Below are 72089 nucleotides of genomic sequence, written 5' to 3' on the forward strand. Positions count from 1 at the left end.
GGGCCAATTATTTCATCACAGGAAACAAGACTCAGGAGAAAATGTTCTTTTCCTTTCTCGTAGTCATACATATTCTAGCTCACTGATTACTTTGTGTTATATCTCTGCTGGCATTGACACATCAAAATTGAATTCCAGATATACATTTTATCTTAGCTGCTCATTCCCACCCACTTATCTTGATATTATGGATGGAGAGTCAGTTCATAAATGTCATCCATAGCATTTGTACTGGGGGCTTACCTACCTCCTTGATACTTTTTCATTCATATAAAATTCTACCTATGCAACTCAACACTGACCATTCATTTAATTTAGAGTAGTCAATGTATAGCTGTTTAATTTGATGTTATTGGACACTGGTCTTTTAAGCAAGAATGCTTACTATCCTGTGGCTTTTGTTTCTGATGTAATAGAAAATGGATTCCTAGATTATACCTAGAAAATAATAAGAAGGATTATCATTTAGCAGGCTTAAATTTCCCTTCTCCCTCTCTTTTTTGGCTTTTATTAAGTTATGAGTTTATCAAGGTATCTTATTATATAATGTAGCTCAGCATTTTTCCCTAGAAATGTATATTATCTAATTATTTTACAGAAATATAAACTTTACCTGTGACTCCATTTTCCCCAGAGGAGAGAATAAATAAGAAATAAATCTGCCTTGTATTGCATTTATTTAACAAATATTTATGGAGACTTATGGGCCTGGCACTTCCTAATCGTAGGGAACTGTTCTGGGAGTTGGTATTTGGGCTTTGAAAGCAGCTATGCCCTTTTTACTTAATTCAGAGGCACTCAACTTGGGTTGAGCCCAGGCCCCTCCAAGCCACTCCCCCTCCCGGAAGGGATCCTAGCCCATCCTGACAGCCCAGGCAGGATTGAAGAGGATAATTGACAACCAAAATTGGTAACTTGTTTCTATCTCCATAAAACCTTAGGTTAATTTAGGGGCTGGCCCGGTGGCGTAGCAGTCAAGTTCACGCCCTCAGCTTCGGCGACCCGGGGTTCGCAGGTTTGGATCCCAGGCACGCACCAACTCACCGCTTGTCAAACCATGCTGTGGCGGTGTCCCATATAAAGTAGAGGAAGATGGGCACGGATGTTAGCCCAGGGCTGATCTTCCTCAGCAAAAAAGAGGAGGATTGGCATTGGATGTTAGCTCAGGGCTGATCTTCCTCACACACACACACACACACACACACACACACACACACACACACACAAAAAAACTTAGGTTAATTTAACTTGTTTCTCTTTTTGCTTGAAACTAAGAACAGTGTGAAAAATGTCGAACCAAGAATAATTTCTTTAAGTAGGTGAAATAAATGGGACCTTGAGAGCAATTCTAAACATTAGACTGGTCTGCCCAAGTTTTTCTGAGTTAACTCAAAAAAGGAAATTTGCACTTAAGTGATTAAATGTTGGCTAATATGATATTTGTCTATTGAAATACCAATTTCTAGAGGGAAGGAGAAATAAAAATGAAATGCAAATGTGCCAGGCATTTCTTAAGTGAGGTGGCCTGGAATTTTCCTTTTTGATTTGGTCCTTGTCTTGTTTGGGTATCAATGTATTAGCCTCATGGTGGGGGTGGGGGAGAAGTGTTTCCTCTTGTTTTTAAAAAAAATTTCTAGAACTGTTTGTATAAGAGTGGAGGGATAAGTTACTTGAGAGTTGATGGCACTTACCACGGCAACCATTTGGCTGGGTATTTTTTTGTAGGAAGATTTTCTACTAATGATTATATTTCTAAGTTTTCAAATCTAATGTCATACAATTGTTCATAGTATTCTTGCTCTCTTAACTTTTAAAAACCTCTATCTGGGGCTATCCCCAGTGACCTAGTGGTTAAGTTCGGTGGGCTCTGCTTCGGCAGCCCGGGTTCAGTTCCTGGGCACAGACCCACACCACTTGTCTATGAGTGGCCATGCTGTGACGGCAGCTCACATACAAAGTAGAGGAAGATTGACAACATATACTAGTTCAGGGCAAGTCTTCCTCAACAACAACAAAAAAACTCTATCTGAAGTTACGTCCCATTTTCATTCTTAATACCATCGATTTGTCCTTTCTATTTTTTCTTCATATATCATGCCAGATATTTTGTCAAATTCATCTACCTTTTCCAAGAATTAATTTTGACATCATAAGTCTTCTTGAACGTATTTTTGGTTTTCATGTTCATAAAATTCTGTTCTTTTTCTTTATCTGTTTCCTTCATTTTTTAAAAAGTTTTTCTGCTGTTCTTTTTCCAATGTCTGAAGATGTGTACTTTGCTCACTAATTTTCAGGTAAAAATAAACATTTAAAGCTAAAGCTATTGTGCCGGCCCCGTGGCTTAGTGGTTAAGTGCGCGCGCTCTGCTACTGGCGGCCCGGGTTTGGATCCCGGGCACGCACCGACACACCGCTTCTCTGGCCATGCTGAGGCCACGTCCCACATACAGCAACTAGAAGGATGTGCAACTATGACATACAACTATCTACTGGGGCTTTGGGAGAAAAAAAAAGAGGAGGAGGATTGGCAATAGATGTTAGCTCAGAGCCAGTCTTCCTCAGCAAAAAGAGGAGGATTAGCATGGATGTTAGCTCAGGGCTGATCTTCCTCACACACACACACACACACACACACACACACACACACACAAAATAAATAAATAAAATAAAGCTAAAGCTATAAATATATCTCCAAGTACTGTTTTCACGGCATTTCACAAGTTTTGATTCATTATCAGACAGTTCTTCTTGGACCTATGGGTTACTTAGAATGCATTTCAAACTTTCAAATATTTAGACAGTTTTATTTGTCTTTTTATTATTGATTTATATCATAATTGCATTGTGTTCCAAGAACATAGTCTATATGGTATGGATTCTTTGAATTTTGTTGATACTTGTTTTATGGCTTAGTATATGATCAATTTCTATAAATGTTCCATCCATGTGTGTTTCTAAAGATTTTGTATGCTCTAGTTGTTGGGTGCTAAGTTTTGTGCCCATGAAATTAAGCTTTGATTGTTAGATCCACGTGTAATTGAAAGAAGTATGTTGTAAGTTCCCACCACAATGGTGGATTTGTCAATGAATTCCTACAGTTCTATCAATTTTAGCTATTTTGCTATTTTGAGGCTATTTAAAAACTTTGTTATGGAAATTTTCACACACAATCCAAAATAGAATCTAGTCTAATGAATCCCTTCACCCACTCTCTGTCCATGTATCCATCATCCCTCACCCAGCTTTAGTTACCAACATTTTGCCATTCTTGTCTCATCTGTTCTCCTTACCATTTTTGTTGTTGGGATAGTTTAAAGCAAATCCCAGATATGACATTTCACTCCAATAATTTAGTATGTTTCCCTAATAGATAAGACTTAAAACACATAATAAAATATGTTGGAGCCACTGTGTCAGGTGCCCACAAGGGAAGAATCGCTCGATCCTAGTGAGGTGAACCTCCATGGTTTTCAGGCTCTCCTTTGAAAAGCTGACCCCCTCTCCAGTTTAGTCGCATGTAGGAAACAGCTGCTATGATGTCTTGTATCCAGTGAGTGCTCAATAAGTGTTTGTGACAACTACTTACTCACTGGAATCTCTAGGAATGGCCTTGGGAAGTGGAGATTGCTCACAGCTAGCAACTCTATAGGGTGAAATACTTTGGCAAGGCCCCAAAGTCTTGATATTATCCTTGTTCTTTTCCTGCCATGCCGAGCACTTGGTAGAGGCTAAGCAGGGCCCTTGGAAGTTTTGGGAAATGGGAGTAACAGGGTGAAGAGTTGATGTCAAATACCACCATTAATCAAATCCATGCATACAGCCAAACCTTCTAATTCATACTGGAATTTTGCTGAATGAGACATGGCTTACAACAAGTGTTCTCTCAGATGGGTCTTAGATAAGCCCTATTTACTACAAAGGTTTTATATATATGGAGCACCTAGCATGTTACAGGCACTGTACATGGCACTGGGAATGCTCATGGAGCCCACAGTGTAGACGGGGCATGACTGTTATATACGCATCCTAATTGAGTTCAATGGGACACATGCTCTGAAGGAACATAACAAGACTTGATCTAGACTGGGGTGAGGGAAGGCTTCACTGCAGACATGGTCTTGAAGGAGCTCTGAGGGACGAGTTGAGTTAAAGGCAAAGCTGGCAGTCATGGCAATGGCGAGATGAGCTCGGGCAAGGGCAAGTGTGGTGAGGACCTTGCAGAGAGGGACTGGGTTCTGGAACACAGAGCAGCAGGGCGAGTGTTGACAGCCGAGACTGGAAGATTGGGGTTAGGGGTTTGGTCTTTATCCTAACGACGATGACGATGATAAGGACGATGCACTGTTCTGAGCACTTCACATATGCTAACTCATTTAATCCTCAAAGCTACCCTGTTCAGTGGATGTTATATCATCCTCCTTCTGCAGGTGGGGAAACAGATACAGAGCTGCTATATAATCGTGCCCCAGGTCACCCAGCTGGTGAGCCACACACCCACGTGGGCTGGGTCCAGAGGTGAGGCCTTGCACCACCATGCTGGACTGTCTTTACAGGGTTTTAAGCCGAAGAATGACACAAAAACAGGTTTTGGGGGCTGGCCCGGTGGCTTAGTGGTTAAGTTCGCGCCTCCACTTCAGTGGCCCAGGGTTCATGGGGTCAGATCTCGGGTGTGGACCCACGCACTACTCATCAAGCCATGCCGTGGCAGCATTCCATATACAAAAAATAGAGGCAGATTACCACAAATGTTAGCTCAGCAACAATCTTCCTCAAGAAAAAAGAGGAAGATTGGCAGCAGATGATAGCTCAGGGCCTGTCTTCCTCACCAAAAAAACAAAAAATGAAAAACAGGATTTTTTATTTTTTAAAAAAATTTCCTGGTTGCTGAGTGGAGAGCGGACTAAGGGAAGACAGAGCAGGAAGTTAGGAGGCTTCTGAAGACGTCAAGGCGAGAGATGATGAGGGCTTGTGCCAGGGTCGTGGCAGCAGAGGTGGAGAGTAGTGGGAGGGCTTGGCAGCTCCGGCAGGAAGGGAAATGGCCAGGATTGGTGAATTGCTTGGAAAAGGAAGGCGAGGGAGTGGTCAAGGCTGGCTCCTGGCTGTCTGGCACAACTGTGAGCCCTTCCACCGGGCTCCAGAACACGAGGTGCTGAGCAGAGAGCATGAGCCGACCTGGGAGGGAAGGGATTCTGCAGAGTCTGGTAGACAGAGAGCTAGTGGGGAACATACGCGCCGTGAGGCAGGGCTGTGTCTGTTTTATTCACCATGGGTTTACTGTCTCAACAGGCATCCTACTGATTAGTATGTAGCAGGTGTTCCATAAATATTGGCTGAATTAATGGAAGAACAACAAAAAATCTGTGTCCTGAACCCACCAGCTAAGTAACAGTGAAGCACTTCGCCTCTGTAGATGAAACAATCCCTGCACTGCCGTCCAGTCTGAGGCCAGGCTTGTTCTGCGTTCTGAAAACAGCACACACAGCCTGTGATGTCCTGGAGTCGGCTGGTACTGCCTCATGACAGCTGATGGTTAAATTTTCAAGAATCTTGAGGGCTGATTGTTAAACACAGTCATTATTAAACATTAAATTGCTACTTACTGCGCATCTCTTTCCAACTCCTCATTCGGTGGCATTATGTTGATTGCTTGAAACTGACTCTGCTGGGAATATTTACACCATGGAAATCAGTCAAAGCCAAAAATCAGGGGTTGATTTGGTTTTGTTTATTGTTTTGAGTCCAGGCTCTAGACTTAAGAAAGTGCTGGAGACGATGTTAATAATGCAATTTAAATAGAAAAGTGTATCATGTCCATAGTCATTATATCGTGAATAGCATAAAAAATCGAGGAAATTTTCTTCCAGTATTCGAAAACCATTATCCAATTTAGCAAAGAAAAAAAAATATATGAAATTACTTATATCATTAATGTACAAGTAAAGTTCTGACATTTCACTGAACATACATCTTGGTTGTTTCGCTACTGTCTCGCTCGTAAATGTAAATGAAAATATCAATCAACATTCGTGTTGGAATTACATTTGTTTGTCAGTTGCAACTATAGATTGGCTATGGACACAAGCATTTGGCGAAAATCAACAAAGGCATTCTGTGAGAATCAATTGGCTCTCTGGACTCATAATGAAGAGTATTGCATATTTTATTATTTGTAATGGTGTGCTTCACATCCTTTATATCGTTACAATTTATAATGCTTATAGGTATATTTACGCATTCAGGGTTTTGTTTTTTTTTTTTGGAGAGCCAGTTGTTAAGCATTTACCAGCAGGCCACTGCATTCAACCCTTGCTGCAAGAATTCTTCTTATAAAGAGGGTAGCATGAAGGGGACAATGCCAAACAACAGAGAACACGCATGGGCAGAGGTGGAGAGGATCATGTTTATCCAGCAGCGGGACACGGGCAGGCTGAATTACTGAAATGAGAGTACCGAGAAGTCAGAGCTCTGATAAAGTAGACATTTACATTTCCTACTTACCACCCCTTCTACTGAGAGACTTGCAGGTACGGCGACTGGATCGGTAGGGAATTAGATGCTCTGTGAATTTCTGAGAACATGCTGGCTTCAATATTCATTTGCTGCTAAGCTCTCTCAAAATTGCTACACCACCTCCCCCGCCCCCCGCGGTGGGACTCAGAATCCATTTTCCTCTTCAGGATGGTATTACTATTTAGAGGTGGGAGAATTCTTTTTTTTTTTTTTCAACATTCACTTTTTTTTTTAATTTTTTGTTTATTGCAGTAACATTGGTTTATAACATTGTAAAAATTTCAGGTGTACATCATTGTACTTCTATTTCTGCATAGATTACATCATGTTCACCACCAAAATACTAATTACAACCCATCACCACACACATGTACCAAATTATCCCTTTCACCCTCCTCCCTCCCCTCTTCCCCTCTGCTAACCACCAATCCAATCTCTGTCCCTATGTGTTTGTTTATTGTTGTTATTATCTACTACTTAATGAAGGAAATCATACGGTATTTGACCTTCTCCCTCTGACTTATTTCACTTTGCATTCTTATTTAAACATTTCCAAAGCAAGCAACTTGGTAACTAACGGCACAGTCCTGTGACAGGGTGAGCAAGATTTCCCTGAATTAATCACTATTAGTGAAGAGAAGCATCGTTCCAACTCTGCCCTGGAAAATTTGAAGCTTTTGAGAACTCACCACGAGCACTGCAGGGACTGTTTCCGTGTTCCTTGGGGGCAAACTAAGGCAATAAAATGAAAATGAGGTTTGTGATAAAATGTTATTGTACCTAGAATATGATCTACAGGGTATTTCGTAACTATCTTTCTCACGTTACTTCTAGTGGCTCCTACACTGTTTTTCCCTTACAATTGTTTCTGCATGGGCCCACGGTTCAGCACACCCTTCCTATTTTTGCAAGGTCTAATTAGACACTGGGGCAAGATGCATGTTGTCTGGAGGGCATTTATAACTTCTTGTGTATTTAAGAATATAATTATGCAATTGTAAGATATTCTTATTAATGTCAATTAATCTATTGTTCATTGGGGTTCATTCTTATGATGATAAAATTCAGGAAAACTGGAAATTTGCTTATTTAAACTGAGAGATTGCATATACAAATGGACAGTGGCCAGACCATATATGAAAACTCTGACCTACAATCTACAGTGACCATCCCAGGAAGCCAGACTGCATCTCTGGCAACAATCCAGGAAGCCAAATAATGACCTCTGTAACAGTTGGCCCCAAATGGCGAGGACTTGGTTAATGACTGACTGCTTCCCTCGTTTTTGTCCCTGCTTCCAACTTAGGGCCAACCAGAGAAAGTAAAACATGCACCCCTAAGCGATCACACGGATGCCCTGCTTCTAGTTAGCTGCCTCCCGCATCTCCGTGCCCACAGCCTCCATCAGCACACGCCTGAAGCCGTCCCTCTTCTCCACTATGAAGCCTTCCCACTCTTCTCTCTGCCTTGAGTCTCTGCCGAACACAAGTGACGGTGGCTGACTCCCTTAGCAAGCTCTGAATAAACAGCCTTTGCTTATCCTCATTTGGTTGGTCTTTATTTTTCCACAAAAGTAAAAGAAAAAATCCCTCCAGATCATCTTGAGGCAACCCTGAACCCTAGGCTGTCTCCCCAGAACCAATGGGCACAATTCAGCATCTTTCTAGTGGCGCCTTCAGGGCCCTCAGCACCCGGCCTCTCCCAGGGAGGTCGTCACCAGGGGCTTGGGGACCTCCCAGGAACACACAGTGAGGCCCCATCCCCCTTCCCTTTAGGCAGTCCCCAGGTGGACACCAGCTGTTCCCCTTCCCTTTAGCCAGTCCCGAGGTGGCTGCCAGCCTGTAGGGGCTCCCAGGGGACATTATTTGCTGACTTGCAGGTCCGATGAATATTCTCAGTCCTTGGCTCTTTACTTTTGGCAAGTGAAGTAACAGGAAGACTTCTGCAAGAGTTCAGAAGAGACACTCACTTTTGTAAATCACCTACTCAGCCAGCTGGAGTTCTATTTATGACCCCATTTCTGGATATGAACTCCCAGCCCCTGGAGAGCACAGACCTCAGCATGACACCCGGTTTAATCCACTGGCTTCGACCCAGATGAATGCTTGGTTGACCCTAAGTGGTTCTCTTCTCTAAACTGAGTGAAAGATGATGTCCAGGGCCCTCAATTAAGTGGGAGGCAGAAGTCTCAAAGTATTAATTAGGAACAGAAGATGACCTAGGTCAGAATGAGTCTGGCGTCCTCGATCTCAGTTGTCTTAGGAAAGACAGTATTTGCATGAGTTAGAATTGCAAATGGAACAAGCTAAATATTTGCATCTTGGTAGGTTGTAACGGACAAGAGCTCATTTCTGCTTCAATCAGCTCGACTTTGTGAGAAAGTACACTGTAGAAGCAAAACAACTTCACAGCTCGGCAAACTACTTCACACTCCAGCAAAGGTCTCTTGCCTGTTTGAGCGGAAGCAAAGTAGATCTTTTATTCTAGCAGAAGAGGGAGGAAAGAAACCTGCTTTAGGTTTTCAATAAAATGCAGAGAGGCACAGAATTAGAGCACCCAGTCCTATCTCCCAAAGCCTATTTATGCCTTGGGTCACTGGTCCTACAAGACGCTCCTTTAAAGTAGGATTCTGAGGGCAAAAAAGTTTGGGTAACACTCTACCGAGTTTCTTCCCCTTGCTGGTCACCATGCACAACAAATTAGCATATTGAAGTTTCTGGAAAATTCTACAGTAAAGGAAGCCTGTTTTACTCTAATCAGTGTGCACAATTACAGAGGAAGCATGGAATATGCCTTGGGAAATACTGATTTAGGCCAATCTCCTCATTTTTCAGTTGAGCAAAATGAAGCCCAGGGTTGAGTGGCCTACCAGTTACAGTTTTGGTGAGAGATCCAGGATACGCTCCCTGCCCTTCTGGCTTTCAGAGTAGCACTCTTCATACTGCACCAGGCTGCCTCTCCATGATCCCCTGGCCAGTGACTTGCCCAACCAGGTGGAGAGGATCTAGAGTCCTCTCCACACAGTTATTGGTTTTGTCATTACTCGTGGAAAGAGAATGCCTGTGACCCACCCAGCCTCCCAATGGTTTTCCATTCAGTCTGGTCTCAATTATAACTCTGTCTTCCAATGGTGCTTATAGGTAGATTAAGTGTGTATAGCATTATGCTTCTCAAGGAGACACATACTTCAGAGGTTTTTTATAAAATCTACACTGCTTCCAAGAAAAACGCCTGGTATGAATGCCCAAATCCTGCTGATTTGCCCCCATCCCTTACCTGTGACCTTGGAGCTCCAAAGATGCACAGCACAAGCGCCTCCCGTGGGGACGGCCAGGCACACGGCAGATGGAGGCCGAAGCATTTAGGAGCCCAGGCCCCTGGCAGAGCACTTGAGTGCTTCTGTGAGAAGAGGGGAGGGAGTCTGGAACATTTCACAGCATAACGCAGCCTAAAGGAGAGCTCTGTGCAGGCAAGTTTGGGTCAGGCCTCAGTCTCTTCTTTCTCATGCAGCTCTTTGCGCATGTGGGAGGCTTGAAGACCCACTCTTTCCTTCCCTGAGGAGGGTGGCTGGTGTGGAAAATTCTGGGGATACTGTCCTCTCCAGTTCTTCTCTTTGACCAGAGCCCTTTTCAACCACTCTGTCTGATCTCCCTGCCCCATCTCCCCGGCCCCCTTGTCCAGGCAGGTCTTTCTTGTGGGCAGCTCAGGCTCTCAGATAAAAAGTCAGCTGCCCTGGAGAGTGGCCTCTCTTCTCTTAATTCTTGACTCACTGAGTTTCTTTTCACTTCTGAGATGTCCAGGTCAGGGGTCTGGATGAGATGAACTCGTGTCTTTGCAGCCGCATGTCCCTCACAGGAGGCTGAAAGCCAACGTCCAGGACAGCTTGTGGCCTCGCCCTGGGCTCTGGTCTGGGCAGGGCAGGTTTCCACTCACCAGGGACTCGCTGCTTGTTCTGTCATTTAGGAAGTTTCCAGGAGCCCTTGTCAAAGAGGAGCTGTGGTTGGGCTGCTCCGAGATTTGTTCCAGCACTTCCTGGCTTTGAGCAAACCCCTGAAGATTTTCTACGTTAGATTTTCCCTTCTCTAAACTGGGACCAATCCTGCCCACAGAGGGTTTGTGAAGAGGGATTTATGACAGCACGAGGGCATACCTTCCCACTGGGGTTTGCAGAACTTGCTGTTATTATGGGGCTGGGTTGTTGGTGTCATTTCCACCTTTGCTTTATTTTGAACACTACACATAAGCCATACATTCTTGTGTGGTGCCATTTAGAGGGGACAAGACCTTAGCGAATTAAATTATTTTTAGCTATGTTGCTGTGGTGTACTGAGGGGGAAAAAGGCACCAGTCTCCATATAAGAGTCTCTGGTACAGATGCACTCAGATCTGGCTGGTTTTTGAAAATGTTATGTTTTCGAATACAAGTGTACCAGTTCTTTATTGCAGAAAGAGATATCAGGTTTTCCAAGCACAATCTCGAGAGATGCACATCATGAAAACACAACATTAAGAAGCGAGACAGGCTGGGTTAGCAGAGCCAGCGCCCTGTGCCACTGTCAGAATCTGCGTGGAGGGCAGAGCTGCCACAGGGATCTCACCGGGAACAGAGGAGGAGGTCCACGTTCACCGCATCTGGCTCCCAGTGGGCGGAACCCACCCAGTGAGTTACACGCCAGGAACCGAGTAGGTCTTTGGAACGTGACGTTCTCCAGAGGCTGGTATGGTCTAGTCTGAGGGTTTCCTGGGGACATCGCTCTTTCTGGGAGCTGTTTGTGGAGAAACTGGCTGATCCCCTCAAAAGTTTGTCACACCCACTCTCTCTCAGCCTCCCAGGAGTTCAGCACCTGCCAGGAAGTGTGGGTGCTGGAAAAGAGAATGTTGATTGGCTGACCCCATGGGAGGGAGGCCCTGGAAGTGAAGGTGAGACCCACTGGTGTGTAGCCAATGGGAACAGAAAGGCTGGAGAGGGAGGCTAACTCCACCTGGCCAAGAAGGGACAGAGATCCTGAGAGTTCAGCAGATGGAATGCTCTGCGCCTTTTAGAGCAACTTCCCGTCCCAACTGGCCTGGGATCCAGGGTCATCAGATGAACTGTCTGGTGCTGAAGAGACTTCCTTCCACTGCTGGACACGAAGCCTCGGCTGGGGCAGGTATTCCAACGGAATGAATCGAGACAGCCTCTTCCTGTCAGAGGAATGTCTCTTCTCAGGATTTAAAACAAAGGAGTCAGACTGGAGCCCTGGTGAGAAACCATAACCCCAGGACATAAGGGCCTCCTGCAGTCAGCACAGGTACTGAGGACAGCAAGAAGCGGGCCGCAGAGGATCCGTGGGGCTCAAGCACAGAAAGAAGGGAATTACTGGAGGACGATCCTTCTCCTTACAGCAGGAGTCCACTACATGTTTGCTTCTCAAGTACTGTGGGGTCTGGGCTGCTCGCCTTTTTCCAGGGAGAGAAAGAAAATGTAACACTGGCAAAGCCCAGGTTTCCATGACACCAGACATCAGAAGAACAGGGATTTAAGGATTCAAGGATTCCTCCCTTTAGTAACAGGGATTGCACCCAGCACTGCGTGAAAGTGCAGCATTTTGATAGGTAGATCAGAGAAGGCCCACAAGGCCACACCTGGGGAGTTCGTTCATGAGAAATGAGAAACCACAGACTATTTGCATGAGCTGCAGGCCAAACGGAAAAGAGATTTCTCCTGCACACCCGGGGAACGGTGTCAGAGCTGGCCATTTTTTCCACTTTGAAGAGTGGGAAGAGTAAGCTCGGGTTCTCCAGACCCTGCAGCTGACGATGGGAGACCGGCTGTTGTGACTGAGAAGGCAACCGGATCAGCAGTTTGAGACGCTGCCACGTGGCCAGCCTCTATCCGCCAAGCTCGCCATCTTTGGGGAGGGCGTGAGGGAGCCATGACTGTGGATGCAGTGCAAATGCTGCCTCATCACTGGGCTCAGAAAGTGTCTGGAAGAGGGCAAGCGCTCCACGGCAAACTGGAGCTCTGGATTTCTGATGACACCAACTTGGGAAAAGGACAGACGTTTCAACCGGCAGAGAGGAAAATGCTTTGCAAGGTATTTGGACAGTGCTGAGAGGTGGCCGAAGTGTCATAAATCCCTCAGACCAATTTCTCCTTAAGATAAACTCATAATTTCACTCCTATAGTTTTATAGTTTCCCAAAGAACGTTTACTTTGCCTCAATACAAGGTTTCAAGGATCAAGTCTTGAAACTGCATTGAAGGCTCCCATCCCCGTTCGAGAGAAGCGTCAAGAGAGGTGGCTTTAACGTCATCTGAAGCACGGGGAACCCATTCCCTGTAGAGAGAGGTGACGTGGAGAGCAAAAGGAGAGCAGAAGGGATGAGGTATGACAATTTTGCACACCTGACACCCAGCTTCCCACTGGGGGCCATGCTGGTGCACCTTCTGTTATCTGGAGCTATCATTCTAACAAGAACTTGAAGCAGATTGAAGAAATGAGCCTGTGCTTCAGATGGATGGCTTCACATCCTTTGGCACACGGACCAACTGCTTCTAAGATACGCAGAGACGCGAGTCCACACCACACCTGCTCCCTTGTGGCGCCCGGTGAGCAATGTAGCCTGTGAGCCGCATATGCCGTCTTCCGACAAGTCGAGAAGGAGCACTCCCTCTCAGCTGTCTCGGGTGAGCTCACCTGCTGCCCGCCCGGGGGGCCCTCCTGTAACGCCTCTTTTTTCGAGAGATGACTAAGTGTAAGTAGCTCAGAGCTCACTGCAGGCAAATCATTACAAAGCAGCAGAGTGAGAGGCTGGGGATAAACAAGGTCTATTCATTAATGGGACCCAGAAATCTTGGGTTCTATTTCAGCATCGGCGTCTGCTGTGGAATCCAGAAACCATTTCAACCTCTCAGTGCTTCAATTTTCTTCTGAAAGGAAAGGCAAAAGGTATCCACTTGATAATGAGGTTTGCAGGTTCAGCTGTGCATTCCTGGAGCATGGTAATGCAATCTCCATGGGGCAGTCATTTCTCTTCTACAATGAGTTTTGGGGCTAACGTATGAGAGCTAAACGGATTCCAGATTCTCTTACCACCACCAGGAAAAGAATACTCAACGCTAGAATAAAAATAGAAAGCTTCCTTTTCAAAATAAGTTTGTAGAAGGAAAGGGATTTGCTAAGTTTTCTTAGCAGGGCTTTAAAAATAAATCACTTCTGGGCCGGCCCCGTGGCTTAGCGGTTGGGTGTGCGCTCCGCTACTGACGGCCCAGGTTCGGATCCCAGGCGCGCACCGACGCACCGCTTCTCCGGCCATGCTGAGGCCACGTCCCACATACAGCAACTGGAAGGATGTGCAACTATGACATACAACTATCTACTGGGGCTTTGGGGAAGAAAAAAAGGAGGAGGATTGGCAATAGATGTTAGCTCAGAGCTGGTCTTCCTCAGCAAAAAGAGGAGGATTAGCACAGATGTTAGCTCAGGGCTGATCTTCCTCACAAAATAATCAATCAATCAATCAATCAATCAATCACTTCTGGAGACGCCAGCTCACACCGAAAGGCCCCGAATCTGACTATGGGGCTGGTGGAGACGGCACTCCTACACACTGTTCCGCGGCACAGACCCAGGTACGGCCTGGCTGCTCCGGTTGGGGTCTCTTGTATTTTTGGGGGGAGGGAGAGAAGGCATTTTTGTTCGACCACGTCTCCTTGCTACCTGGTTTAAATGATGAAGATACAATGAATGTTAACTTGAAGTTCACAAACTTTCATAACAAAATAAGACATATTTTGATTCTTATACAAAATTCAGGTCAGTTAGCTTTGTATGGCTACTACTATTTAAAGCACAGATTTATAGTCCTATGATTATTTTAAAACAATGCGCAATTAGAATTTGGTAGAGCCAACAGTGGTTTTTGGTTCTTCTGTCTCTAAAGCCTGAGTGATCACATGTTTATTTTTATCTCTGAAAAAACCAAAAGGGCAGTTCTGCACATGTGCATGTGAACTACCGTGTTTACAGATGAGCCTCCTATGACCCCTGTCCCTGCCCCCCTCCCATGGTCAGAGGGAACTCTAGGGCAGGGCAAGGAGGTGCCCTAAGACTCATTAGTAATAACAACAATGAACAGTTCTATTAGCACTTATAGTGGAATTGCTCAAAACCTGGTTTTATTAACTTTCCTACAAAGTAACAAAGAAGGTGTCAATGTGTTTAGCACCTCTGGTCTTGTAGGTACTGTGATAGATGCATCCCGAATGGGTCCCCTTTAATAAAACACGAAAAAACAAACACAAACTCAAACCAACTTGTCAAGACAACAGCACAGCCTCTGACCTCTCGAAAAGAGCAATGATGATAAGGATCTCAGGGTGTCCAGTAACCGTCAGCAGTAACTCATGGAGCTGGCAGTAACCCAGGGATTGGAGGGGCAAGTGGAGGATGGGCCATGCCAACAGAGCGAGGTCATTTCTTCTCACAGGACTCAAGACCCACATCTGAATTTTGCACACCAGTAATTGATTTTTTTTGATTTGCAAAATTTTATTAAGCAATAGCTGGACAACTCTTACAACTTCAAATCATCAAGAAAAAAAAATAAGGAGATTAATCCATCTCAATAATAAAGACAAAATAATTTGGACAAACCACACCATTTTGAATGCAAACCATTAATGCCTTCTAGAATACCTCCTGCACAATCTGATACACCAAATACATAAGAGAGGCAAACGAGGGTAAGCTCGTTAGAATGCAACTGGGAATCTCAACAGATCTTGCTTGGAAAGCAAAACAAAGCAGGATGGTGGAATTGAAAACAAACAAATCAATGGTGGAGGAACTGAGGTGCCCACAGCAGCGTGCGCCATCCCCGAAGTTTGGACGAGAGCATGCTGGTGGTCTGGTTTGGTCTGGGACCTGTGCACCTGCATCGCGCACTTACAGTTTAAAAAAAAAAAAAAGGGAAAAGAAAATGCCAGTAGTAATAAACTCAGAAATTATGTCCAAATTTACAGTACCAAAATAATACATTTATAAACAAACGAGAAAACAATACCCCTTTGGTAAATAACACAGTGCCTTTTTCATCAAACGCATAACCTATGCTTTTCTACAACATGAAAAGAAATTTTTTGATCTACAGTAAACAACGAGATCTTAGAACCCTATCCCTCCCCTTTAAAAGAACTTGTAAACAGAAAATATAGGTACAAGTAAAGTTACAAGAAAATTGCACGAAGCCAAAGAAACGAAAACAAAATAAGCCACAACCCCTCAGAGTTTTATCAGCTGGGGAGAAGGAAATAAAAGAATGGTGAAGAGTTTTGAGTTCTGTGCTATTACAAAATCCCAGGATCTTAAACAACATTTTTGACACATTTTGTCTCAACTAACTTGGTTCACAACCATTGACTTGGCCAAGTGATGGACGGCCCACACAGGGACACAATGGGCTCCTTTTCAAGAGACCTTTGAACCTGAAGATAGCGCAACACTGCAGAGGACACTCGAATTCAAGCCAGCCGGGGCATACACTCCTTTGCTCTTTTTTCAACCCACTCTCTGGTCTTTGGGGCAAGCGATGACTTCTTTTAGGGCTGTTCTCAAGGGCGTCCACCAAGCAGGGCACACTCATGGGGAGGCTCCTCTGTCTCAGCTCGAATTGGTGTTTTTGTGTAATTTTTGAAAACAATCGCAATTCCAAATGCATTTGTTTCTAGAGGTGAGCCTGCTCGAGACAGTATTTTAAATGCACTGGTTTACACTCAGTAGATAGCTCACTAATACAGGAGAAATCGCTACAAAAAGGCAATGTTTGGGAACACAGCTTCCGAGTTTGTACAGCGGAAGGATGAGGCGCCATGTTTTGCGCCTTTGGGCTGTTAGAGTGGAGGGCAGTTCAGAACACGGTCCTGGTCGTCCTTTCATTTTACAGATGGACAAATGGAGGCCCACGGTCACCCTCCAACTTTCGGCACAGAGACCCTGGGGTCTCCTGACGTTCTGCTATGCTAACAAGAGGAACGTGCACGTTCCTGCGTGTCCTTGTGGGACACTCGACAAGGGAGCAGTGGCCATGGATGAAAAACACTAACCTACAAAATCCTGACTTATGCTGCCATGAGAGCTTTGACATTTTCCTGCTCCTTGGTGCCAATTTTTCTTGGGATATACATTCAACGGGTACACCGTACACACATCTGTGCCTTTGGTTTGGTGAGGTTAGAGTTAAAACTCATTTAAAATTGTTTTTTATGTTTGTTAATTTATCGCTTCCCTCAAAAAGGCATGGATTCTTTATGTAGTTGACTATTGACTGGGCTAATGTTTTTAAATTTAGGAATCCAATGAGGTATTTTAACAGTCATAAATTGCTATTAATAAACATGAAGGATGTACAATTCTGCTGTTTAAAGTACTGACTTTAGTAGTATTTAATACATTGGGACTGACTGAATGAAAACAATTTTTAAAACAAGGAACAGCATCACCATGAACTTAAAAGACACCACACAGCAGCTGCTGCAGACACCTGGGCCGTCTGCCGTGGCCTTCGAGAGTCTCTGCTCCTTTGGCCGGAGCAAGGGGAGCTGGGCAGTTGCTCATCCACAGGCGGACGCGCATGTACGCAAAACATCCCAGCCCGAGGTCTCTGTCTCTACCAGGGGAAAAGGCCTTTTGGGGAGCGATCTAAGAATTTAGTAAGTTTAGTTAATTATTTGCTACACATGCTCACTTGCTCTTCAAACATGTATTTGTAGTTTTTATTCCAAGGATTTCCCCCATATTTGCTCTGATGAAGAAAAGTTCTAAAATGTACCCTTTCGTGGTCTTTACATCTTAAAGACCAGGCAGAACTTTAAAAACGGAAACTTATTCCTAATAATTCCTTCCTCTGCTACTCTCTTCCTAATGTCTCCTCTCATTTCATATCACCTTTTATTTTTAATTAAAAATAAAATTTCCAAGAGAAGGGGAAATATTATTTTAGGCTCTGTTATCTCAAAGAAGTCTTCTCCTTTGTATATGATCAATACCACAAAATGCAAAAAAAGAGTTACTTTTAAAGGATTAATAGTATTTTTTTCCCAATTAGAAAAAGTTATAAATTGTCCAGCAAAAAAACCTTTTACCATATCCTCTTTATTTCTTGCAGCAAAATATACTGCTACCAAATAAGTCATTACAAACATACTCTTTTTCTAAATAAATAATAAAATGGGCATAACTCACCAGTACATAGTAACAAAATAATTCCTGAGAACACTATTAAAGCAAGATAAATAATTATCTTTTGGACAATAAAACAGGGGAATTGCATTTAAATTATTTTAGAAATAGGCTATAACCATTATTGCACAACTAATAATAAGCAATGAAACATCGTAACAAGCTACAGAAACTCATAAAATAATTATATAATTCTGAATACACTGCTAAATTCTTTCTGGCAGAATTTACCCACCAAAGAATCAGGTTCAATATTTTAAAATATAAAATGGGAAACTCTGGTATTAGCTGGAAGATGGTCTTCACCGCATTTAAAACCTCATCTGTTTCTTCGCAGTCTGGAGAGAACGGTGAGCGATATCATCTTGCTCTGGGAAAGGAATGGGCCAGTGTCTTTTAAACCCAAACAGGGAATTAAAAAAAAATTATTTTGAAAATACTTTTCTGCAGTATCTTCCACTTGTCTGTTTCCAAACAAAATCCAAATTTAGGACCCTAAGCTAGTAGACAGTTCTTGTGCTCCTGCCCTACCTAAACAACATTACAGATGTGAATAACTGAAAAAGAGGAACTGGGGCTTGTTCTCAGAGCTGAATGCCGCCCAAGGCGTCCCCCGAGGAGGGGGAGGTGGCAGAAGATCATCTCAGTGGACTTTTTTTTTTTGGCGCAATTAACAATGAGTAGTCAACCAACTACCTAAAGTCCCATAATTTAACCACGTTCTCCCAGTGGTTTATTTCCTCAGTAAATGGTGTGTACAGTTACTAAACAACTTTTTTTTTTCCCTAGAGAAGATTGTGAGACTTTTGTCAAAGAGCTGACTATAACTCTCTCTCTTAATACCCTGGCAAATGCTTAAAATTTTTTTGTTACATTTCTAATCTAGTGGAAACCATTTCTGGTCAATTGTATTTGAATGTAGCCAAGAAGAGGAAAGGAGGGCTTTCAATTGGTATCGTCAGCCTTTTTAGAAAGGGTAGAACGGTGTCATCTCACGGGAGAGAAAATGTCCACTGCTGCATTTTCCAGATTAAACAATAAAAGGGGTGGGGGAATAAAGGCTGCTTCTCAGCTGGTGGGCATCCAGAGACTAGCCACCGCGGTAGCTGAGAAAATCGTTACCCCACCACACGCCAGGATCTCTCCACTTCTGTCTCCTACCTTCTCCCGAAGTCAATCACACTGAGTCACTGAGCCTACGGAATTGTGACATATTATGAAACTAGTGGAGTCTTCAATGTAAACATCCTCCGAAGAGGAGCGTAGCCCTTGTACGATTCAAGTCACGCTGCGTGAACCGCCCGTGCGTACATGTGCAGGAGTTTCCTCCTCACCTGCCATCCCTTCCCCTACATCCTCATGAGCGACACCTATTTATACCGGGTAATAGCACCCCCATACAAAGCCTACTTTTATTAGTCAAACACAGTGCATTTGCCAAAACAACCTTCATTAATCAAGTCACCTCTGGGGGAGTAACAGAATATGTGTGAACTAAATGTTGTTCCCCCAAGAGAACCTGTACCTTCAGGATTTTTGGTTGTGTCTTTTAAAAAAGTTTTTTGTTTTTACACTAGTGGTGATGTTGGAGGAGAAATAAAAGCTAGACATTGTGGAGAATGAAAAGCACGCATACTCCTTAGTCTAAAAGAATAGCAGGCCAGAAGGCAGTCCATGTTTCTGCTGAAGGGCCCCTCGTCCCGCAGCTCACACAGGCACACCAGGAGGACATTCCCACAGCAACCACGTTTCCTGAAAGAACACCAGGTGCCTTGCACCCTTTGCTTCCAAATACCACTCTCTTGTGTTTTGTTTTTGTTTAAAAAGAAAGAAGAAAGAAAGACAATAAAGGAGAATAAAAGCCCAAACAAACGACAGCAACTAAAGGTCAGCGCCTGCCCCGGGCCCGACAGACGTTTCCAGTTCTGCTCGTGTCTTCTGGTCCTCAGCCCCTGGGGCCCGGGCGGGCTCCTCGAGCATCTCCATCAGGCCCCTCTGGAAAGGCTCCTCTCCCTCTCCTCCTCCGCACAGCAGTCTCTTCATTTCAGGCGCTGAGTCACGTTGGCCAGGGCGACGGCGAAGGCCTGCACAGCGAAGGGGTACTGGAAGTCCAGGATGTACGTATTGCCGTCGATCCTTCCAAACTGCATCACCTGGGGGGCGAGGGAGGGAAGCAAAGACATTAAAGCACAAACAAGGTGGGACACAGGGCAGCCGGGTCTGGGCAGCACCTGCTGGAAGCAGATAGCACGGCCTGCGAGATGCCAACAAAAGTGACTCTGATCAAGCTTCTCGATCTAACTACGAGTTTGGTGGAAATAAAGGAGCGGAGGAACATGTTAAACAACGCAGTGGGGAGACAATGAGCAGACTTCAGGGCATGGAAAGCTCCACAGGTCAAATGAAGGGGCTTCCTCATCCAGGAAATGGAAAAAGGAAGAACAAGTAGGAAAAAGAATCTACAGGCTAAAAGGGGCTGACGAGAAATATCAACTGCAACTGTCAATGTCACTACTCAGAGAGGGACAGAACGCCACCGCCTCTTTCCCAAGCCTGCTTGCCCTTGTCATTTCAGTATTCATGGGGACCACGTGACATGTATTATTATGCAACATGTTATGTACACTTATTTATTGTCTTTTTTCCATTTTTGTAAACTCCATCAGGATAGGGATTTTCTGTTTTCCTCATCGATCTAATTTCAGCACTTAGAGTAAGGGCTGGCAAACTCTCTGTAAAGGGCCAATAATATTTTAGCCTTTGTAGGTCATACGGTCTTTGTCACAACTGCTTAACTCTGCTGCTGTAGGGCAAAAGCAGCGGTAAATTATACTTAAGTGGATGGGCGTGGCTGTGTCCCAATGAAACTTTATTTATAAAAAGCAAGAGCAGATGGACTGGCCTGTGGGCCACACTCCTGGCTCAGAGGATTGCCAGGCACACAGCAGGTGCTCAATCAACATTTGTTGAGTGAATTAATGAAAATGAGATTTAAATAGGAGAAGTGAAGGGAATTCCAGGATGGTGGAGGAGGGTAGTTCCAGAACAGTAGCTACACAGCAGGGCTGGGGCTACCCGTCCAGGTTGGAGCAGGAAGAACCGACAAATTACCCAATGTGTTTGCACCAAGAGGGGATTTGCATTCCGCCAGGGAATCAGCAAATGACTTAATAATAAATACACAGAGAAATTAGCAAATAAGCAAGCAAACAAAAACTGGGTAATTATTATGTCTGGGGGGAAAAAACCACTCTCCAATAAAAAAAGAAATGTGATTAAACCATATCACATGGCTCAGCTCTGAACGGTACTTACTGGCATAAGGAGGTGACCAGTGACTACTGATTCAACTGGGAAGGGGGGCAGGGAAAGTTCACGTGTGTGTAGTCAGAGGGTGGGGGGTGAAGAAAACAAACCCTCAGGTTCCTCAGGAAGAAGTCAATACACGATGCTGAAAACTGAAAAATCACCAAATACTAGACACCCTGCTCTTTACAAATATGGTGGCAAATACCAGAAAAAAGCCAACAGAGGTGGAAGCACGCCCTCTGGGGGAGGCTGAGGTTTGGGAGCACGCAGGGGCCTCTTAGGGGTCCTCTCGGGTCTTGTAGAAGCATTTGACTTTAAAATATCAGTGCATGTGTTACTCTGATGAGAAATAAAGACAAGACAGCAAGTACCCCTGCGTGGCCTCGTCCACAGCCGCTGCTTGTTGGCCATGACGTGCACGAAGCCCTGGCTGCGCGGCAGGCCGTCCTCCCGCTCGCTGGCCCTGCGGCCCTTGGCCTCCTCCGGCTCGCCGGCCGCGCGCAGGCTGCGCTTGCCCTTCCAGCCCGTCTGGCCGCCCTGGCTCCGGGTCACCAGCTCGTCCCCGCTGACGCCCAGCCCGGGCTCGCTCTCCCAGCTGTCCCGGAACCCGTTCGTGTTGTTCAACTTCTTCCACTTCAGCTGGTCTTTCTGACTCTTCTCTTTCTTCTTCTCCCTCCCCAGACGGGGGCTGGAGATCAGGGAATTCAAGTCGCTCCGAGTCCGAGCCTCCTTCTTCATCTCGCCCTCTGTGGTGGCCTGAACGTTTCCCTCCTCGCTCGGCTGTCCATGCGCTTCCGGCTCTTCTTCCCGAATGTCTCTGTCCGCTGGGGGACCGGACTTTCCGTCAGGGAGAGGACTTCCTGGAAGTTGTCAGCGGTCTCTACCATCACCTCTGTGCCCAGGTGGCTCTGGAGGTCGGTGGGCGGTGGGGACACGGGGGCTTCTCCACCACCAAGTGTGCCTTGGGGGAGCGTGCCCTGGGGGTTCTGCACGGGCGGGCACGCGCTGTAGGAACTCCAGGGGTGCAAGGCGACAGGTGGCGGCTGTAAACTCCAGCACGTGCTGCTTCCTGGATACATGGGGGGCAGGGGGCAGTAGGAGAGGGGGGGCGGGTAGGCGGGCTGCAGGACCACGGTGGGCTCCTGTTGTGCAAACTGTGTCTGGGACAGGGTGTCTTTCGGGGAGCAGGGAGCCTGCACTCCCGGCAAAGGGAGGGTGTTATAGCTTCCTGGGTAGGGCACTCCCATCCCATAGCCCGTCTGGAAAGTGGCAGTCGGGCTGGCGGGCAACTTGGGGGAGACGAAGGGCACTCGGGACACGTCCAGGTGCTGGCTCTGACCTGCCATCAGAGGGGACAGTTTCAGGGGGTTGGGCACTGCAGTCTGTGCTGTCCTGTCCTGGGGAACCCAGATGTCCTCCCCCAGCACGGGGTCCCACTGGTGAGGGGGCGGCCGCTTCCCGGCCACCGCAGCCTCGGGCAGCGCGGGGTGCCGCAGGGGCTTCTCGACGGACAGTGCTGGCCCAGCGCCTCGTCCTCGGGGAAGGCCGAGTTGACATAGTGGGCGCGCTCGCGGGCGCCGTCGGGCGGGCTCAGGAGGCTGTAGGAGGACTGCGGGGACAGCGGGGACGTGCCGGCCGCATGCGCCCCCGCCCCCGCGCCCTGCTCGGCGCGCCCGGCCGCGCCCCCGCTGCACTGGCTGCAGGTGTAGAGGGCGGGCGGCGGCCGCGCGGGGAAAGGCGCTGCGCCCTTGGGCTTGGCCGGCGGCTGCGGCGGGGCGCGCGGGGGCTCGGCCAGCTGCGCCGTCCGCAGCGCCGCCTCGCGGTTGTTCCTGCGCAGCGTGGCGTGGATGAGGCTGCTGTCCGGCCTCTGCGCCGCGGCCGGGCCGGGCCCAGCGTCCCGGCGAGGGCGGGATACGGGGGCGGGGCCCCCGGTGGAATGGAGTAGCGCGGCACCGTCAGGCGGTGCAGGGTCGCGCTGGTGCAGGGCTGGGGGACCTTCTTCTCGGTGGCCGTGAGCCTCAGGGTGGCCGAGCTGCCTGGGCCGGGGAGGGTGTAGGTGTTCCCGGCGCAGAGCATTGGCGTCCGGGCCGGCACACCTCCTCCACGCTGCCGCTGCTGTCGAAGGTGGTGATCCTCTCGTAGCCCAGGGGCGGCTGATGGTGCGCCGCCGTGGGGTACAGCGAGAAGTCGCCCTTCTTCAAGCACACGTCCACCGGGGGCTGTGGGGGCGGCAGCGGGGGCGGCGGCGCTGCCGTGGTGGGGGCGGCGGGGATGGTTCCTGGGTAGGGCGGTGGGGGGCTCATCTTCGCCACCTGGACCTCCTGGAGGGCACTGAACACCACGGCGTCCCCCTCGGCGGCCAGCTGCGGCACCGGCCGCAGGGCCTTGGCTGGCTTCTGCAGGTGCTCGTGGTCTTGGTCTCCGTGGTCCACCACCGACAGCTGGATGGCCCCCTGTGCTGGCGGCGGCAGGGACAGCTGAGGGGGCTTCGGAATGATGCGGCCCATCTCCACGCCTCCGAAGATCACCTGTCCAGGGTTGGAGTAGCGGTCCGAGATTGCATATGGGTTGGCACTGTCACTTGCATGCTCAGCTGCCCCCACGGCCATGGTCTGATTGGTCAGGACGTCCAGCTGCACGTTCTGATTGGCCAGCAGGGACTGTACCAGTCCTATGCTCTGCGTGGGGGACATAGCTTGAGCTGAGCTGTGGATGGGCGGGATGGGGATGTTCACGGGACACGGTGGGTTGTTCTCAGGCACGCCAGATGCTCCAGTCACTGGAAGATTAGAAAAACCAACTGCTTACAAAACAGTGCCATGAAACTGGGTCAGAATAAGCAACTCATCTAGGCCTTTTACGTATAAACTGTAATTCCTACAGACAGATGCCTTTGCGTGGGGAAAGCTGGACCCTTCCTTCAAGTTACACAAAGCTTCTCTGATGTTTCTGGAAGGACACTGGCAATCGGTGGGCTCTGGAGCTAAGGGCATTGTCAGAGCATTTCAATGAATACTTCTGAACCTTCTGAGTGTGGTGCCACGTGTCTGAATGGTACTATGGCAAATAAATGTTTAAGGACACTTTTTACTCATGATGGTCATAAAACGGCCCATTCTTATGCAAGAGGAGGGCAGTGGTACAGTATGAAACTCCACTGAGGACTCAATGCCTAGGCTTCTGAGTAGGTTTATCCAGGGTTTTGGATTGGTTAGTGTGGGAAGTGTCGTGGGGCAGATGCGTATCTGAAATTTGTATGTAAATTAATTTTCTGTAAATAGAACCATGTAAAATGCAGTAGAGAAACCAATGATAAGAATCCTCTGGCAGATCTGCATATGAGGGGAAGGATCATTTCCTAACTTTACTGCTTTTTAGCATTTCAAACAGTATATAAGTTAGAGCCACACTGATTAAAACCCTGTAAATCCACCCTATTTGCACACAGGAGGAGTTTAATGGAGTGTGCGTTTGAGCAATCATCTGCAGACCACACGCAGGGCCTCAGCGCCACTGTTCAGTACTGCCCTTTCTAAAGAGCCCACAGAGCACTGGAGGTCTGCTCATCTGGGCCTAAGTGCCACGTGACTATGAGCACGTGTGCAGGAAACAGGCATTAACAGGAAATTGCACAGGCTGGCTGACCTTTCACCAGAACTACAGAGGGAAGCCAGTAGTCCATCAAAAGCTAAGCCCACCCTTCGTGCCTGTGACAGACTCATCCCCCTTCCCTGGGGTCCTCCACTGAAATGTGACTGTCCCCTAGCTGCAAGAATCTAGGTCCTGTCTCAAGTTTTCTATGATTCCTGTTCAGATCCCTCTTCCAGATGCTCTCTCCTCTGTATGGAGTACTGAGGGCAGGCGTCTTCCCCGCCGAAGGAGAGTCTCTCTGTTGCGTCACCAGCAGTACGTGTAAGCCCTGAGACAAATCATTCCTCCTTTCTCTGGGAAGCACAAACAGTGACGACAACAGCAGCAACAGCTGAGCATGAGAGAGCTAGATTAGCCACATTCCGGGAGAACGGAGGGCGCTAAGGGGAAAGTGTGAAAGCCACTTCTAAATCCAAGGTTCTGAAATAGCAGGAGAGCTGCTATAAAGCTCATGTGTGAGGTTTCACCAAACTGCAGGTTTATGGGGTTGCAAAACCTCGCCCATTAGTCCAGAACATCTGCTCCACCCATGAGGAGAAAGTATACCTATCAGAGAACCAAAGACGGCTACTGTCAGAAAGTGCAGTAGAATAATTTTACACGCAGAAATCTGGCTGAAGGAAGGTCAACAACGCCCCCAAGTTCAGAGCCCGAGTTGGGACGCGTGTCCCTCCCCATCCCACGGTGAGGTCCAGAGCCCCTCGTTTGAGAATGACAAGATACAGGAGGAGTCAGTGGCCGTGTACGGTTCCTCTGGCTCAGAAGCCAGAGGCTTTCAGAACCTTGCTTGGTTCTGAGTAGAGGAGCCTCTATATTTATAAAATTGCAGGTGGACTTTTTTGAGAATAGTTACATATAAATAATTGGTGGACTACTTAGAAATCATTCTAATAATCAAAATAGGATCCCCCCCAGTAGAAAAGACTTAAATTAAGATGCTATGGATCTGAACGTTTGTAAGTTGAGATTTTAAAAACTTATACCAGCTTTGACCTTGAACTCAGACCTGGCCTCTATGCACTGAGACACACTCTGCACATTAGGAGAGAGACGTTCCGCCCCGGAGGTGGGGCAGGTTTGAGAAACTGGGCTCTGTGGCACCACAGGGAGATGCCATTCTCTAAGCAGGGATTGAGAGGATGAGGGCTAGCCTGGGGTCAGTGAGACTGGGTTTCAGTCCTGACTTGACTGAGTCCTGATGAGTCCTGTTAACTTCCCTATCTGGGCATATGACTAAGAGGACTACCGAGAGGATAAAGTGAGATGGTAGAAGTGCTCTGTGATCATGAGCCATCACGGCCACCTCATCGTCCTTGCTCTGGTAGCTCCCCTCCTCCCCAAACCAGTGACAGTAGGTGACCTTTCTCCAGTGACACGCCACCACACCCACCAACCTTACTGAGGAAGTTGTACCTTTTCCAAACCGAGGCAGCAGGCACGGACTGACATGTTGGCATTCTTGACTACTTACCACTCTGTCCCCGTCGCGACCCACTAACAGAGGGCTCGTGACAAACCAGTTGATGTGTGAACACACCTGGTAAATCATCCTCATCTTCACTGACAACATTCGGGTTGAAGACAGGTAAATTAACATACTCCATGGAAATCTTCTGGACCTCTGGGAGATAGATGGTCATCTGCCGCGGCTGGAGATGCAGGAGGCTGGTTTTATAGATTACTGGTGGGAGGAGGAAAGCACGGTTAATAGAGACAAGCCAGAGGAGAGCCAAGGCATCAACAGTCATGGGAAGAGACGTGGGGTGACCTGCGTGGGCAAGGCCGGAGACTCTGAGAGCAGCCCTCCACCTCCTCTGGCGCACGACTGGCCACCCCGGCCACGGACTGGATTCGGGAACAACAAATTCTCAGTCTAGCCCAGAATTAAAAACCTATCTTAGACAAATTCTTTTTAGAATGAGCTGGGTTATGACAAATGTATTTTTTAAAAATCCCATTTGCAATCACCAGGATAACTTGGTGGAAACAGTTGTGATAACCAGAGAGCCAAGCTCAGGGGGCAGTCAAGCAGCTACTGGAGGGCAGCTACGCGGGGAGCAGCAATGACACTCGGGCTGTATTCGGGACTGGATTCTGGGCTTCCTGGCTTCCAGTTTCATGCTCAGGATAGAGAATCGCGGAGAACTTCCACACAGTTTCTTTAAATGCTAAGATTTAATTTCATTAACAGGGACCTTTAAGAGAAGGCCTAGACTGCAACTAAAATATTTAGAGAAGACAAAACAAGTTGAAAAATAATGAATCTGAATTTAAGTTTCACAATAGGTTAAAATCAGGATGAAACTGTCCCGTCAACTTTCTCTTATGTTTAATACTCTTTGCTGTGAGATATGTAGAGGTTCTTTAATTATTCCTATTCTTATTTTTTATTAAGATGAGCCAAGTTCTACCTGCGAGGCTGTCACCTCACAGCCTGGTGGCTGACTGGCCAGCACTCCCACAGCTCCAGGCCTTCTGCTCTGAAGCACCGTCGTAAGGCTGCTCCTTGGGCTTGAGTGGGCTGAGACGCCTTTTCCACGCCAGGGGTCGTTACAGGTCTTATTCATGTTTTCCTCTCTCTTGCCCACAAAAGAGAGTTTGAATTTTGCCTCAAAAATTCTGGATGGTTCCATATAGCTTAAGAATTAATGCATTAAAGTGCTATTCTTTGTCGTTCAGATCGACAAAAGGATGTAAAATTAAAAATCTCAGGAGGGATTTAAAAAATAATATCAGTTGCCTCCAGGGAAAAAAACTAGGTGGTTGGGGGTGAGGATAAGAAAGATTTTTACTGTATATTCTTTTAAATCTTTTGAATTTTGAATTTATTCCACATTTTTAAAATTAAGAAATGCAAAAAATTAAAAACACAAAAATTTCATGAGCCTGATCATTCTAATTGAAGGAAACAAATTATTCAATGTAATTATCCAATTATTCAATATAAAATATCCAACAGCACTCACTTTTTGAATCTAACAGAGTGTCAAAGATTATTTAATAGGGCACCATATGTAACAAACCCTCTAGAATCCCAGAGTTAATTTCTTCTCTCTAGCAGAATCATGTGGAAAATTCTTTTAGCTTGACAAATGAAAACGCTCTTTTTAAAAAGGTCAACGATTAGGACAATGATTTCACCGCAGTCACACACCAAGCTTTTGTCTTGGGCACTGAGATTCCTAATACAGGCCCTCCCATCTTAAGGTCCTCCTTGACTTCTTTATGGATCCACTCAACATCCAAGAACTAAGGGCAGAATGAGAAGACCCGTTGAGCATAGGTGCACGTCCATTCCTTTTGTCAACATTTGCTGTAGGCAGATGGCTAAATTCTCAGATTACAGGTGTGGGGTAACCATGCCTCTCACACAGTGGTTATTAGAATCACCATACATATCATGAGGGTGCTGCTGAATTACTGAAGAGCAGGCTTTTGTGGTCATGAGAGGGTTTCCCGGCTGTTGAAAACATGAGAGATTTCTTTCCATTATGTGAATGGATTGTCTATTGTTATTTTCTAAGTCAGTTTTATGTTTTACTTTTATTCTTTTTTTCCTTTGAGCTGAGAAACCTCAAAATGAAAAATCCAAATGCAGCACCATTTAATGTCTCTGAAGATGCATACACAGCAACAGGTCTTTTTAACATCTGCTTTGCAAGAACTATTTGTTTTAAAAGATCTAACTGTGTCTGAAACAACTCTAATGGGCAGATCCAGAATTTTTCAAAAACTATTTTTGGTAGGTTACACAGACCACATTCAAGATGGGGCCACCAGCCATCGATGAACCCCACTGGCTAAGCTGGCCTTCTAGAGAGACGTGTGCGTGTTAGATGATCAGGCAATGTAGCAAGGTGGGGGACAACACAGGCCCTTAGCCCACACAGAGATGTGGCCATTAGGATGAAGCTGCTTTGAAAAGGACCTTCTGTCATTTCACTCCTTCACGGTCCCCTAGTAAATATGACACGTCAGTCATTCAAGCAGATACAAAAGAGAAGGCAAATTCTGGGTTCTGCCCAGCCTGGTTCTCCCTGGGTTCCATTTTCCTCGATGTCTCAAACTTCTCATGGAGAGGATATTTATCTGGTACTTAGAAATGAAATCCAAAAAGATTTACCACTAAGAACTGTACTAACAGTCAGCCAACTTCTTCTTAAGGTCTTGAACACTTTCTTCTTGACTTTCTTCAGGAGTTTCTTCTGACTCAAGAACCTAAAGACACTGGTACCAAAATCTGTCCACAGTAAAAGACCAGAAATCAAAGTAACCAGAAGCCTATAAGAGCTTTGATAGAGATTTCGGCTATTTTGTCATTTTTGTAAGTCAGGGCTTGTATAAAAAAACGAAAACACCAGTGGCAAAAAAAGAATTTGAGTGATAATTCTAATTTTTGTGAAATCAGAGTGGCTAGAGTCAAACTTTGGAGGTAAAATACATGCTCATCTTTTGGTGTCATAAGAGCGCATTTTCTACATTAGGCCACCAAAGGTTGAAATTGCTTATTCAGCCTGAGTTCCAACCGGGACAGTGGGAAGAGAACAGGACGCAGTTTTTACCTGCACCGAGGTTGGTTGGCAGGAAAGCAGCCAAGCCCACAATCTTAAATTTGGTTCCCCAGATATTAGACATGACCTGAGCAAGATAGTTGTGCTGTGGGAAAAAAAAGGAGAAAAATCACAATCTATTTCCATATTTTCTATTGATCACTCAAGAAGTAAGGACGTTAACACTTTTTGCTTAAAAAGCCACACGTGGGCACTGCCAGAAATATTCACTCTCTGTCATTCCACTGTTTTTAAGACCAGTAGCTGCCTACAGCATGTCAGGCACCCATTTGCAAGTGGTGGCTCAGCGAGCTGTCATTCTCAGGTTGGGAGTGGGGGCGGGTGTGTCCCGGTGTGTCCACATGTGTGTAGGTTAAAAAGGCACAAAAGTGATTTGGGCACTTTTTTCTTTACCTCTCCTTCCTCCCAGTCACTGAACCAGAGAGAGCACCTGGCTCTGAACCCATTTTCATCCTTGATATTTCTCCTGGAAACATCAGCTGCACTGATACCAGTATATCCCAAAACTACCCAATTATCTGTTTCTTATTCAATCAAATTTTTAAAAATTTAAGAAGTTATCACTATGCCCAAATCATGCATGAGTGTGTGTGTGTGTGGAAGGGCAATAATAAAGATGAATAAAATACAGCTCCTCAAAGAGCTTAGAACCTAATGGAGGAGAGAAGGCCTGTAATTATTTATATACAAGGAAGTGACTGAGAAATGTCCTAAGGGAGTTACAAACAAGATGCTCTGGGATTACTGTGGCTGAGCCAGGGGAGGAAGCCTTCACGACAGAGGGGAAGTTCTATCTGGAAGCATGTGGGCAGAAAGGAGGGTGAGGAGATGGAGCGGGTTACCCAGGCAGGGCAAAGGCACAAAGGCGGGAAGAGGTGAGTCAACAGTGTGGCTCTGGCACCTGGAGAGGAGGGGGTGTCGAGGAGGACAGGAGGGAAAGACAGGCCAGGCCAGGCAGTGGGGCTGTGACCAGGGATTGGCTCCTGCCGACACTGGAGTCACTGAAGGGTCAGAAGCGGCTTGAGGGAGCAGAGGTGAGAAGTGTGGCTGTGTCTCAACCAGAGCTACCTGTGAGGAGATTCCTGTGGCAACAGGGGGATGCCCGAGGTGGGAAGAAGGCCCCTCGGGATGTGGAGGTGATGGGGCATGGAGGAGGGCAGACAGGCTCTGGTTCTCTACGCCCGTGTCTGCAACTGCAGTGACAGGCACGGAGAGGGGGGACCGAGGGTTCAGCGGCCATCAGGCACACACTGAGGAGGGGAGCGGAGCGTTGGATTGGGGGACCACCCGAAAGCCGACACTACCTGAGTGATGTCTTCAAAGGGAAACTCTCTTCGCGTCAGGTTGGGCGAGCCAATGGAGGGCTTGCGCATCGGCAACGGTGGAGACCTGGAGATCTCCTGTGCCTCCCGGGACAGCTTGGGGGACTTCCGAGCCTCAATGTTGATCCTGCGGAGGCAAGGCCCCGAGGGTCAGGCGCCCCGGTGGGGACGGCGCCTGCACTCCTGGCACTCCCTTCACTGTCCACCAGTCACCGTGGATGTGCCACTCCCAGGGGCCAGGTCCCTTAATTTACCCAGGCCCCGCCCGCCTGCTTCTGCCTTATGAACACAAGGAAAGAAGGACAGAACTGCATATCGAATAATATATATTCAACAATATAGTGAGGTTCAATCGAGTGATTCATTTGTAAAGAACCTCAGAGAATTAACTTTCTACTGAAAACTTTCTACTGACTAATAGTAAGTTTGGAATCGTCCACATGTCTTCTGCCAGGGGTCTGCAAAATTCGTCCTGAGGAAAGTGGCGGGTGGAAGAGGCGTTTCTCACCTAAGTCCACAATGGCGTTACAGTTCCTAACACAGTGCTGGGATTTCAACAGACTTACCTAGCATCTCCCCCCTGCAATATTGACATCAGATCAGTGGATCTAAGTTTTTCTGCTGCCTTTTGATCCTATGGTATATCTCTGTTCCTCAGTTCCTTTGTTTATAACATGGGGACACACGTGTTTAATGGCAGTCTACCCCAAAGAGAGTGTTATAAAAGTGAATATGGTAAGGTTGATGACGTTCCCTGAAAGAAAAGCATTAAGCCTCACAGATACTGCTTGAGAGCTTGATAAGACACCTAGGGCTCCCAAAGTGTGGGAGGACAGGGGGACCGAGCTGGTTAAAGCTCTGAGCGAGGACAACTGGCCTGGCTGCTGCGTAGGGGCACTCAACACTGAGAAAGACGGAAGGAAAGAGGACCAGCTCCAGAGACCGCAACATCCGGGAGCTTTCCAGGGACATTTACAGGTGAAAGATTTGGTTGCTTATGTATTAAATGTCCTCTTCTCCTTAAGCAATGGGAAAAGCCAAAACACTGTAGAAGTGTAGAAAAGTTCATAATTTTATTTGTAATTTTAACAAGCCTAGAATAAAGATGAAAAAAATAAATCGAACAGATTGCTGGATATCTGGATATCTATATGGGAAAAAAATGAACGTTTACCCCTAACTCAGACTATACACAAAAATTAATCTGAGGTGTAAATTAATCTGAGATTTAAGTGTGAAGGCTAAAACTATAAAGCTTGTAGAAGAGAACAGAAGAATATCTCATGATCTTAGGGTAGACAAAACAGGACAAAAGAATTTCCTAAACAGCACACGAAAAGTGCTAATCATAAAAGAAGAAATTCACATTAGACTATACAGCAATCCATATATCTGCTAAAGGACTCATAGCCAGAATACATGAAAACTCCTACAACTCTAAATAAGAGAAAAACAACTCAATAAAAAATGGGCAAGGGGCTGGCCCAGTGGTGTAGTGGTTAAGTTCACGTGCTCCGCTTTGGTGGCCCGGGGTTCAAAGGTTTGGATCCCAGGTGTGGACCGACCCATTGCTTATCAAGCCATGCTGTGGCGGTGTCCCATATGAAGTAGAGGAAGATGGGCATGGATGTTAGCCCAGGCCCAATCTTCCTCAGCAAAAAGAGGAAGATTGGCATCGGATGTTAGCTCAGGGCTGGTCTTCCTCACAAAAAAAAAAAGGTGCAAAAGACTTGAACAGACACTTCACAAAAGAAGATATCCAAATGGCCAATAAACATAAAAAGCTGCTTAGCATCATCAATCATTGAAGATATTAGGATTAAACTACCATGAGATACCACTATACACCTACCAGAATGGATAAAATTATTTTTAAAAAATGACAATACTCTGTAGGTGAAGATGGAAGCAGCTAGAACTCTCATATACTGCTGGTGGGAATTTAAAATGGTACGACAGGCACCTTGGAATACTGTTTGGCAGTTTCCAATAAAGTTGAACATACGTCCACCCCGTGGCCCTACAACGCACTCCTAAGCATATACCTGAGATAAACGAGTGCATACGTCCATAGAAAGTCTTGTAGAAGAATGTCTACAATGGTTTTATTCATGATAGCCCCAAACTGGAAACTACCAAACATTCAATTGGTAAACGGAATAAACAAATTGTAGTATATTCATTACAATGGAATTCCACAGAGCAAAAAAGAAAAACTGTTGATACACGCAACAACATGAATGAGTCTCACAATCATTATGTTGATTAAAAAAAGCCAAATAAGAAAATAGGACATGTGGTTTGACACCATTTATATGAAGCTCAAGAGGAAGCAAAACTCATCTATGCTGACAGAAGTTAGAGCAGTGGTTACTCTAGGGAGTGGGTATCGAATGGGAAAAAGTACAAGGGAACTTTCCGGGATGATGGAAATATTCTTTATCTTCAACTGGGTGGTGAATACACTGGTTTACCAACTGCACAATGCATTATGTGTTTACAATCTGGGCAGGTACGTATCTGCACGTACATTAGACCATCATTTCACACAGCATCAAGAATTTTAGAGCTAGAAGGATCTTAGTGAAGATCTGCTCCACTCTTTAACTTCATAGACAAGGAAACTGGTCTCCAGGTCATGGATCAACGTTACATTCTGAGGTTACAGAGCCCTCGGTGGCAGGGTCAGGACCAGCAAGGCAGGGTTTTTTATCTATGACACTGCAGGCCCTTCCATCTGCTTTTAGCTTTTTGCCACTCTTTAGGCCAAACCCTTAGGATAGAAATTTTTTTGTGTTTGTGAAGAAGATCAGCCCTGAGCTAACATCTGATGCCAATCCTCTTCTTTATTTTTTTGCTGAGGAAGATACCCTGGGCTAACATCTGTGCCCATCTTCCTCTACTTTATATGGGACGCCACCACAGCATAGCTTGACAAGTGGCACATTGGTCTGCACCCGGGATCCGAACCTGCGAACCCCGGGCTGCCAAAGCAGAGCACATGAACTTAACCGCTATGCCACTGGGCCGGCCCCCCAAACATTTTTTTTAGAATACTATTTTTTCCAATTACAGCATCAAAGGCATTTGATTCGGCATTCCTTTCAACACATTACATACACTGTAAAACCTCTGTCTTACTGTTCTCAGACCAGAAATAAAAACAAGTAAGCCAGAAAGCTACGGCCGCCCCTGCCACCCACCACCAGTGCTGACCCCTAGAAGTTCTGAGGGTTCAGCAAACTTCTTCCTGGGGATCTTTTGCTGTCCTGAAGGGAAGAGTAAAGGAAAGCTATAATTATCACAGGCAGATCTTCCAGACGACAGACTTGGATTGCCTCTTGCTATGCTCCTCTGGTGTGCGTTAATGGGATTCTGCTGCAGACACAACACAGACACACCTCCAGAGGCTCAAAAAGGGAGGACGCCCCTACAGACCAAGATTACCTTGGGAGTTTGGGTGATTTGCTAGCTCGGGAGATTTTGGGATATTTCTTGGCAGCCCAGTCGTCACTCAGTTCGATGTCACTGGAGTCTGAGCAGTTGCAGCTGTCGATCATGGTAGAAATCAAGCTGTTTCCATAGATTTCATCGGGTAAGATACCAAGCAGTAGATTTTAGGGAAGTGACATCAGTTAGACCCTCACGACGATCATTACTAGGAACTAAGGACAGCCTGACCCTATAGGCAGCGGTTTGAAGTCTACAGGTTGAAACAGAAAGGAGCAGAGCATTGTCTTCCTTTTACATTTTTATGCCATTATATTTTCTAAGCAAAAGTAGTCCATTACTTCTGCGGTTAGCAAATGGGCGTGGAATTTTAATGCCTCTGGAATGTACAACAGTCTGGCACTGTTTACTGTGCCAAACCTGGCAACAAAATGGCCGCGCTATTGTGCCTCACCACACACCAGGCTCCATCTGGGTTCACACGGGCAGCCTGGGAATCCAGGCCGGTCAAGGGGCTTGCTGACTCACTGACTCCCCCAGAACCTGCTTCTGCCCTGGGACCGGGGAAGGCCCTTGTTGGTTCTGGGCCTGCTCTGGACTCAAGACCTGGCAGAGTTGGGTCCATTTCAGGGACTCCGAGAAATTTATGTCTGGCGTGTCAGAACCGTCTCCTGGAACCGCCACAAGGATGCTTGCCGGGGGGGGGGGTGGCTATCCCACCTGCTAGAGGTGCCTGCCTGCTTTGAGCAACGGCTGGAAGAAGACCTGTGTGGCAGGACTTTCAGTGGGAGCTTTGGGTTCTCCTGAGGGTGCCTGCGTGGAAGCCACTCAAAACAACCTTGTCAATTGGCCATTAGGTAGAAGATTAGAGGCCCCAAGGCAGAAGACGACAGACACAGCAACGGGGCGATCACAAAACTGCAGAGTAGATGAAGTCCATGTTTAACATCCTCCTCAAAACCCCTTCTCCTTTGCTGCCTTCCTCACACGGCCTCACATCCCCTCACATCCCTTCACCACCCAAACCCTGCTCTGCCCCACCCCAGGTCTGCCCTCACTGGAAGTACCTCATTCTTCAAAATCACTTTGTTTTGCTGACAAAAGCCTCATTCCCTCAAGGCTCCAAGAGCCTTGCCAGGCAATAAAAAAGCTGCATCATTCAATCACAATGAAATAATTTATAGACTATGAGCGATTTTACCATTCAAAAGGGCTGTTTACATTTGAAAGAATGAGTTTGTAATCCAAACTAATCTCTGTTTCTGAACACGTGGAGGTGACATCTGTGTGGAGGTGACATCTGTGAACAGGGCCTCTCTGAGGGCCCTGGAGGCAGAGCAGAACAACTTGGCGTGCTACTTGGAAGGAGACTAGCTGACGCCCGATCAGTGTTACTACATCGGCCTCTTCATCAACTACTTCCTGAATCAGAAGGCACGACTCGTGAATCCAGCAAGCTGGAGTGGTGTGCATCTGAGTTCCATCAAATAAAAAGGCTTAATTCACACGGCCCAAGCAGTGCTTTACATTATTTAACTTAGGAGCCCTAGATCAAAGGAAGTTTGGCCACGATTCCAAAATGCATATAAGCCCACAGAACGCTTCCTCTGTGTTCACGAGCACAGAGCCAGTTCACCGACCTGAGGAAATTCAGTAATGTATTGTCCACTCAACACCTGATTGACTTGCTGATGCCGGGGTTTTGTAATTGCTGGATGTCATACCCTTTGCTTTTTTCCTTTACTCACGTCTTAGTCTGTGTGGGCTGCTATACCAAAATACCACAGACTGGATGGCTTATAAACAATAGAAATTTACGTCTCACAGTGGGGAGGCTGGAATTCCGGGATCAGGGTGCCCGTATGGTGGGGTTCTGGTCACGGCCCTCTTTGGGGTTGCAGACGGCTGACTTCTTGCTGTGTCCTTGCATGGCAGAAGGGGCTACTTTCTGGAGCCACTTTTATAAGGCAATAATCTCATGATTATAAAGGCTCCGTCCTCATAACCTAATCACCTCCAAAGGCCCCACCTCCTAATTCCATCACACTGGGCATCAGGATTACAACATACGAATTTAGGGGGGCATAAGCATTCATAACCACTTTTATTTTATTGTCTGTCTCCCCAACTAGTGGAAGGAGAGTTGCCTGTCTCGCCTCCTGCTGTAACTCTAGAGACCAGAACAACGCAGAGACTGGATAAATACTTCCTGAAAGAAAAACGAGGTCTCTCCCTGCTGCCTGGCTGCACCCCAGACTAACTGCAGCAGGATCCTGGGAGTGGACGCGGGCACTGTCGATTTTTAAGGCTCCCCGGTGATTCCCATGAGCAGCCAGGGCTGAGAACCACTTGCCCAGGAGCAGAAGGACTTCCCCATAGAACGGACTTAAAGGGGGCGGCGTGAGAAGAAGGGAGTTGCTTTCTGAGACAAGCCCCAAGTCCTGCTTGTTCAGTGTTACAGTTACACACTTGGAGGCTCATCACTCTGCTCCCTGTCGTCAACAACTAGAAATTCAGTGCAGCACGTAAGAGTAAGACCCAGGGAGCCTGGGGGTGATGGACATCTGTACCTCTTATTTCTAGAGATTCTGTCATTAATTTATCATGAAAATTCTGGAAGAAACATACAAGTTGTAGATAAATGTAAGTTGATATTCCTCTTTGAGAACAGAAGGCTGAACTGTACTGTTTGGGGCTTCACATCCCAGTTTTGTCAGTTTGCAAGAATATGCTTATTTCATCTGGGTTGAGGCCTTTTCAAAACACACAGCCCAAATCAGGTATCTTTTTAGAATTTTAAAAAAATCTTTAAGCACAGTTTCAAAGCTTTTAAATAAAAGTTCTGTCTTAGTCTGCTTGGGCTACCATAACAAAATACCACAGACCAGGTGGCTTAAACAAGAGAAATTTATTTCTCACAGTTTGGGAGGCTGGAACTCCGAGATCAGGGTGCCAGCATGCCAGATTCTGGTGAGGGCTGTCCTCCTGGCCTGCAGACGGCCACCCTCTCACTGTGTCCTCACGTGGGCTTTCCTCAGCGTGTGTGTGTGTGTGTGTGTGTGTGTGTGTGTGTGTGTGTGTGTGTGCAGGGAGATCTCTCTTCCTCCTCTTACAAAGCCACCAATCCTACTGGATTAGGATCCCACCCTTACAGCTTCATTTAACCATAATCACCCCCTAAAAGCCCTGTCTCCAAATACAGTCACATGGGGGTTAGAGCTTCACCATATGAACTTGTGGGATGGACACAATTCAGTCCATACATTCCGCCCCTGGTTGCCCCCTTATTCATATCCTTCTCCCACGCAAAATACATTCATTCCATCCCAACACTCCCAAAAGTCTTAACTCACTCCAGCATTAACACTAATGTCTAAAATCCAGAGTCTCATCTAAATATCACCTGAATCAGAAATGGGTGAGAGCCAAGATACGACTCACACTGAGGCAAAACTCCCTTCCAGCCATGAACCTGTGAAACCAGACAAGTTACGTGCTTCCAAAACACACAAGACGGCAGCGGGTCAGGCACAGGGTGACATTCTCATCCCAAAGGGAGACACAGGAGAGAAGGAAGGGCCCCAGGCAAGTCCAAAGCCTAGTAAGGCGAATTTCTAGACCTTAAGGCTTGAGAATAACCCTCTTTGGTTCAATACTCTGCCCTCCAGGCCCACTGGGGTGGCAGTGTCACCACACAGCTCGAGGTGAGGGTCCCCACGGCTCTGCGGGGCTGGGGTCTTGTCCTCAAGTCTCCGGGTGGAGGCTGTCTGGCCTGCTAAAATTGAGGCAGTGGCCCTGATGACCTCTGAATCGCTTTTGGGGTCATTTTTCCCTCTTGAAGAATAGTGCATGTTCCTATCCGACCAGCTCCATCATCCCGTCCTGTCAAATCCAGGAAGTCAACAGCCTTCCTTCGTCTCAGCCCGTATGGACAGGCTGAGAACTTTCCAAATCTCCAAGTTCTGGTTCCTTTTTGCTTAACAATTCCTTCTTCAGTGTGTCTCTCTCCTCTCTCATTTTACTATAAGCAGTTAGGAGGAACCAAGCCAATCCTCCAAAACTACTTAGAAATCTCTCAAATATCCAATTTCATTTGCTTGCAAGTTTTATCTTCCACAAAACACTAGAACACAGTTCAGCCAAGTTCTGTGCCACTTTACGACAAGGATCGCCTTCCTCCAGTTTCCAATAACATGTTCCTCATTTCTGTCTGAGACCTCACCAGACATGGCCCTAATATCCATATTTCTAATGTGTACCTCAAAACCCTTCCAGCCTCAACCCATGACCCAGTTTCAAAGCTGCTTCCACATTATAGGTATTTGTTACAGCAGTTCCCCACTTCTTAGTACTAAAATCTGTGTTAGTCAGGGTTCTCCAGAGAAACAGAACCAATAGGAGGCAAATACATATACACACACATACAGAAAAAGAGAAAGAGATCATAAGGAGTTGGCTCACGCGATAATAGAGGCTGACAGGCCCCAAGGTCAGAGTGCCAGCCTGGCTGGGGTCTCGGCTTGTGGATGCACACCTTGCTGTGTGCTCACGTGGCCTTTCCCCAGTGTACGCGTGCGTGTCGAGAGAGAGCTCTCCCTCTTCCTTTTCTTATAAGGCCATCAATCCTATCCCATTGGGACCCTACCTTCCTTAAAAGCTCTATCTCCAAATACAGTCACATTGTGGATTGGCGTTTTAACATGTGAATTTGGGGGGGGGGGGACACAATTCAGTCCATAGCAAGCTCTGACTAAAGATTTCCTTTGGAAAATTTGTGAACTTTTGCTAAACAAAAATTATTGGGATTCATGCTATGTATTATAAAACGCACACTGGTAATTCTGAGAAACACATTTGTTAAGTTACTTGGGGGACATTTACAACAGGGGATCAAAAACTTCAGAGCATAGCAATCCCCTGGGGCCTCCACTAAGTTGCAGATTTCTAGGCGTCGTCTCCAACGTGCTGAACCAATCTAAGGGGCAGGCCTAGGAACCTGGATTCAAGTAAGTATCCCAGGCGATCTGCGGGAAGGTGGCCCATGGACCACATCTGAGAAACGACGACATGGAGGACTGAGAGAGTTCATCAGCTTCTCACGATGAGCAAGTCCTGGCTTCTCAAAGTCAGGAACCCTCTCCTCTCTGAACCAGGTTACGTCTACCACTCGGTTGGAAATTAGTCATGTTCTGCCTTGTGACACATCGTCTATTTTTGTCTCGAGGTATTTAAATCTTGACTTTTTTATTGAAATTTTCAAGTGTTAAGTTGTCTTTCACCCAAAAGGGATCATGAACTCCCTGAAAGCAGAGATGCCCCGGCACTGCTTCACAACCACAGGAGACCCGAGGACCGTGTACAAGGCAGGCACTCAATACGTCCCGCCTATCTGCTTTGCTTTACAGCCTTTTCATTATAAAAACACAACACCTCCTTCCCCACAGGCCTGTTAGCAACCGGGCCAGCCTGTGTTGGGAGGAGCTGACAAATGTGACCACTACGGAGAAGCAGGCTGGGACGCTTAGGTCAGGTCCACACAAGCAAGGTCTTAGGAGGCTGCAGCCTTGTCCCTACAGCACAGCCCCCGCTGCTTCTGTCCTGTTCTTCAGTGGGAAATTGACGCACAGGAGCGGGGGAACAGAAGCAAGCTCTTCACATAACTTCCCGTCAACACTGAATCCGAGCATAGGTTTTATAAAACTGCATACACGGGAGGAACCTTAGAGACAACGACCCCGCTGAGAACCGGCGATGCGCCCTCAGGTTCAGGACCTTTCCCAAGTCCCCCCATCAGTCATCTCTAACCGCCATGGCTCCTGTCTTCTCTCTTCCCCTGAAACTGCAACTTCCTTCTAAGTTCACGTGCACTGCTCTCTGGCTTCTCTCACTTTGCCTTCCTTCCTTCTGAATCTTCCCTCTCCCTCCTTTCCACCTGCCTCCCTACCAGCCTCCAATTCTTCTCGCTCTCCCTGCTCTTGGTCCCAGGTCATCACATGACTCAAAAGACGAAATAACTGACTAATATCCAATTTTTAAAGTATAGTTTCACTGCTTTCAATTTTACACGGTAACACTGACAGCAGAATGTTGCTACAGATGCGGAGCATTCCAATAAAGAAAAGCAGACAGCAAGTGGATCGACTGTAAAATACTGAGGTGGGCAATTGAGGCCAAGGTTGAAAAAGCCCATTGCACGTGACACTCGGCTAACTGGTGATGCTACACGGCGCAGCGGCTTCAGGGACAGAATGGGGGCAGAGGCCAGTCTAACGGGCGGGAGAGGGAACAGGAGATGGGAAGTGGAGAGAACAAGTATGAACTAATGAAAACAAATCTAATTCAACCCACATTGTCCCACGGTCAGGCGCTTACCAGGCACTGGGGGTACAAAGATGACTCAGTTCCCTCCCTCCGGGCCCTCAGGATTCAGGGACTGTGTGCCCCCAGGGATACCAGCAGCTCAACTGACTGACGGGCGATGGGCACAGAGGGGACAGCTGCTCACTCTGCTCTAGGTGACCGGCAAGATTTCACAGGGAGGCGGGGGAACGTTTGAGCCGGCAGGTACTGCTGACAGAGGCCACAGGCCTCCACAGTGACTACAAACAAAAAGAGCAAAGTCCCTTCCCTGGAGGCTCACACTCTAGGGTCCCAGAGACAGGTGCATAGTGAGCCCCCTGAATACGGCAACGGAGTCATGAAGATTGGTATAAGAGAGTCTTTAGAAGGAGGGAGTGACTGTCATGCGAAATCTTTACGGACCAGCAAGAAAGTCTCCTTGGTCATCAGCTAAAAAGCAGCTAAGGGTGGCTTAGCGAGAGCAGAAGCAGGATCCCAGCAGGAGGCTGAGGAGCAGGCTGAAGGTCTGAAGCGTTTAATCCTGTCACTCGCTCTGGGGGGCAGCGACGGCACCTCACTGCTGTTTTGACGGTCTCAACAGCACATTAAGGCCCTCAGTGGATACCTGACAAATAACTGAAAGAGGAGGCTGCCATTCCCAAAAGGCCCGCGCCAGCCTCCCCTTGATGACAGCCGATGTCTCCTCCCCCCACAGCCCCAGCCACACGGAGCCTCAGGAGCGCTCTTAAAAACCCGTGGGAAAGTCCACTTAGGGAATCGGTAACTTCAGCAGGATTTTGGAAACGGAGTAGCTTCAGGGATGTTCCGCGCTAGCCAAACGTTCACAGATAGGCGTTACCTTTGCGTGGGCAGTCAAGAATACCAGTCCGCACCCCCCGAGAGGGGTCTGCAGTCCCTGGCGAGGCGCCCCCCTGCGTTGCTGTCTGACGGCGGGTCCGTGATGACGAGCTCCGGCGCAGCTGGCTGACGCGCCGCCCCTCGAGGACGCGCACGAGCCCGCCCAGGTGCTCCAGGCAGAGCGTGTGGCACGGGCCGCCCACCTCCGGGCCGCGCTCTGTGCGCTTCACGGTGCCGTGCAGACGCTCGTTGCCGGCCGAGGGGCAGCTGACAAAGTCGCGCATGTTGTCGGGGTCCGGAATCGGGGGCTGGAGGCAGGACGTGGAGAGAAAAGAGCGTGCACATCACTGATTACCCTGGCGGAGCTCTGGCTGGCAGCTCGGGGAGGGTTAACTGTGCGGTGCGGAACAATGACTCCCAACTCTGGGCGCACGTCACAACCTCCTGGCAGCTTTCAGAGACCTCAGCCCGGATCCCACCACAGACGATGGAACTGGAATCTTGTGGGGGTGAGCCTGGGCACGTGTATGTTCTAAAAACTCCCCAGGCGATTTTAACGAGCAGCCAGGGTCCAGAATCACTGGTGTGGAACCAAGAGTGTAAAGCAACTTGAAGAAAATATCACAACAGATTCTAAAACTCGGATGTTTTAGGAAAAAATTAACCAAGAAGTCAATCTGATACTTAGAAGCAGAGACAGAAAACAAAAAAGAGAACACAGGAAGCAACCTACGTGCGGAGGGCCAGAGGGAACGGGGAACCCACACTGGAACAGCCACAGGCAGGTCCAGTCCACATACCACCATAGCGACAGACCAGTTCTCAAGCTCCAGTCAGCACAGAGGACGCTGACAGCGAGGGCTGGGTGAGGGCCGCCCCTCCGCACAGTGATGAGGAGAGCAGGCCCCGGGATTGACAGGGTCCCATCCTGACCGTTCCCCTAACGAGCCACAGAGCAAGTCCCTCACTTCTAAGAACGCGTTTCCTGCTTTCTCAAGAGGGGATAACGGCAGCATCTGCCAGGGAGTCAGGACTGAACAAGGCAGACTGATCATCAGGACGACAACGGCAGCCACGCTCGGGATACTGCCTCTGCCATGAGAAAGCTAATGCCTATCACACAAGGTGACTCTCTTGTGGACACTAAGGGTGATGCTAGGGACAGACTGCGCGCGTGGGAGACCGAGGTGGGACTTTGCGGAGCCGCACACCTTCATCTTGCAGAGGAGCAGACGTGACTTCTGTGCTCCTGCTCTGGGACTCTCGCCTGTGTTCCTTGTCTCGGCCCTCCTCTTGGCGAGCCTTCGGGAACAGGCAGCCAGCACGAGTGAGGAAGGAGGAGAAGGTGAGTGGAAGGGCTTCACCTTGATGGTGGGGATGAAGGCAGTGGGGAGGTGGGAGCAGAGGCGGGGGGGCGAGGTCAGCTTGCTGACGTCTTTGTCCTCTCGCAGGGCGCTGGCAATGGCCTGCTGGCACAGCAGCTGCAGGCCGGACACGCGGTGCTCCACATGGACCACGTACAGGGCTGGTCCTGATGCCATCAGCAGCCACGAGTCCCGGTGTCCCCAGCAGATGGAGATGATGGGGCGCTGCCAAGAAGTGAAGGGAGACTACGCTTAAGCTGTCGCTCTTGTAAGCAAAGATCATGCACGCTTGTGTCAAGCCAATTCAAGTGACCTGATAGTTCATGAGGATATTGGTTTTAAAAAGCACAAGAGAGGATGTTAAATACCATATTACAAAAATTCAGTATTTCCATTGAAAAGCAGTTAGATCCCCAGGCCACAGCACAAAGCACTGGAAAAGTTTTACAAAGTTCTTTTACACGTATTATCTCATTTAATTTGGTGCCATAAAACCTAACTTAGCTCTTATGACGTTTCTCCCAGGAGATGCAATCAGCCTGGGGGACTGTACTGCATATTCCTTACTGAAGCTCTGCTATCTGGAACCCCAAGTAACTGGTGGTAGGTATTCCCATGGCTTGGGGAGGTGGTAAGGAGGCAGACCAGACGGCTCTTCCCTTTTGTCCCGACAGGGAGCATTTTAGAGTCAAACCATCACTGGATTTGGGGTCATGAGCTATGTGACCTGGGAACTATGATGTAACCCTTGGAAGTCTCCTACTTTCTCATGAGCAAAATGGGAGCTGTGAGGACTAAAGGAGATGAAAGACGTCAAGTGCTCTGGGACCTATTACCAGTTATAACCCATAGATATTAAGTCACTGTTATTCTCAGCCATCCTCGAGCTGATGGGGCAGAAAGAAAGTAGAAAGCTATCTGGAAAGGGGAGAGAGGGGAACACAGCCCCTGTGGCAGCTGCTCGAGGGGTCTGTGGCCATCATTTGCTTTGAAAAGGCAGGCTGAAATCCAAATGTGCAAGTTAGAAACTAGTTGTACTGAAAAAAATCCAAAGCTTTAGGGGTGCCATCTATGTAAGATGAGCCAAGGAAGAAAGAGGGAGGTGGAGGGAGTGATGGAGAAGCAGCGAGGGAATTTCTTCACTCCGATCTGGACAGATGGAGTTCTAATTTAATGAGGTCTTGAGGGGTTTCAATGATCAGAAGTGGGGCTATCAGATCTTTTATATGAATGACAGATAGGAACAGAGTTTTCCCAACACTTTAGTGACAAACATTAAGATAAAAGGAACACATGAAGACGCTTGCTTAAAATCGCCTCCAGGGTCGGCTAATCCTGGTTTGAACTTCAAAACACAATGCGGGGCTGAAGATAATTCATCTTCCATTTCCATCACAGTGAGGCCAGGCAGTCACAGCCTGGTGGACGAGGACCACGGAGCCTAGAACTCAAGTCTGGGGGCTTCCGGCGTACTTCCAAGATGGGCCTCCTTCTAAGAGGATCCCACGCGGAGGGTGGACCCCAGAGAGACGCCTGTTAATTTAGAGCAAGGCAGAATCTCTGCTGAAGACAGGGCAGACAGCACATTAAAAATACACACCAAATGTATTTGGTATCATCAACCCCCTTACGTGCAGGTTAGGACTAAAGTTCTATTCCTACCAAAGTCATGCTTAATCTTAAAGATACACGCCACCCGCCACCCCTGAGCCTCCTAAGATAATATGTACAACTTAGAGCTCAAGTCATGAAGGACAGTTTTCACTTAGCACAATCGGACTGGTTGGAACTGGCTGCAGAAATCTCAGACACTGCTTTCTCCCAATTTCCCATTACTTTTGAGCCCATTTATCTGACATGCCAAGGGTTATGATGTACGAATCACATATATATATATTTTTATCCTCCTGTGTCCTCCCTCCTTCTGGTTCTGTTTTTCATAGTAACTATCTCTATGTAACAGTTGATTACAATTTTGGGGAGGATCTTACATACTTATCATAATGACAGTTTTATATATCTCTTACGTCTTTGTACAAAAGAACTTAAACCACTTAGAGTTTCAAACTGGATAAAAATCCTCTCTGTTACATTTACATGTACAATCACTAAGCATCATAACAAAAATAACAATTATGTCTTAAAAACTTACCTACGTTCCAATAGCACATTGAGTTATCTTGATAAGCACATATATTATCTCATTTAATCTTAACTCTGCCACGTAGGCATCACTATTCCTATTTAACATATGAGGAAACTGAGCTAAGAGAAGCTAAGTAACTTGGTTACAGCCAATAAACAGGAGAGCTGCAATTCTCACCCGTTTCCCTCTCAACCCCACAGCTTATGCTCATCTTACTACAAGGTGCCACCACTCTTTTTTTTTTTTTTTGTGAGGGCGATCAGCCCTGAGCTAACATCCATGCTAATCCTCCTCTTTTTGCTGAGGAAGACCCGCTCTGAGCTAACATCTATTGCCAATCCTCCTCCTTTTTGTTTTCTTCCCCAAAGCCCCAGTAGATACTTGTATGTCATAGTTGCACAGCCTTCTAGTTGCTGTATGTGGGACGCGGCCTCAGCATGGCCGGAGAAGCAGTGAGTTGGTGCGCGCCTGGATCCGAACCCCGGGCCGCCAGTAGCGGAGCGCGCGCACTTAACCGCTAAGCCACGGGGCCGGCCCAGTGCCGCCTCTCTTAAGTGTCAGTATAGCGATACAACCACCTGAGAACGCGTAATGGCCCACTACCAAACTTAACTATCTGCCCATCACAGATAATAACGAGCCCAAATTCTCCCCTCTGGTCTCCTCTTAGTTCATTTGCTCAAGGCCATTTTACCCAGAAACAAACCGAACCACATGTCTGTAGAAGAGACACACAGACAAGAGGAGAAACAAGCCGCATAAACAGCCAGCCAAGGGACAAGGACCGGAATGATTCCTCACGGCAGAAAAGGATCCAGAGGTCACGTGGGCCCACAAGCAGAGATAAAGTAGCCAAGGAGTCCTGGTAGAGGAGCACGAAGCAGCAGTGGGACAGCCTGTCTCCGAGGTGAGGAAGGGCCGTGCTACTTCATGCTGGGCCTTGCATCAACGAGAAAACACAACTGCTTGTTGTGTTTGTACTTGTGATGCAGACAGACCCTAATGAAGTAAATTGTTTACTGATTTTGTTTTTATTGTTTTTGTGTCAATAGATTGTCCGAGGATTAAAAAGTAAGCAGCATTGTTTGTTGGAGAGCCCTACAGGAAGTGGGAAACCTTAGTCTTACTTTGTGCTGCTTTAGCGTGGCGACAGTCTCTTCTTCGTGTAAGTATGTGGTTGATATATTCAGCTTGATTATTGGGACTTGAAAAAAATATAATAAAGTACTTTTTATCCAGAATGATTCATTTAAGGAAATAGCAGTAACTAAGAATATACTTTTGGTCTTTCTTTTAATCCTCCCTGCTTGATATTTTAATGAATCTCAATATAAATGAATACTCAAGTGGTTGTGCCTTTATTACATTATTAATCTTTGACTATTATCTTTTTGTAAGTTATGTAAATTGATGATCATTTCTCTATAAATGTCTCTGACAGCATAAGTGTTTCTCTCCTGTCCTAATTTGATGCTACAGATAGAGCGACCAACTTGTCCAGATTTGCCAGGTACTTTCCCAGGTTTAGCCTTGAAAATCTTACAGCCTGGGGGACCTCCCAATCCTGGGCAAATTCGAGTGGTTGCTCACTCTAGCTGCAGAGGATGATGAATGTTTGTTTAATTAGAAATATTATGAATAGAGGTTCTTTCACTTTGAGGGAAGCCAGCGGATGAAAGCTTAAGCGAAAAATCTGAAGTGCCGTTGTCACGTCGTCGTACGTGCCGCTCAAAGAGTGTTACAAATGATGGCGAGGACGGAGGAGCTTCACGTCATTTCAACAGTCCAAGTACACCACCTTCTGAAAGAAATGGCACTTCATCAACTTGTCAAGGTAGGTTATATTTTTGCCTGGGTCTGTTGGTATGTGTAATAGGAACCTTCATTACCGTTGTTATGAGACCTAATTTGATAAATTTGATGAGCATAATTCATTAGGTACCTCCATCTAATTTCTCTGGAATTATTTTTAGATAACACAAGAGTGGTCAGAAATCCTTGGACTACTTTATTCTTGGCTTGGCTTTTAATTGATTTGGACGTTTTGTTAGCTTAAATCATTTTTTGAAGCAGGCAAGGCAAAATAAATGATATTCAGAAATTGATGTTATTTGTAGGCAGGATTGTTAATTATAAGTTAGGATTTTAGAAAACATTGATTTGTATTGTAAGACAAAATCTAGTTAGCCTCATTCATTCTTGATAAGTTTGCATGAACTTCTGAAGCCAGTATCCTGCATGAGGATGAGATATGTTTTAGGTATGATCCTTGACTAGTTCTAATTAGATTTATTTAAGTGAAATATATTAAGAATAACATAAGACTCTTAATTTTTAAAAAATATTTCTCTGGCTTTGACTATATGGAAAAGATTGGTCGTTATTTGCCTAAGCCAGAAACCTAGGAGACATCCTGTACACGTTGCTCTACCTTATTTCTCCGTGCAAATCTCTATCTCCATTGACAACTTCCTGGTCCAAACTACCATCTCTTGTTTAGAGCATGCAATAACTTCTTTTCCTGCTTTCACTCATGCCATTCTTTAACTAATCACTGGCAGGGAGAAAAGAGGTGGCCATGACTGACTTAAGTCTCAACGTATCCACTTCCTAAAATCAAGAATGGAGTCATCTTCCTCTAAAGCACATGACTATGTGTGGAGGAGGGTGGCTGCTGGAACCCAAGTGTGATTCTGTTAGGAGTGAGGAAGAGGAGATGGAATAGTTACTGGAGAGGTGACCAATAGTGTTGTCTGCACTGTTTTGACCCTTAGCCCTTTTGACTTTCTTTCCATTCCTTCAAAGGGTCATGCTTTCTTCTGCCTCAGAGCCTTTGCTTGTGTTAGTGTCTCTTCTGAGGAAAGTTACATCTTCAACTTGTTATCCTCCTCTTCCATTAGGTATCGCTTAAATTTCACTTCCTTGAGGGAGCCATGCTGACCTTTCCGTTAGATCAGATTTGGTTTCCCTGTTATTTTGTGTCATCTCACTGTGTTGGTCTCCTTCACAGCACTTGTCTGTGAAGTTTTTATTATCCATGTGTCTGTGTGCATCTTTTATTGATCTCTGCTTCCCCTAGCAGACTGTGTTCTCCATGAGGTCAGGAGCCATGTCAGTTTGCTTACCATTGTAACCCTGGAACCTGGCAGAGTGCTTGGCGTATAGTAGGTGCTAGATAACTATTTGTTGTGTGAATGAATGGAGTTGATTTTGAGCTAATTATAGAAACTCTGGTTTATAATATTTATATACAACCTGTATTTTTTTTAGAAAAGCTTTATTGAAACATACTTGACAAAACAAACTGCATTTATTTAAATGGTACGCTTTGGGGTCCTCGCGTCAGGGCCTGCGCAGGGCCCTCCTGGCGAATCGAGGCGCCCGCTGCCTCGCCGCCCCCTCGCGCGGGGAGGGGCGGGGGCGGGGAGGGGAGGGGGCGGGGGGCGGGGAGGGGCGGGGGCGGGGGGGGGGCGAGCGCGCCTGCGCGCCTGCGCCCCGGGTGCCTTGTCCCAAGTTCACGTGTCTCGAGGGTGGGACTGCGGGGCTCTGCTTGCAACGGCGGCGCTAGAGCGGAGCGTGGGCTGCAGCGGCCGGAGTCATGGCAGGACAGGCATTTAGAAAGTCTCTTCCCCTCTTTGACCGAGTTTTGGTTGAAAGGAGTGCAGCCGAAACTGTAACCAAAGGAGGCATTATGCTTCCAGAAAAATCTCAAGGAAAAGTATTGCAAGCAACAGTAGTAGCTGTTGGATGGGGCTCTAAAGGAAAGAGTAGAGAGATTCAACCAGTTAGTGTGAAAGTGGGAGATAAAGTTCTTCTCCTAGAGTTTGGAGGCACCAACGTAGCTCTAGACGACAAGGATTATTTCTTATTTAGAGATGGTGACATTCTTGGAAAGTATGTAGACTGAAGTGAATTACTATTGAAATGGCATCACGTGAAGCTGCCCATTCCACTGAAGTACTGAAATCTTTCATCATGTAAATAATTTCCATGTCTCTCTTTTATAATAAACTAATGATATCCAAACTAATGACATCCCGTGTCTCTAAAATTGTTTCACTGTACTGATATAAACATTTCCAAATAAAAATATATAAATGAAAAAATATAAAATAAAATAAATGGTACGCTTTGATAAGTTATGGCCTCCACCATAAGGTGTACCTCCATGAAACTTTCAGTCAGCGTCAAGATAGTGAACATATCCATTACCTTCAAAAGTTTTGTCATGCAGCTTTGTTATCCCTCCTTCCCACCCCTCTGTGACTTTCTCTCCCCAAACAACCACTGATTTGCTTTCTATCACTATAGATTAGTTTGCATTTTCTAGAGTTTATATAAATGGAATCAGACAATTTGTACACCAATTTTGTCTAGCTTCTGTCACTTAACATAATTCTTTTGAAATTCATCAATGTTGTGTGTGTCCACAGTTTGTTCCTTTGTGTTGCTGAGTAAGGTTCTGTTCTATGGATATACTACAAATTGTTGATCCAGTCACGTGTTGATGTATATGTGAGTTGTTTCTAGTTTTGGGCTATTACAAATAAAGCTGCTATGAACATTTGTATGTCAGTCTTTGTTATGGACATGTGCTTTCCTGTTTATGGGCAAATACATAAGAGTAGAATGAGTGGATCACTTATGTTTAACTCTTTAAGAAACTTCCAAACTGTTACCCAAAGTGTTTATACATTATACCATTTTACATTCCCACCAGCAGTGTCCGAGAGTTCCCATTTCTCTACATCTTTGCTTACACTTGGTATGGTCAGTCTTGTCTGCCATTCTGATAGGCATGTAGTGTGGTATCTCATTGTGGTTTTAATTTGCATTTCCCTGATGACTTATGATGTTGAGCGTCTTTTCATGTGCTTATGAGCCATCTGTATATCTTCTCTGATAAAATGTATTTTTGAAACTTTTGCCTGTTTTTTTTTTCTTATTGTTAAGTTTTGAGAGTTCTTTATATATTTTGAATGCAAGTGTTTTTCTATCAAATATAGTTTTAGGTTTTACTGTTAGGTCTAAAATCCATTTCGAGTTATGTTTGGTATATGGTGTGAGGTATGGATCCAAGTTCATTTATTTTGCCTATGGATATCTCATTGTTCAGCACCATTTATTGAAAAGGCTATCCTTTATCCACTGCATTGCCTTTGTTCCTTGGTAAAAAATCCGTTGTCAATATATACACAACTTGCATTTTAGCATCATTGTGAGTTTGAGCTGTTTAGAATAGTCTCTTGGAGCATCAGATGCGATAAATCAGGGTTGGATTCTTTCCATTTTTAAGCAAATTCTTTAGTAAAATATAGGCTAAATACAGAAAAGCATACAAATCCTAAGTGTATAGCTTGATGAATTTTCACAAAGTAAACACACTCGTGTATCTACCACCTAGATAAAAATAGGACATTACCAACACCCTACAGCCCCTTCTTATGCTCTCTTCTAATCACTATCCTTTCTCTCCACAGGTATTGGCTATCCTCCCTTCTGTCACCATTGATGAGTTTTGCCTCTTTATAGAAATGGAGTGATATCTGTACTCTTGAGTCTGCGTACTTTTGCTTAACATTGTATTTTGGGGATTCATTTGTGTTGTTGCATATGGTAGTAGTTCTTGTTGTGGTATATTATTTACTTCTATGAACATATCACAGTTTATTAATGCGTTCTGCAGTTATTAGACATTTGGATGGTTTCTACATTAGGCTTTTAATGCTTTTATGAACATTCTTGTTCATTCTTTTGCCAATAGGTAAGTATTTTCTGTTGGATATATACCTAGGAATGGCATTGCTGGTCACAGTGTATGGATATGTTCAGCTATAGTAGAGACTGCCAACATTTTCCAAAGTGGTTGAACCAGTTTATGCAACCCCTTCCCTACATCCAGTAGTATATGGGAATTACATTGTTCAGCATTCTTGTTAACACTTGATATGTCCAGTCTTCTAAAATTTTAGCCATTCTGGTGCATGGATGATGTTCTCGTGAGTTTGAATTGGTATTTCTCTGGTGACTAATGAGGTTGAGCATCTTTTTATATGTTTATCGGTCATTTGAATATTCCTTTTAGTGAATTGCCTATTTAGATTGCCCATATTTCTATTGGGTTGTTTCTTACTGATTTCTATGAGTTTCTTTTTTTTTTTTAAATATCTTCTGGATATGTCTTGTTTCTTTATAACTTTGTATTTTAAAGACTTAACCCCTCCAATAAGCTTCCTGCAAATGTCCCTGCTATAGAGAAGAGGAAGATAAGCCTTTTGGTCTATGCAAATAATATGATTATTTTTTTAATGAATTGGGGTAAATCTCATTTGGCACATGGCAGTTCAGTTTTTCTAAAACTAAATTATTGTTTTTGGTAGACGTTCCCTGGCCTTTAATGGGCCCATGCAAATTTGCCCCTTGATTTATTTGGGAGAGAGTTTCTCAAAAGTGGCACTATTAAAATTTGAATGGGATAATTCTTTGTTGTGGCAGCTGTCCTGTGCACTGTGGGATGCTTAGCAGCATCTCCCAGGCCTCAACCCACTAGAGGCCAGTAGTACCTACCCCCCACTTTGTGACAACCAAAAATGTTTCCAGACGTTGCTGAATGTCCCTGGGGTGGGAGGTGGGGGTGTTAAAATTGCCCCGGTCGAGAAACACTGATCTAGATTTGTTTTGTGGGTATTTGACCAGTTTGCCAGGAAATTACAGAGCTCAAAATTACGTGTCTTTTCTAAAATCCATATGGAAATACAAAGGACTAAGAATAGCCAAGATATTTTTTAAGCAGCAGGTCAAGGTGAGAAGACTTGATCTATGAGATATCCTGATTTATTATATATAAAGCTATAGTAACTAAAGCACTTTGGTATTAGCACAGTGTTAGACCAGTGGAAAACAGTAGAGAACCCAAATCCAGTTCCACGTGTATCCAGAAACTTGATTTCTTTTAATAGAAGTGCTCTTACAGAGCAGAGGGCAAAGGAGGGGCGTTTCTTTAAGTGGTCCTGGGACTATTAGATATCAGTGTGGAAAAAATTCAAGTTGGAACCCTACTTTACTCCGTACACAAAAATCCATTCCAGGTAGATTAAAGACCTAGGCATGAAAGGCAAAACTATTAAGATGTTAGAATATAGTGGTTTTCAAACGATATTCTTAAGAGTCTTAGAAAAAACATGGCTTGTAGTGGGAAGTGGAGAGAGGATCAGGGAAGTTCTAGGTCTCGCGTGCTCTTTTGGAAATTTTAAACGCTATTTCTTAAAAAACTGTAGTCCTCCTCAGAAAAGGCTTGAAAACCCGTGCTGTGTGGCATAGATAGCCTTCTGTGTTTGTGCAGACTCAAACTTGTTTTTTTTTTTTTGAAAATAGTATTGGACTTGCTTATAGGGCTTTCTCCCCTAGTAGTCTGTAAATCCTTCAAGGCCAGGGACTGGTTTTTTTTCATTGTTTTTCCATGGGGTCTGGAATTGTATGGACTCAATAAAATAAATGCTTGTTAAATGAATTCAAGAACTGGGAGTGGAGGGAAAGTATAGAGAAGAGCAGAGAGGAAGGAAGGTACTTTGAAGAACACTCTCATTTACAGAAAAGGAGAAACCAATGTATTGGAATAGTTAAGAACCATGTTACAGATATTAAAGAAAAAGCAAATGCATTTATTCTGTTGCAAGAATACAGAGTGTTATGTTTGGCTGTATACCTAGAGGTTATGCTTATGGATTTTAGAATCAGACAGCAGGAGTCAGTCATATCTAGGCTCTGCCTCTTACTAGCTAAACAATATTGAGCATGAACTTGACTTTTTTAAAACCTAGTATTTGCACTTATAAAATGCGAATAATATTATTCGGTGATTTAAGAGGTCGTTGATGACCTTGAGATAGAGCTTTCCGGATTGTGGGATTAAAAGCTAGATTATAGGAGCTTGATTCTACTATATTGTTAAGCCTAAAGAACATTGAGAGGCTTAGTAGGAAACAAACATTGAGACACTGTAAAGAAAGATTTTTATAGAAATGAAATACATTTTCTTGAGAGACTCTTACAGTTATATTTTTTAAGCCACGTTATTGGGAGTGGTCTACAAAAGCATAAAGCTACAATTGGACTTTCCTGTGGAAAATATATTTCTCAAAATGTTTGCTATATCTTTGTTAAGGTAAACTGAGTGGTAAAGTGCTTTTAAACATGTTGAGCATTTCATGTTTTAAAGTATGTTATGAAATTTTTAGAAATAAATCATACATCTTGATTCCAATATTTTTCTAGAAAAATATCCTGAAGCAACCCCTGATGGCCTAGCGGTTAAAGTTTGGCACGCTCCGCTTCGGAGTCCCAGGTTCAGTTCCCAGGCGCGAACCACACCACTCGTCTCTCATTGACTATGCTGTGGCAGTGGCTCATGTAGAAGAACTAGAAGGATTTACGCGTAGAATATAGAACTATGTACTGGGGCTTTGGGAAGGGAGAAAGAAGAGAGGCAGATTGGCAACAGATGTTAGCTCAGGGCAAATCTTTCCAAGCAGGGAAAAAAAAAGAAAAAGAAAAATTGCCTAATTGTAAGTTATTTATACTCATATTTTATGATTTCTTATATAAGACTCTCCTGAAAAAAACTATACTGGCTGCAAAGCTATCTGCCAATAAACAGGTGTCCATATGGAGAGATGAAAATGGTGATTTTCAAGTAGAGAAGAATTCAACCCTTATAAACTACACAGTAGGTAAACAGAATTTGTTGGCAGTGAAATATTCCCGTTAGTTCTAGTAGAACAAGGTAGCCAAGCATCAATCAAGATTTCAGTGGTGCTTGTAGAGAGTAGTTGGGTCATGTCACAGACGTAAATTGTAAATTATTGTAACTTCATTTTATATAGTTACTCATTACAAAGGAGTTTATTATTATACTAGATTATTGAGGCTAACATCATTAAAATGAAACTTCATGGTGCTTTCTTATATAAGAGGAATTTGACAGTAAACTATTTACTTAAGGCATATACTGATAGTATAGCTACTTTGTACTTTTAATTCTTCTGTTGTTTTGATCTAATAATGGCATTTTGGGGGGTCAAAATACCTTTTTTTAGAAACCTTGATACAAGCATATGCTGTCTTCAAAATCTTACTTCAAATAAAGCAATAGAGGCAAGTTGGAAGTAAAAGCATGGAATACATAAACAAAATAATAAGGGAATTATGGTGCCAGTTATCAATGGATTGCCCCTGTGTAACAACATCAGAGTGTTGCCCTCTATTGTCTGTTCTGCAATAATGGAGCTGCACCCAGTAGACATTTCTCTTTTGCACCTGGCAGGAGTTAAGCTTTTGTCAGAGAAGGTTTAGGACAAAGGGCCTTCCATCCTAATTCCAGGGTGCTTCCATTCTTTTCTTTTTCTTTCTCCTGCAGTACAACCAGCAGTGGCACAATTCAGGGGTGTCTACGTGGACTCACCCACAGTGGGTGATCCACAGTGGATTCAGTGGATCCCCTTGGATGGCTTAATAAGGAGAATGAGTGGCACCGCTGCAAGTGGAATCCCATTGAATCCAGTAGGCATCCCAGCCTCAGCCTACCTGTCCCTGGGAGGGGACAGGGCTTTCCTGTTTGCCAGTCTCAGCCTGCTGTTCCCTACCTGCTGAGCTCTGCCCTGACCAGGGACTGGTACTGGCCTTGGGAAACATGACAATCTTCTCCATCATCCCTGTGCTGCAATCATTCCTTCTCCAACAAGGCCTGAAGGCAGCCTTGGCGAGGGGGTCCTCTCCCAAATTTGTTTCTTTCTTAACTACTCTACTGTAATTCTGGGCTATTCTCTATAGTTCCTTTTAAAGGTTTATGGTTAATTGTTCATTATATAAACTGTCCCTGCTCAATCTATTGGTTGGTTTCCATGTCCTGATTGAACACTGATTCTTATCATTATATATTATTTTTTTTTTTTTTTTTTTTTTTTTTTTTTGTGAGGAGATCGGCCCTGAGCTAACATCCGCCAATCCTCCTCTTTTTTTTTGCTGAGGAAGACGGCCCTGGGCTAACATCTGTGCCCATCTTCCTCCACTTTATATGGGACGCCGCCACAGCATGGCTTACCAAGCAGTGCGTCGGTGCGCGCCCGGGATCCGAACCAGCGAACCCCGGGCCGCCGCAGCGGAGCGCGCGCACTTAACCGCTTGCGCCACCGGGCCGGCCCCATTATTATATATTATTTTATAGGGTGTTAGTGCTAAGGGGAAAAATGAAAGGGGAACAAGTTGGATAGGGAGTGTCAGAACAAGAGGATAGTTTATATTTTAAATGAGATGGTCAATACAGCCTCACCAAGATGACATTTGAACACAGAATTAAAGATAGTGAAGAAGATGAGGCATGAAATCATCATGTGGAAGAGGATTCCAAGTCGAAGGAACATAGAGTACAAGTCTACAGGTGGGAGAGTGCCTGGCATGTACCAGGAGCATAATGGAGGGCAGAGGGACTGGAGCAAATGGTACAGGGGATGACTGGCCAAAGATGATGTCAGAGAGAGTGTGGGACCAACTGTATTGGGCTTGAGGTCCATCATAAGGACTTGAACTTTTCCCCTGAGAGAAATGGAGAGCCCCTTGAGAGATTTCACAATGTCAGGGTGTGACATCTGGTTTTAAAGGGTCACTCCAATTGGTGCATTGAGGATAGATTGCGGGTCAAATATAGAGGCAGAGAAACCAGTTAGAAGGATACAGTGATAATCCAGGCCAGAACAATGGTGCAATGTGGTCCACCCAGCCATCAGGGAGTAACAGGGTGTGGACTTACATACCCCCCGCAAGCAAAGAAAAAACTAGTCCAAATACCTGATATGATTATTTCACTAATGATCAGTCTACATATGCAGTGGGTGAAAGTCCACAAGGCCAGAGAAAAGCAACCTTCATGTAAAGAAAAATTCTAAGGAACTGTAAGTCACACCACCTGCAACAACCACAGATTCTAGAATTATTTGAGATGCCAAGACAATGAGGAGGGAATAATCTTTTCAACAAGTAGTGCTGGGACAGGTGGATATCCACGTGTGAAAGAATAAAGGTGAACCCCTACCTCACACCATATACAAAAATGTTACATCTTCTTACCATCAAAGATGTAAATGTAAGACCTAAAACTATAAAACTCTTGGAAGAAAACATGGCCTTGGATTAGGCAATGTTTTTGTAATTGTGGCACCCAACACATAAGCAACCAAGGGAAAATAGATCAATTAAACTTCATGAAAAGTAAAACTTGAGTGCGTTGAAAGACACGATCAGGAAAGCGAAAAGACGACTCACAGAAGGGGAGAATATGTTTACAGATCTTTACATATCTGATAAAGGTCTACTATTGAGAATATATAATACATTCTCCCCTCTCAACAATAAAATACAAATAGCACAATGAAAAATGGGCAATGCGTTTGGATAGGCATTTCTCCACCAGAAATACATGCCTGCCTGGTGCTGTGCTGTCCCTGCCTGAGGCTGCAGTTCCTGTGCTGGCCATCAGGTGGCAACCTCCTGTGTCAGTGGTGCCCACTGAGCTTTACTGGAGCAATTTGGGGAAAGGAGGATTCATGCAGAAGTCATGCTGACCCTCCGCCTGCCTCAGGACCCACTTGCACTTCCTATTACTAGTGTTCCTCTTCACCGACTGAGTGGAGCAAAAGCAGGAAGGAGGGATCCAAGATGCCCCTATTTGTTCATTCGGCAGCTATGTGCCAAGCCATCACCCTGGGCCGGGAGCCCTAGTGGGCCCAAGGGTGGTGCTGAAATCTACCCAGTGGTCCCTGCCCACCAGGAGCTCAGTCTGGAGGCAGATGGACAAAAGCACAAAATCAGAGACACGTGAAAGAGAAGAGCATGAACTGGAATGAAAATAAAGAGTGTCCTGCAGGGAGGGCTGGGGTCTCACTGGGTAGGAGGGTCTGAAAGGCCTGACTGAGGTGACATTTGCTGTGACCAGAATGACATGAGGACCCAGCGCTGCACTCACCTGTGATCAGCGTGCCAGGGAGAAGGCACTGCTGGTGTGGAGACACCCAGGCAGAAGTGAGTTTGGCCAGAGGAGGTTAGAGAGGTGGGCACTGTGGCTGCAGAGAACCTGGAGGGGAGAGGAGGGAGAAGGGCAGGCCAGACCTGGGAACTGGGAGATGGTGTGAGGTGTTTCCTCCTCTCTGACAACACTGCTCCCCACCCTGCATCTGTAAACCGCAAATATTCACTCTCTCTCCATCTCTGTGGACCAGGAATCTTGCACAACTGAGCTGGAGCCTCTGCTCACTACGACTTCCAGGTTGGGGCTGTGGCCTCCACCGAGGCTGGACCAGGGTGAGATGTGCTGTCAAGCTTACTCCTGTGGGCTTGGTCAGGATCAGCTTCACTGAGAGCCTGGCTCCTTTCTGTCTGTTGGCCGGGGCACTCCCTTGGTTTTCTTCTGTGTGGGCCTCTGCATAGGGGAGCTCAGGACGTCCATGTATGTCCCCAGGTCAAGGGGTTAGACAGACTGAGAGAGGGGAACAAGGGGAGAGGGAAGAGGGAACACAAGAGAGCGAGTGAGAGAGAATGACAGCCTCGGTGATGGAATCTGGGAAGGGTCGTCCTGTCACTTGTGCTGGGTCTGCTGGTCAGAAGCCAGTCCCTAAGCAGTCAGTGGTCCACAGGGACGTATAGAACAGGCAGGGAGATCGTCCCTGCAGGGGCACGCTGACCTTGACTCGAGTGTCCTGGTGGCGAAAGGCTCCCTTCCTACCTGGGCTGATCCTGCGTTGAGCTCAGATCCTCCTCCTTGGGAGTGTTGCTCATCGCGGCCCGGGTGTGCTCTCCCGGGTTCCCTGGGCTCCTGTCGCCTCCAGGAGGGAGATGTACACTGAGGGGGCTGAGGCCAGAGCAAGCAGGGACCACTCCACCCTCCCAGCTCATTTGCTTCCTTCCCCAGGAGAGCTGACTCCTCAGGAGCCTCTCCTCACTGCTCACCATCTTCTCTGCTCTGAGAGCACCTCGTTTCAGCCTCTGAAGAAGACCTGGGGAGAAGTTTCCAGGTGGGAAGGCCTCTCTCCGTGGGAGCCCCAGAGTGGACAGGGACCTTCGACAGGGCTGGGCATTGTCCCCTCAGTCAACTTGGACTTCCTGGGAGGCAGCAACCCCTGGGGGCAGGGCCTAGGCTGGTGGCAGGTCTCTAAGCATCCCCACAATGCCCATCTTCCTGGTCTCACCTGATTGAGCACAGGCCTGCACAAGCACACCACCTTCCAGACCCCCTGGGGTTACGTGCAGCCCATCAAGACCGCTGTGTCTGTCTCATTGTGTGGTTGTCCGTCTCACCTTCCTGGCTGATTCGCTGCTCTGTTCTAGATCCAACCTCAGGCGGCTGCAAAGTTGACCTTCCACGTCAGCTTGCCACTGAGATGGCTACTGTTTCCAGGAATGCTTAGGGGCCGGGCTTTGCCCACGCATGGCGACATCAAGTGGGCAACCTCTGACAGTGAAGCCACCCCCCTTCAGGCTTGCGCCGCTCACAGGGCCGTCACACTGAGGGGGTGGGGACGGGACCTGCCCTGGGCAAAAACACCACGACTCTCACTGTTCTTCCCTCAGCTTCACATGCTCCTCAGTTGGTTGTATGTCTTGAGTCTCTTCCCAGAGGTTGTTTTCTGACAGCACGTCCGGTGTGATCATGGCTTTCCGGGAAGAGGATTGGCTGAATTCCTCACTCAACCATTCGGTGCGTCCTGCCGACCCACGCCAATCACTTTCTGAAGATGCATCCTTTCAGCAATCTGAGGACCCAAGATTGTGAGTCTGTGTCCTGGAGGGATTTTGAGAAGAGCTGGTGGGATGGCAGTATTGCAAAGCATAAAGCCTTGCTTCCAGAAAGCTCTCTGGGATCCTCATCATCTTGCTGTTTTGGAGTCAAAGCCCTGAGATCTTTAAAAAAGCCAGCAATGTTAGAATATGGGCAGGACAAACAAAAGTCTCTGGGCTCCAACACCAACTAAAATATTCTGAATTTCTAGTAACCCGAGACGAGTGGAAAGGAGTTGGGAGTGTGGAGTGGAGGGGCGGTTTGGGTCAACTACGCGCCTGGGAGGAGAAATGCCATGCAGAGCAGCCTTTCTGGGGGCATACGTGTGGGACATGTGTGCAGACCCCCGCTGCAGACATTGCTGCTGCTGCCCTTCAGTTCCCTCAGCCCACTTGAGTCCCTGCAGTCCCCGGGAGCCAGTCCCCGGCAGGCCCACAGTGTCCCCCTGGAGCACCTGCATCCACTCTCTGCCTGAGGGCTCTCTCCTGCAGCGGGAGCTTCCTCTGCTGCGAGCCTGTGCCAGCCTGTAGCACAGAAGCCTTCACAACCCGGGGTAAACCCTCCACCCACGGGCACAGAGCCAGTCCGGGTGGGATCTCGTCTCCCAGCAGGACTAGGCTGGATGCTCACCTCAGTGCTCCCGCGTCAGGCCCCGCACTGGCGCTCCTCCTCCAGGCTCCCTTCCCCATGGCCTCCCTCGGGCCTCCTCCCTCACCTGCAGACAAACCACTCGCCCTACGTCCTTGTCTGCTCTGGGCCAGACTCTGCGGAGGCTGCACGCTGGCTGTGACGTGGAGCAGGTTGTCCAGCTTTCTGGACTTGAGCTTCCTCACCTGTGAGATGGGGACACAGGCCTGCCTCCCGGAGTCGCCAGAGGAGACGCAGCGTGGGGAGACGCACACCGCTGCAAAGAAGGACGCCCACTGATCACCCAGGGAAAACCCCAACCTTGCCAAAGAAACAGGAGCTCGCGAGGCTGCGGGAGGAACGCGGGCAGCCTGTCCACACAACGTGGAGAGTCACTGACGCGTGTGGCCGTGCAGGGTAGGCCCCCGGACAGTGGAAGAGCCATTCGACAAGGAGGGTGACAGGACAGACGCTTCCAAGGAGAAAGATTTAAGTGTTGGAGGATCACAGAGGCCTTAGGAAAATCCTGAGGCCCTGGAACATGTTTACTGAAATGCTGTTATTGGCCGGAAGAATGTGTTACAATACGCAGTCCACTCTGGATTACTTCTCATTGGTTGTAGGAATGAGTGCACACTTGTGATTAGAACCCACATTTTGTTAAATGTAGGATATCTTTATTTTTCTTAACTTTTAATTATTTTTTTTTGTCGATGAAGTGCCAAGCATGGGTTTTCTCCGTTCTTTTCATTGCATGGGTGGCCTCTACTTTCAGAAGTGGATTCCTGGTGCTCATCACCCCTGCTAACCCGAGGGACAGCCCTCTTTCAGGTCACACAGTGGATGTGAGCTCCAGGTGGGCAGGGACCACGTGGGGTCATACTCACTGGTGAAGTTACAGTGCTCGGCCCATGGCAGGGACCAGAACGTATTGGCTGAATGAGTGAGTGAAACAATGAACGAATGCATGAATGAGTACATGAGTGCGGGAGTGAGTGAGTGAAGGAATGAGTGAAGGAATGACTGGGTGAATGAAGCAGCACAGAAGCTGGATCCACACAGGAGGAGCCTTTATCTGTGGTGGGCTCACACGGGGTCACAGCACAAGCCCTGGACGGTGGCATGGAGCATGTCCAGCTGTCCTCCCAGCGCTGAGCCTCCGTCACCTGCAACACAGTGTGGTCCTGGATCTTCTTCAGCTCCTCCTCAAACAATGCTGAATGTTCCCAGGAGCAGGGCAGCAGGAAGGGAACCTGAGGAGGGACTTCCCAGACCCTGCGCCCTGGAGGACCACTGTGACAGCCTGGCAGGGGGCTCTTAACACGCTCCGGGCACCAGGCTAGAGATGCTCAAACAATTGCTCAGGGAAGTCTCCCAACAGCCCATCAGGAGGCCAAGTTATTTCCTCATTGTACAGATGGGGAAACTGAGGCTGAGAGCCTCACCTGCATCACCAGCTAGAAAGAGGCTGAGCAGGGACTAGGACCCCTGTTTCTCTGACTTTGGATCATTGCAAACCACTGTCCTGCACTGTGGCCTCCTCGGGCTCAGGGGTCCTGGCCTCCCTGGGGCCTGCACCCTTCTGGCCTCCAGCCATCACTGAACTAAAGGGACAGGGCCACTCCGTCTGCCTGGGGCTGGGTATGGTGGCCGGGGAATGGCCAGCTGTGGGCGCTGTGGGCTCTCCCACCACCAAGGACCAGCCTATCCCCCCGCAGAGTGAGGTCTCTCTGGGCATCAGGACCAAAAGTTCTCAGAACTTTAGGGAAAAGAGGTCCCTCTCTCAGCATGGGGGAGCCCTTCTCAGGCAGGCCCAAGGGGTCTAAGAGGCACTGGGTTCAAATCCCGGCTCTGCCACTCTGCAGGGCACAGAGGGGGCAAGTCTCTTTGAGCCTCAGTTTCCTCATCAGTGAAATGAAGACAATAATTGCTCCTCCCCCAAGGAGTTGTGGGGAGAATTCAAGGAGATAGCTCAAGAGGAGAACAGAGGCCCCGGTAAGTGCTCATCACCGTGAGCTGTTCCTGCTGATGTCACCCCACTCAGAGCCCCCTGAGGCCCTTCGCCTCTGCCCACTCTGATCTCCCACCAGGCATGCCCTACTCGCTCTGACTCCGCTGTTCCTCTGGAATCCTTTCTCCACCCCATCTCGTCCCACGGCAGTCAGCCAGCCAGGTGGGGATCCAGGACCCAGCCCCATCTCTCCTCTCTTGATTCCTCTTCATTAGAGCTAGCAGCTGTTGAGATCTGAGAAGGTGCAGGGCACTCCAGGTGCAGCCTCAGCGAACTTGTCTGACACCACCATGAAAGGTCGGCTGTCACCCCACTTCACAGGTGAGGAAACCGAGGCTCCAATGGCAGTGGCTCTCCGAGGTCACCAGGGCTCTCTCCCTCATCCCCACTGAGCAGGGCCCCTCCATCGCAGAGGCTGAATGTGCTGGATATGTGGGCTGGGGCTGGCACAGTGCCTGAGGCAGCCATCACTCCTGGAAAACCCTGAGGTGTGCTTTGGGCACGATGACCTTCTCCAAAGCCTCTAGCCCCGTGCTCTGACCTTCTGGCACCTTCTATGACACCTCCACTCTGTCTTGTAAGAGTCACTTCTGCTCACACAAGCTCAAGTGGGTCCTGCTGTTGCAACTGAGAACTCCCCCTGGAGGGAGCATGTTCAAGGAGGTCCCTGTGACTCACTGCACTGACCTAGATGTACTTTCCTGACTGAGGATGGGGCTCTCTGCTTGGAGGGAGAGGGAGCAGGCAGGAGTGTCCAGACCCTCATCATCATCTGTCCTGGATGGCAGGCCAGGCTGCTCAGCTCAGGTGAGTTAGGGAGCAGGAGGGGCATGGGCAAGGCCAAAGCGGGGTCAGGTGTGTTCGGGGCGGGGCCAGGGGTGAGGGGAGTGGTAGGGACAGAAGCAACAGGAGCGAGGCCTTCCAGCTGGGCAGGTCACCCCAGGTACCTTCATCCCCTGCATCCTAGCTGCTCCTCCTTCTCCCTCCCTCCCTCAGGTCTCTGCTTCAGGGTCTCTGGACTCCCTGTTCCCAAACAAGATCACAGGGTAGAAGGAGACCTTGGGGGTCAGAGACTGTGACCAACACCTTAACATCACGTTTACATTATGAGCCAGAATCTCTGCCTCTAGGGATCGGTCCTAAAGAAGTAGAGATTTATGGATGCAGGTGTTCCTTTCAGCACGATGACGGGAGTGAAAAATCAGAAATGATCCGTGTTGCCCAGCAGAGGCTCTTAGGCAATTCTGAGGCCAACGCAGAGGAGGAAGAGGATTGACTGGCCAGGGTCCAGCCCTGGGGAAATCAGGTTCCAGAAGAGCACACTCCCTGCAGTCCTTCCCACACGATAGCCGCAAGTGCACACCCATACACACTTGCACATAGACATACCCATGTGCATACAGATGCACACAGCTGAATGGGCACATGCACACACGTGCACACACACGTGCATACAAAGGCAAAGGACTGAAACGGTGAACACTGCCTGTTAAGGGCACTCCTCAGTTTCCACTTAATTCTTAATTCCCTTAGAATTCATTCTTTTACTGTAATTAACGTACATTGTCTTCGTAATAAAAACCTTTACAAAGAAAAACTAAATAATGTACTTCAGTCCAAAGATGAATGATAAATGGATAACATTAACATGTGATTTTAATCTTGTTAGAATTATAAGAGGAATAGAGGCACATTCTATCAAGTTGAAACATCACGCAGGCCTCTAAAGGAGAAGAGAAGCGAGTGGCAATTCCCATCCCCAGAGGTGAGCCCCATGGATGATTTGGTACGTATCTCTCTGGCTCTGTCTCTCTCTTTCTCTGTCTGTCTCTGTCTCTCTCTCACACACAGATTCATGTTCCTAGATGCATGTCTCCCGGCTGATATCACATATTAGTGGTCTTACAGATGGGACGGATGGATCCCATCGCCTCGCCATGGACAGTAGCGTTCCTTCCAATTGCTTGCTATTGCAACCAGTGCTGTGATGAATAGTCTGGAAAATACATCTTTGAAAAGTTGGGCAGGAATTTCTGTGGGATGAAGTCCTGGGATCAGTACCGCCAGCACAGGCGTGCCCCTGGGGACTGCGATGGGTCCTGCAGGTTGGTCTCCAGAGAGGAGTGTCCTTTCACACTTGTCTCTAGGGGTCTACTGGGGCCTCTGCTTCCTCACATTGTCACCAGGTCTGGTCGTCACCACACTGGAACCCAGCCCGTCTGATGGGGCCCAGTGCCCTCTCCACAGTGTCTCCATGTGCGCGTCTCCTCCTCGGGGAGCTCGCGCATCTCTGACACATGCTGCCCCTGTGTATCACCTCTCGTTGGCGTTGAATGTGTTTGCTCTTTATCTCTTTTTAAAACTCTGACTTTCGAGCGTTTTTTTGGACCACAAGGATGCGTAACCTTTCCCTGGCCTTGTGTCATGAGGAATACATTCCGGTTTGTGGTTTGTCTTTCCAGCTTTCTACCCTTTCTTGTTTTTGTTTTGGCCGCAGGAAGAGCAACGCGTTTCGTGTGTGGCTTCTGGCTCTGGTGTCCCACGTAGAACAGCAGTCTGTACCCCAAGATTATGCACATATTTACCAGAAGGGCTTTCTTTAATACATCAAATCTAGACTCCATCTGGGATTTTCCTATCAAATTAGAGAAATTCTATTTCAAATAAAAACAGAAAAGGAAAACCTATCAGGCCGTGCGAAAAGAAATGGGCAGAAAACACATGGCCACCTATGGCATGATTTCACTTATAGGAAACATCCTGAACAGATTTAAAAAAAAAAAGGAAACAGTGACAGAAAACAGATTAGGGGTTGCCAGGGCCTTAGGGAGAAAGTGGGAGTGAGTGCTTTTAGAACAGGGTGTTCTTTTGGAGAATGAAATACTCTAAACGCATACAGCGGTGATGGCTGCACAGCATTGTGAATGTACTTAATGCTCATGAAGTGTACAATTTAAAATGAAAAACAGTAAACTGTTAAAAGATGAAAGTGAAATTTATTTTAAATAATCAAGATATAAACAATAAAAAAAAATCAATGAAAGAAACCAAGAAATAGAGAAACACAATTAGGAGGATGGGGAAGGAAATTGGTGGTAAGGGAGTAGGTGGAACAGGTGGGACTGGAGGTGCTAATGAGGGAGGGTCCTGAGTCAGCTCTCCCAGGCCGCAGAGATTGGCCTCAGCTGCCTCCCTGTGTCCTGCAGGCGCCTGTGCAAGGGATGGCTCTCTCTGCACAGAGGCTGGGGCCTCAGCTGCCTCCCGTTCTCCTCCCTGAGCCTGTGCAGGGCTTGGCTCTCCCTGCACAGAGGCTGGGCCCTCAGCTGCCTCCTGTTCTCCTGCTGGAGGCTGTGCAGGGGATGGCTCTCCCTGCACAGAGGCTGGGCCCTCAGCTGCCTCCTGTTCTCCTGCTGGAGGCTGTGCAGGGGATGGCTCTCCCTGAACAGAGGCTGGGGCCTCAGCTGCCTCCCTGTCTCCTGCAGGAGACTGTGCAGGGGATGGCTCTCCCTGCACAGAGGCTGGGGCCTCAGCTGCCTCCCTGTCTCCTGCAGGAGACTGTGCAGGGGATGGCTCTCCCTGCACAGAGGCTGGGCCCTCAGCTGCCTCCTGTTCTCCTGCAGGAGCCTGTGCAGGGGATGGCTCTCCCTGCACAGAGGCTGGGGCCTCAGCTGCCTCCTGGTCTCCTGCAGGAGACAGTGCAGGGGATGGCTCTACCTGCACGGAGGCTGGGCCCTCAGCTGCCTCCTGTTCTCCTGCAGGAGACTGTGCAGGGGATGGCTCTCCCTGCACAGAGGCTGGGCCCTCAGCTGCCTCCTGTTCTCCTGCAGGAGGCTGTGCAGGGGATGGCTGTCCCTGCACAGAGGCTGGGGCCTCAGCTGCCTCCTGTTCTCCTGCAGGAGGCTGTGCAGGGGATGGCTCTCCCTGCACAGAGGCTGGGGCCTCAGCTGCCTCCTGTTCTCCTGCAGGAGACTGTGCAGGGTATAGCTCTCCCTGCACAGAGGCTGGGCCCTCAGCTGCCTCCTGTTCTCCTGCAGGAGACTGTGCAGGGGATGGCTCTCCCTGCACAGAGGCTGGGCCCTCAGCTGCCTCCTGTTCTCCTGCAGGAGACTGTGCAGGGGATGGCTCTCCCTGCACAGAGGCTGGGCCCTCAGCTGCCTCCTGTTCTCCTGCTGGAGGCTGTGCAGGGGATGGCTCTCCCTGCACAGAGGCTGGGCCCTCAGCTGCCTCCTGTTCTCCTGCAGGAGCCTGTGCAGGGGATGGCTCTCCCTGCACAGAGGCTGGGGCCTCAGCTGCCTCCTGTTCTCCTGCAGGAGGCTGTGCAGGGGATGGCTCTCCCTGCACAGAGGCTGGGGCCTCAGCTGCCTCCTGGTCTCCTGCAGGAGACTGTGCAGGGTATAGCTCTCCCTGCACAGAGGCTGGGGCCTCAGCTGCCTCCTGGTCTCCTGCCAGAGAGAGTGCAGGGGATGGCTCTCCCTGCACAGAGGCTGGGCCCTCAGCTGCCTCCTGTTCTCCTGCAGGAGACTGTGCAGGGGATGGCTCTCCCTGCACAGAGGCTGGGCCCTCAGCTGCCTCCTGTTCTCCTGCTGGAGGCTGTGCAGGGGATGGCTCTCCCTGCACAGAGGCTGGGGCCTCAGCTGCCTCCCTGTCTCCTGCAGGAGACTGTGCAGGGGATGGCTCTCCCTGCACAGAGGCTGGGCCCTCAGCTGCCTCCTGTTCTCCTGCAGGAGCCTGTGCAGGGGATGGCTCTCCCTGCACAGAGGCTGGGGCCTCAGCTGCCTCCTGTTCTCCTGCAGGAGGCTGTGCAGGGGATGGCTCTCCCTGCACAGAGGCTGGGGCCTCAGCTGCCTCCTGGTCTCCTGCAGGAGACTGTGCAGGGTATAGCTCTCCCTGCACAGAGGCTGGGGCCTCAGCTGCCTCCTGGTCTCCTGCCAGAGAGAGTGCAGGGGATGGCTCTCCCTGCACAGAGGCTGGGCCCTCAGCTGCCTCCTGTTCTCCTGCTGGAGCCTGTGCAGGGGATGGCTCTCCCTGCACAGAGGCTGGGGCCTCAGCTGCCTCCTGTTCCTCTGCAGGAGCCTGTGCAGGGGATGGCTCTCCCTGCACAGAGGCTGAGGCCTCAGCTGCCTCTTGGAGTCCTGCGGGAGTCTGTGCAGGAGATGTCTATCCCAGCACGGAGGCAGGGATCTCAGCTGCCTCCTCGTCTCCTGCAGGAGGCTGTGCAGGGGATGGCCCTCCCTGCACAGAGGTTTGGGCCTCTTCTGCCTCCTGGTATGCTACCGGAGACTCTGCAGGGGATGGCGCTCCCTGCACGGAGGCTGGGGCCTCAGCTGCCTCCTGCGCTGCTGCAGGACATGGTGGGTATGATGGTTCTCCCGGGATTGAAGCTGGGTCTTCTGGTGGCTCTGAGGGTTTTATCACTGTCACTGCAGACCGTCTCCCGGTAGCTGCTGGTCCAGGCCTGTGGGACACCGGCGCCTCCATCGGGGAGATGGATGGAATATCCCCTTCCGCCAGCTCCACGCTGATCTTCTTCGTGGAGCTCTGCAAAGACAGTGACTGGCTCCGTCCCAGAGGCATCAGAGCCCTGCCCAGCTGTCCTTGCTGCTGCTTCTGCCCTCTGGTCCTAATTCTCCCAGATCAGGCACACACCTGTGTCTGCACATTATTCCACCCCTGAGGAAAGACCTACACCTCAGGGGCTTGGGATAAACCTCAGGCAGAAGGGCACCACCCCGCACTCCACATCCCATCCAGCCGGCCTTGACCTGGGCTTTGAACCTGACCGACCCCCCAAGGCTTCTAACACTTCACCGACTGCTCCTGCTCACGGTGGTCTACCCACATGAACCCGCCCTTCCAGACACACATGGGGAGGGGATGTAGGGCTGCCCAGATGGGACCACAGTGGTAGCCTGGTTTGGAATGGCCTTCCCTGGGCCTCCCGGTGTTACCTTTCCGTCCCTCCGGGTAAACGACCAGAGCCGTCGGCCGTGAGAGGGGCACCAGCATCTGCATCGGTCTTTGGGGGCTTTCCTGGGGCTCCGGCCCCCGGTCATTGGGAAGCAGCAACTAAACATGTTGCTCCTTCTAGACAAGTGCTAGAGAAGTGAGCTCGCTTGGGGGCTGTGTTTAGGATGTGGGTGCCTAGTTACCAGGGTTCCAAGTTCTATTGGGCTCTGTGAGGTCACTTCCTGGGATCTCCTTACCTAAGCTTCCTCCTCACACAAGACCTTCCTAAGGGCCCCCCGGGCTGCTGACTGCTCACTCTCCATATCCACACCCTGTCCAGACACAGTCACACTGACACAGTCCGCCCCACAGCCTCTGGGGAGGTCTGGACGCAACCAGGGCCCCAGCTTTGAGGACACAGAGTTGAATTCAGTCCCGCTCCTGCTTCTTGCCAGTGATGTCACCCTGGACAACCCTGCGCCTCTCAGGGCCTCCCCTCTCAGGGTCTCTCCTGTGTTCATGTCCCTCTCTGTGTAGTGGGGGTCATTCTAGCATCTACTTCCTAGGGATGTCATCAGGTGTATAGACCTAGAGATCCCTTCAGAGGCTGTGAATCCCGTGGGCTGCTCCCACACGTAGCTCCTGCACAGACTTGGCAGTGCAAGGATTACAGAAAGGGCTGGCTGTGGCAGAGAATACAACGCAAAGAGGCTTGGGTCTGCTGGGCGTCTGGGAGAGGCACTTCCCCTCTTGCCTGTTTCCCAGTGTTCCTAGGGAGGGTTGAAATGAAATGACGTTCAGACATCATCTCCTTCTGGCTCGCAACCCTCCAGGGCCTCCTGTTATGTTTAGACTCAGGTCCAAGTGCCTGAGTGGTGGTCATCTCAGCCTATGTGGTGGGCAGCCCCCACAACGGCTCCCAGCGTTCCCACTTCCTAGGCACACATCCTATGTAATCCCCGCTCCTCTATGAGAATGGACTTTGTGGCTGGCTTCTAACCAATAGAATAGGGCCGAGTGATGGGATGTCACTTCCACGGTCAGCTTAATGAAAAGTCTGTGACTTCTGTGTGGTTCTGTCTCTCCTGTGTTCATTCTATCTCTCTGTCTCTGTCTCTCTCTCTCTGTCTTTGTCTCTCTCTGTCTCTGTGTCTCTGGCTGTCTGTATCTCTCTTGGTCTCTCCCTGTCTCTCTGTCTCTCTCTTTGTCTCCCTGTCTCTGTCTGTGTCTACTCTCTTTGTCTCTCCTCCCCATCTTTCTATCTCTGTGTGTCACTGTCTCTCTTTCTCTCCCTCTTTCTGTCTCTCTGATCCACTATTCAGGAGAAGCCATATCAGATATTATGAGCTTCCTTCCCTATGACACCCCCTAATGCAAAGAACTGGCAGAGGGTCCCGGCCCACAGACAGAAAAGGCCTGAAACCCCCCATCCAAACTGAATCCTACCACTGCCCCGATACTTGTGAATGATCTCCGAGATGGCTCCTGCCTCTATCGAGCTTCAGTTGAGAACACAGCCCCAGCCTCCTGCTAGACCTTGACGGGGAGCCTCCCAGGTGACCTGAGCCTGGACCCTGGTAGAGACACTGTTAGATGCTCAATGATAGGTCTCGTAAGTGCTAAGTGAGGCTAATGCTGTCACCCAGCATAGACAGCTAGTACCTCCTTCCAGGCCTGGGTCTGGCCCTGCCATCCTCTCTCCCTCACTTCTCTCCTCCCCAGCTCACTCTAGCCACACTGGCTCTTTTCTCACCTCCTCTCTCGTCAAATCCTCTTCTGCCTCCAAGTCTCTATGCCTTTGAGCTTCCCCCCAGCACGCTGTTTGCAGACAGATGCAGGGCTGGCTTCTCTTGTCCTTCTGCTCAGGGCACAAATGTCCCCAGGGAGGCCCTTTACACCCACCTAGGGGCTCCAGGCCCTCCCTCCTCCAGCACCCTGCTTCATTGCTCTGTAGTACCTTCTCTTCTTTTTCACATGGATTTGTTCATGATTTTGTCCTTTCCACCTCCAGGCTGTGAGCTCCTGGAGGACAGAGACCATGTGGGTGCTTTCAGCACTGCCCTCAGGACTAACATGGGCCCTGCTCAGGGTGAGTGCTGGGGCCACAGTAGCTGAAAGAATCATGAAAGGATCTCAGGGTCCCCTCCCGCCTCTGAGCAGCTCCCATTGTGGACGTGGATGCCAGTAATCAAAGGTGCCTGTTGCTTTGGACAGGGGAACACCCAGAACGAGCCCTGGGCGTCCCTTCCCTGCTCCACTTGCTGCATTGAGCATGAGTGGACACAGGACACCCCTGGTGGTCAGCCCCAGCCTTGCAGCCCCAGGCAGGAAAGCAGAAAGCAAAACACACACCTTTCTTTGTTTGGGGTCCTCAAGGCAGTGGTTCCACCAGGGCCGAGGACGCAAAGGAGCAGGACCTGTGGGCTCCAGGAGGGACGTGAGGGACCTCAGAAGCCTCTCTTGCTCCCCGCTTTCCCTCCACTGGCCCTGGCGTGTCCCGTTGACTCACAAGGCCTCCTCGCCCCAGCCAGGGCAATGACTCCACCTCACTTCCAAAGGAGGCCCCCGAGGCTCCGACAAGGATGGCCTTGTCCCTGGTCCCCAGACAAGTCGACCAGTGCTCTGCCATGTTCTGCACTGCCCGGGGCCCCAGTCCCCAAGCTCTCAGGCTGCCTTCTGCTCAGCAAGACCTCGAGGGAATGGAATGCATTTTACAAGGACTCAGAGAACAGTGGGTCATGGATGGAGAACGAAGGTCAATAGACTCTTCTACAAGCCTGTGGGACCCTTAGAGTCACCCCATCTATGCAGCCCAATTTACAGAGGCGTAAGATCTAGCCTTCTCTGCTGTATCCCCTCCCCCTAGGGGGTCACATCCTAGTTCCCGGTGCCCAGAGTGGTGGCCACAGGATGCCAGACCTGGTTCTCTACAGGCTGCTCTAGGGATGGCCCCAACCCCTGCATCCCCCTGTGTACCTTGGGGACCCCCTGCCCACCAGTCTGGCATCTCTCCCCTTCATGCTATGGGCCTGGGCATGTTGTTAGGGGACCGGATGCCCATGCCCCATGGCAGAGCTGCCTCCAACCTCTTTCTTCCTTCCTCCTGTCACCTCCCCAGTGAGCACTTCCCTTCTGAGACTGGGCTGGGCATTCAGAGTGTGTGTGTATGCTTGTGTGTGTGAGTGTGTCCACGTGGGGATGCGTATAGCAAAGGGCCCTACATGGGAGGGCGTTGGCAGGGGTCCCCCAGGGTATTAGGGGCTCTCATTCCCAAAGCAAACCCCTTGGAAGTGCTGAGGCTGGCCTAAGAGCTTGGAATGCTCTCTTCCCCTCTGGACTCTGCCCACCTTGTGACCCCAGGGCCTGTCCCTGCTTCTCCTGGCCTCAGTTTCCCAACTGTCCTGTGAGGGTTGGACACGGAGCAACATCAGCCCCGATGAGCATGGACATGGCCCGGGATCTCCGCCCACATGAGTGTGGCAGGGATACCCTCACGGTCTCACAGGCCTCTCTCCTGTGCGGCAACCAGGCCTCCTGTCCATGGTCAGGCACACAGAGGGGCCCTGCAGACAGCACTTCTGGGTGACACAGCTCGCAGCACACACGTGTAACACAACGGTCCCTTGACGTGGCTGCTTTCATCTGTCCCGTCCCCAGCCAACTGCTCGGTGACCCTCACATCCCCTACGTCGCAGGAACACGCCACAGAAGCCAGGTGGGCCACACGGTGCACAGTTGGGTAGGTTGGACATCTGGGGACGTGAGGGTCACTGAATATACACCGACCTCACTGTCCTGGTTCACAGACTCCATCCCAGGGTCCAGCTCCATGCATGGCTGGTCCTGCGGACACGAAGACAGTGGTGGACACAGACCCTGGGCAGGGAGAAGGCCAGGCTGCCCTTCTCCCTTCTCCTCTACACCCCCTCCCTACCACATGAGGTCCAGCCAGTCCCTGCCTGCAGCCCTGGCGGGTGTAGGAGGAGCTGAAGGGAGCCCAGCTGGGCAACTATTGGAGGGAGTTACTGTTATTAGGGAGCCCACTGGGTGCTGAGTGATTGCACCCCATTTTACAGATGACCAGTGGTCCCAGCATTCAAGGTCACTCTGCTCTAAGTGACCAAGTCCAGACGTGAACAGGGGACTAGAAATCCTTGATTTTCACCAGCATTGAGCCCAGCATTGACCATCGAGGCCTTGTCCTGCATTGGGGCTCCCCCAGCCAGGCGACCTCCTGAGTCCAAGCACTTTGGGCAGCTTCGTCTCCCTGCTTGAATCCCAACACACTCTCCTGATGTCAGAGTCACTGACCCCATTTTTCATGGAGGAAACTGAGGCTCCGAGAAGACACCACATGACCTTGCCTGTCACGGGGCTGTGAGGTGACCCAGCTGTGGGTTTGACCCCAGGTCAATCTGACCCTAAAGGCTCTGCTAGCACAGGAGCCTGAGGAGGTGGCCTGTGAGCCCAGCACAGAGGTGAGTCCATCCTGGATGGGGGCTCCGGGGAGGGGCACTGCAGGCTAGGAGCTCTGAAGGGGGCAGGGGCTTGGCAGGGTCCTTGGGGAGGAAGGCTTTAGGGAGGGTGGGGTGCGGTGAGGGGTGCACTCTGGGGACGGTGTCTGGACCAGATCACACAGGGCCGTGACTCAGGCAAGGAGTCGGGCTTCACTACAGGTTGGTTGGACTTGAACGAGCAGTCTCATCAGAGCCTCAGGCGGTTAGATCCTAGATTTGGAGGGAGCTCAGTGGACACCTTATCCACCTCCACTCAAGCCAAGATCCCCAAGAACCAACAGGATGAGAAGGCTGCCTCCATTTCCTCCCATGTACAGTGGGCACTGTGGGGGTCGCCTACCTCCTGCCTGGGCTGGGCCTGCTGCGTGGAGGGCCCAGAGAGGGCTTCTTGTCAAAGTAGCCATTCAGGACAGGTCTGTGCTC

At 48.2% G+C, this 72089-nt stretch overlaps 1 protein-coding gene across 1 annotated transcript; it reads right to left on the minus strand.

Annotated features, from left to right (window-relative positions):
• Positions 1–19769: 19769 nt before the first annotated feature.
• On the minus strand, positions 19770–42919 carry LOC131402344 (tubby-related protein 4-like). Its single transcript, XM_058537166.1, is given in 17 exon segments — positions 19770–19883; positions 21046–21080; positions 21411–21815; positions 21818–21976; positions 21979–22004; positions 22006–22546; positions 22549–22915; positions 22918–23123; positions 23126–23818; positions 26228–26371; positions 29253–29346; positions 30566–30710; positions 34031–34180; positions 41310–41349; positions 41352–41538; positions 42595–42819; positions 42908–42919. Coding segments are annotated over 17 exon segments (3543 nt in total).
• Between the last annotated feature and the right edge of the window lie 29170 nt (positions 42920–72089).

Source organism: Diceros bicornis, unplaced genomic scaffold, assembly GCF_020826845.1.
Source record: "Diceros bicornis minor isolate mBicDic1 unplaced genomic scaffold, mDicBic1.mat.cur d_74_multi, whole genome shotgun sequence".
NCBI classification, from domain to species: Eukaryota; Metazoa; Chordata; class Mammalia; order Perissodactyla; family Rhinocerotidae; genus Diceros; species Diceros bicornis.